Raw genomic sequence first — 68,106 nt, 5'->3', positions numbered from 1 at the left:
TCTCAACTCTCTCTGTTTCTCTCTCTCTCTCTTTGCACTACAAGAATCAGAAGTTCAAAACCCATATATTTCAGTTTATCTATCTGTCAGCAAGAATCAAATTTTCAAAACCCATATCGGCATATCATTTCAGATTCTTCAAAAAATCAAAACCCATATCTTTCAATTTCCAACGCCGCTGTTCCAGTTTGGGTTCGCTATTCGCAAGCTTCAGCTGTTGTCCGCCGTCTCTCGCTCTCTCTGCAACTGCTAACTTGTATGTATCTGTAATTCTTGTTTTGCACACTTGTGTAATCTTGAGGGTAAATTTGGCATCACTAAAAATACATCAATCTTTCCTTCCATTTCCTCCCATTTTTTGGAGGATAAGGAAGTTACTATTGAGCCTTGTGCTAACCCTTCAAAACCATCCCTTTCCTTTCCTTTCCTTTCCTTCCAACCATTTATGCCAAAAACAAATTTTTAATCACCCTCCATCACCTTCCCTTTCCTTTCCTCCCTTTTCCATTACACCAAATTGACCCTTAAGTTACATTTGTGTACTTTTGATTTCATGTTTAAAGTATAAATATAGTTGAACTTGAAGTTTAATATATGATATTTTGCAAATGACTTGTATCAAGGCCATAGGCCATTGTAACACGCTTGAATATGCGTATTACATTCGCGTGTATACCCACTTTTGCACACAATTTCATATTTGTTCATAATGGGGACTTTTGGTTTCTTACATTTTGTCTTTTTTGCAAAAACTGAGCTTAAGAGCATTTTGGGAATTCCCTTTCAAAAATAAAAGTTTCTTTTGACATGGTTGTGTAGAAAACATGACTTCAGGGGGGGGGGTTACTTCACAACTTTTTTTCAAAAAAGATCGTTTTGGTACCGAAAAATGCTCGTAGATTTGGAAAATTTGGTGCAGCCGGCAGATTTCGATTGATCCAGAAATTTCTTGATCGATCCTCAATTTTTTTCAATTGATCCAAAATTTCTCGATCGATCGCTGAGACCCTGGAACTTGTCAAAATTCTGTTTTTACCCCAAAACTTCGAGGTCCCATATCTTGGTCATCCAGACTCCGAATCAGGCGATTCTTGAGTCTAACTTTTTTAATTTTTCGTTGTCTTTCCAATGGTGTGCTTGGTAGCACCCATATTTGTTTCAAAATGACAATTTTCCCCCTAAGGTTGTAGTTGTCCGTTTTTAAAACGTCGCTTCCGCATTTGTTTTCCGTTTGGATTTCGTGACTCATAAGAGGTCAGTTTGGCATCTTTGGGGCGACGTATGTCTCTAAAGACCTTGTTCTCATTTTCACTTCCACATTTCGGATCCGTTATCGGGGGAAACTTTGTGCCATCACAGGGCGCACCGGGTTTGTAAAACCAGGGCCGTCATAGGTGGTGGGGCTAAAAACCTTGCTTTATTTTCTTAAAACAGTCTGGCTAGCATTGTTTTGAGTGAGGTTACATTCTCTTTGATCTTCTGTCTCTTCTTCAATGTTTGGATTGCTAAAGCTGAACCAATATGGTTCCTCAAATTCTTAGAACACGAGGCTCTCTCATTCACCGAGATGCGGGTGGCGTGTTGAACCCTATTGGCAACATTCTCCTTGAGTCAAACATATATTTGTGCCCAGGCATTCAGGTTAGGTATTTCTAGAGGGGAGTATTTGATTAAATTGGTATAAATTTTAGTGCCTTGGATAATTTGGTTGATACATGGTATCATTAATTTGTGTAACGAATCACACATTGAAGATTCGACATTTCGTATGCCATTAGTTGTGAGCTTAGGGCATGACTTGTGTGTATTCTAACTTGTTTATGCATGGTATGTGGCTTATAGCTTGTATATATATGATATATACATTGTTGCATAATTTGTTAATTTTACAAATTTAGGATATTGTTGTTATGACTACGGCTAGGGCATGGCTCTAGTACGGGGGATACGAGTTCCCCCTACAGTCTAGTATGCACATAGGGAGGTTACCTGTGGGCTAGTAACCCTAAAGTAACCATGTGTCGATCTGATCCAGTTAATGTCCAAGTATCCACCTTTGTTTGATTTCATATTTTCGTTTCAAGTTGATAACTATATGAAGTTATAACTTGTTGTTTCGTGTTAACTTCGTACTTAAATTCTAAGTTTATATCACTAAATAGATGTAACTTCTTATGAATTGTTGACTTTGTACTTTACTTCCAAGTTGATATCATTAAATAGATGTAACTTGTTGTTTCTTGCTAATTTCGTATTTTAAGTTCAAGTTGATAATATCATGGAGTTGTAACTAGTCATTGTGTATTTGGTTCTCCAATTTTGTTAAATTGCATGAATATTATGGTTTATGCTAGAAATTCTTTAAGGTAGCTTAAGATTGTAATGACCCAATCATTTTCCTTCCTTTCCTTTTTTTGAAATTTTACAGATAAATTTTTTCTGCTGAATTTTCTTTTCTAAGTTCGGTTACTCATTACTTAGTGTCGTCTCGAGTGCTCGGGAATGGTTTCCGAGACTCTTTCGTTTGGATTGATAACTTCTTTTAAGAACCGAGTCATTTCCACATTTTCATTTTTTTGACACTATTCACTTTTCGTCTTTTTTCCGAGAATGATTTTCTTCACGTAACCTCACTTTTTGTGCTCGGATTTGGTTCTGATTTTGCATGCATCCATGATATTTAAATTACATACTTTATGTATTTTTACTTTTCTAGAAAAGTATGCTAGTTGTTTACTTTTACGTAAAAGGGTATGGATGCATAGTTTTTCGGAAACATTATTTATTTTTGGGGGTTTTTCATAATTATAGAAAGTAATTATTTTATTTCTTATAGACCTTTTTGTAATTTATTTTGGAAGATATTTTCAAAAAGGACCTTTTTGTAATTACTAAAAAGTGTGACAAGTGTCGCATTCTCATTGGTCCACTTGTAAGCATCTCATTGGTTCACACTTGGAAGCCTTGGATGATGACATGTGGAGGGTGGAGATTCACCCACTTGTTGGCCTAGCATTGGTGCACTTGTTGTCTTGGATTATTGATAAGTGTAGGCTTTAGATTAAGCCTAGAATGAACCATTGGATTTATGACAAGTGTAGGCTTCTAATTAAAGTCTAGCTTTTGTGTGTGTGAAGGGATGGTGCAAGACTAGGTGTGTTTGACTTCCATTGACCAAGTGAGTAAAGGAATACACTAAAGTGTTTTAATTAATTCATTTTACACATTAAATTTCTTTTTCCTCACTTAAAACCTAGCCACCATTGAAGGAAACCATTAACCTAGGCTTAAAACCTTGGTTTTGATCTCCTTCCACTCACCTTAGACCTTAAAGCTTGGAACATAAAACACTTGCCTCACCTTCCTCTATATAACCCTTGAAGGAAATTATAAAATTCCTTTGTTTGCTTTTGATTCAAGAGGAACAATCCTCTTGTGAGGTAGGGGGTGATTTAGGTTTTTAATCTAAGTATTTTAATTATTTTTATAGCTTACAATAAATTGTTTACATGTCTTATACTTATTTTTTTAATTAATAGGTTGTAGTATCTTGCATGAAATTAAGCTAGGACATGATATTCTTGAAGGCCATGACTTAATCTATAACTTGAATTAGTTTAAAGTCATTTGGAGTTGTTTTAGAATCTAGAGATTTAATTATTTAAAATTAATTAATTTCTATTTAATTATTCCACTTACTTAATTAAGTTTTTGAGTTGATATATGTGATTACCATGATAGTACCATTGGCATATAATTATTTGGAGTCATTTGAAATTGATTTAAATTATAGAAAAATTAATTAGTTAGTTTAATTAATTTCTATTCAAGTGTTACATTCATTTAAATTGACATTTAACTTGATATATGTAATGAGTATCGTATGTTCTTTAACATTATTAAATTGAGAATATTTGAATGAGTTTAAAAAACTTTATTTAATTATTTTCTTGTATGAAATTTAATTCACCTAGTTGTACCTAGTGTATAATTAACTTGTAACTTGATTTTAAATAATGTCTTAACATGTTCTTTAACATATATTAAATATTGAACATTTAAATGAGTATTGAGAAATTTATTTAATTATTTTCTTGGCATTGATCTTAATTTACCTTATTGTAACTATGGTAGAATTAGATTGTAACTTGAAATTAAATTAGACCTTACTATGACCTTTGACATATATTATATTTAGAATTCTTGGAGTTGTTTTGTAATCTTGAGAATTTAATTATTTAATTTAATTAAATTCCATTTATATGCTTTCATTGAGGTAGTTAAGTATTGATGTTATATTCTTGCTTAATTTATAATTTGCAACTTGGTGTATGATTACAAAATGGTATTCCTTGCGCACTAGGTAGTTCCTTGCGGGCTAGTAACCCGAGATCACTTGTTTGGTCATTGAGACCATATGTCCTTTGTCTTTTCGCTATTGGTTGATTTCGCATTCAATGTCCTAGTTGTAATTGTGGATTACTTTTAACTTGTGCTTGGATGCATGGTACTTCATTTCTTGCTTAGTATACTTGTATTTGTATGCTTGTGCGTCGAGTATATCAAAAATGCTTTGTATACTTAGATTTGTATACTTGTATGACATGTATGTCAACATTGCTTAGTATAGTTAGAAATGTATACTTGAATATATATATTGTATTCTATTTCAATATTGTTTAGCGCACTTGGTATATACACTTGCATATTGATGATTTACTTTCTAGATAACCTAGTATACTTGTGTCTTGTATACTTGTCTTAAGTGCATTTCAATATAGATTGTATACTTGTGTACGTATACTTGTATATTGAATATCTTGTTGCGTATACCGCGTGCTCCTATGTTATTTAAATTGCATGAATGATGTGGTTTATGCTAGAAATACTCTAAGGTAGCTTAGGATGCTCCCTGAGTCTCATTTTGACATAGACGTTAGGTGGCATGAGCCCTTTGACTTGTTTCACCTTAAGGTGATAATTTTGTAAAATGTTAGGTCTATGCATGCTCATTCCCTACGAGTAACTTGTTTACTCACCCCGAAGTTACCGAATTATTTTTTAGGTATGGATACCTTGGTTCGAGATGCACATCATTCCTTGGACGACTTGTAACTTTTAAGTTTCCATTTCATGCAAATGTTAACTTGAAATGTCATTTTTTAGCCTTATATGTCAAAACTTGTATATTTGATTCCATATATGTAACATGTATATAAGTACACCTTTTACGATGTATTTGACATGTATGAGATATGTAATAACCCGGTCATTTCCTTCCTTTCCTTTTTCCTCAGAATTTTACGGATTAATTTTTTTCGTTGAAAATCTCTTTTCTAAGTTCGGTCTCTCGTCGTTTAGTGTCGTCTTGAGTACTCAGAAATGGTTTTTGAGACTCTTTTCTTTGGATTGACAACTTCCTTCATGGACCGAGTCATTTCCACATTTTTTGTTTTTCGACACTATTCACTTTTCGTCCTCTTCCCTATTTTGTCCTCTTCCCTATTTTGTCTTTTCCCAGTTTGTCACTTTGTTGGCATAACCTCACTCCTTGTATTCGGAGTTGGTTTTTGACTTCACGTATCATCATTCTAAGTGGTTTCCATGAAATACGTGTCTTTACTTTTGCAAAAAAGTACTTTGGTTGCTCCCGGTGTCTATAGGGGCATGGATGCATAGTTTTTCAGAATCTTTTTTTTTTTTTCTTGGGGTGTTTTTCATAAATATCTTTTAAAGATATTTTATTTTAGGGGTATCTAAGAAAATATATTTTGGAAAATATTTTCATTATGGGGCAGTTTTGCAGTTAACCTTTTTTGCAGGGGCCATTGTGCAATTAATAAAAGTTATTGCAAAATGCGTTATTTTGAGCTTGGATCCTCGCACGGGATTCATTTTCACATTTCATCGAGTTGCGTACTCATAGAATTTCCTTCTGGTCATTTTTCTCCAGTTTCAGGTTTTTTGGATCCGGTTGCCGCCGAACTTGTTTGGGGCATATCTCTCTGCTCGGGACTCAGTTTTTGTCGTCGTTTCCTCCGTTCTTCATATTTTCTCATTTACAATCTTTTTTGTTCATAGAGTTTTGTCATTTGAGCACGTTTGCTCAAAATCCATTTTTCCGGACCTGGCGGGACCCTTTCGGGACACTTTTTGAGATTTTCTATAAATAGGGGGTCTTAAGTCAAAAAGTCAGATTTCCATCATCTTCTTCACCCTCTTGGCCGGCAGCCATGGGAGCCCAAGGGGCTGCCTTCATTCTTTCTTCTCCTCCACTTGATTTCCTTAGTGAAAACTCTTCGGCCTCAACGTTTATCGTTTCCCTTGACGTGCTCTACCTTTCCCCCTTATTAGAATTCATTGCTAACCGTTTCTTGAGTTCGGGTTTAAAGTCAAGTTATGACTTTGATGGGGCTTCTTGGGGATTCATGTAAATCGTGTTGTCCCCGACAAAACCTAGGAGTTTCGTCGAATTTGGAGCGGTTTGATTTTGGTGGCTTTTGAGATTTTCATCTCGAATTGAGGTAGGGGATGTCTTAAGTTTATATTATTATTGTATTGATTGTTTTGTATGCATATACAACTTGTGAGCATGCCTTGTTCAAGTTTTTAGAATTTAATTTATTTATTTTCTTTGTTTAGGATTTAATTCTAATAATGGTATATAGTTTAGAATTAAATTGTGGCATGCTAGTAAATTAGGCCTTGGTGAGTTGTGTAACATATATTAAATTTGGAGTATTTGAATAAGAATTGCAAAACTTATTTAATAATTATCTTTTCTGAAAGATTAAATTACATAGTTGAAACAAGCATGAAATCAACTTGTATTGTGATATTAAAGTAGGCCTTAGTGAGTTCTTTAACATAAGTTAAATTGAGGTTATTTGGATATGTTTGAAAATCTAGAGAAAAATTAATTAATTAGCTTAATTAATTTTATTTTAAGTGTATTAGTCACTTAAATTGATATTGGACGTAATAGGTTGATAATTCCTTGAAATGTAGTTCGTTTAATTACCTTGTCAGCATGCTACTAACTTATTGTAGAATTAGTGCTTGTGGGCTCTAAAGAATGTGATTTGATTTAGCATGATATGTGATATCATTATCTTGAATAGCTTGTTTAAATATATCTTGTGTACGGATATAGCTTGTTAGAATATTACAATTGTTTACCTTGAAAGCTTGTTGCTAAATTGAAACTTATTTAGTACTTGTGGCTTAGAATGGTAATGTGGATCAATTGCTGTAAGATATTCTTACTTTATATATAAATTGCATATTGAGGACATGACATGTCATATGCTATTTAGACTTGAATTCTAGGACATGGTTTGTGTGGATTCAACCTTATTTGTGCATGAAATGTGGTAACTTGCATTTGATTTTGTATAAGTTTTGAACTTATTGATTTTGGAAAGCTTGTGAGGACATAATTTATGTGATGGCTAGGGTTTGGCTCTAGTACGTGGACAAGTGTCCTCTAAGTCACAAGTGCGCACTAGGTGGTTCCTTGTGGGTCGTAATTACCCGAAAATACTTGCTTGGTCTAGCGACCGCATGTCCTAGTCTTTCCACTATTTGATTTCGCATTTAATTTGAAGTTGTTAATCATGGATTATTTGTAGCTTGAGAATTGATGCTTATTTTGGGTATTTGAATCCTATTTAGTATACTTGAACCTGTATACTTGCCCCATGTTTCATTATAGTATTCTTATGCCATGTATGCTTGTCTTGTGCGTATTTGTTTATCTTAGTATACTTATACCATGTATACTTGTCTTGTGCGTAATTGTTTAGCTTATTATACTCGTGTTTGTATACTTGATTTATGAGTACTCTATATATATATCAAATACTTGTGTATGTATGTTGGATATTGCTTTTCTTGTTTAACATGATTTAGAGTACTTGAACATATATGCTTGTATGTCGTGTATCATGTTTTAATACGGTTTAGTGTACTTGTGGACATGTATACTTGTATGTTATTGTTCATTTTAATTGCATGAGTAGCTTAGGATGATCCCTGAGTCTCACTTTGACATAGACGTTAGGTGGCATGAGCTCTTTAACATGTTTCACCTTAAGGTGATATAATTGTAAAATGCTAGGTCGATGCATGCTCATCTCCTACGAGTAGCTTTATGTTACTCACCCACGTAGTGGGGACATTTTTTAGGTACAGTGACCTTGATTTGGGATATACACTATGCCATGGAAGTTTCGTAGAATTGAAGTATCATTTTCATGAAAAGTTAGCATGAAATGCCATTTTGTAGCCTTATTTGTCTAAATTTGCATTCTTTGATTCGTATATGTAAAGTGTACATAAGTACACTTGTTTTAATGTATTTGACATGTAGAAGATGAGGCCGGAGGCCAATGACATGTATCTTGTATACCATGTACTTTTGCTTTTCAAGGTTTATTATGAAAATATTGAGAAATGCGAAGTCATTGTTTCACAACTTTTGCATCGGGCGTGGGAATTTCATTCCGTTTCTTTTATAGGGTTTCAATGATCATGTATGAGGTGTGGACAAGGACCAAACACCATTTCGTTCTAGGTTTTGCATTTTAGGTCCATTTATTGCCTTTTTAGGCATTTTTGGCCGTTGAGAGGTCATATTTTATATTGGGGTCATTTTGAGGCCGTGGACCATTGGGACACGCCCTAAATGTCTTTTTACGTTTGCGTGCATGTCCACATTGCATAAAACTCTTGAGTTTTAACTTTGGAACTATTTTTGGGCGATTTTATAAGTTTTTATGCAAAACCTTGCATTAGGGAGTCAATTGAGTTCTTCTTTAGGTTGGCATGTTTTAGATGCTTGAATAAGGCTAAGAAATGGTTTGAAACGTGTTTGGATCATGTAGAAAGCAAGTAGAACCTTGGAGATGGACCAAACACCATATCCATAAATTGCAACAACTTTTCATAGCTGCAACAACTTTTCATAGCAGCAGCAGGTGTGTCGGTCGGCTGATGAAGCTTCATCGGTCGGCTGACGAATCCCTCGAGACCATTCCAGTAGCCTTTTTGAGATTTTAGGCATTTTGGTTGGCTGACCATGGGGGTTCGGCCGGCTGATGGTTACATTTCGGTCCGCTAATTCTCCATAGAACCACCCCTTTTCAGCTTCTCTTGGACAGCCTTGTTGTTCCAACTTTCGAAGGCCATATCTCTTTTATTTCTTGTCCAAATTGGTTTATTCTTGAGTCTAAGTTTAGGAGCTTGAAGTTAGCTTTCCAATGGTACCAACCATTCATCAAAACTCCACCTGTAGTGAGAGTTATTATAGTTCTAGTAAGATAGTGTCGTGGTATGTCTTAAACGGGGAAAGCCATTTTGTTTTAAATTCATATCTTTTCCGTCCGGACTCAGAATCAGATGATTCTTGAGTCTAACTTTGTTCATTTTTGTTGTCTTGCCAATGGTGTGCACGGTGGCACCCATTTTAGTTTGGAATGATCATTTTGCCCTTGGTTCATTTCTTTTTGGGTTGGCATTCTTACTTCATTTGTTGACTGAACTGAGTTCCGTGGCTTCATGGGGAGTCACTTTGGTGCCTTAGGGATGATGTACATCTCTTGAGGCCATTTTACTTCTTTCGCTTCCGCATTTCGGATCCGTTATCGGGTCATCTTTTGGTTCATCACAGGACACACTGGGTTTAAAAATCTAGGGCGTCACAGGTGGTATCAGAGCTCCTAAGTTCGAAAACCTTAAGACGATGGGTGCATATCATGCTTGTGTTGCCATGTTATATGTTTTTTATTTGCTTCTTAATAATATGTTGAATGTGATAACATGTTTACATGCTTTTGTGGATGTATGTTTAGAAGTTTACTTTAACTTTCTCAATATGATATATATACTTATTGCTTTAGTACATTGTATATATTTGGGGGTTTTAGCATGTTGTATGTGTTTGTTTGTCTGAGTACATTGTATATGCTTGTCTATTTCAACATGTTGATTTACACTTGTCTGCTTAGCATGTGGGTTATGTTTATTTGCCTTAGCGTATTGTATGTACTTTTTATTCTTAGCATGATCGTATGATGCATACATTGACATGCCTTATGTCACCTTACTACTTGTGTGAGTGTGTAGTCTATTGCTATGTTACGTGTCAACTGCTTACTTTTATGTCTTGTTTAGGCATTGTGGGTTGTTCCAGCTTGGTTGGTTGAGATTGATGTTAGGGCATCATCTCTTGTAGTTTCATGGTGACCTTGATGTAGTGACGTCATTGGGGTCTTGTTTCTAGCGTCATGGGACGATGAGTCGGATTGACTCGAGTCCTTCCTTGGGGATTAGGAGTTTTTGTTTTCGTGAGCCTCAATGGCGAGGTCCTCGCATCTTTTCTTCTTAAAGTGATGGTTAGGGATTTGATAGGTGCATTGACCTGGAATTCTTCTTGTCTTACCTTGGATAGCTCTTATGAGCAAAGGTTGGGGTGTGAGTGTTTCAGTGTAATTAATTGCATTGGTGCAATTAATTACTCTCTATTATCCCTGGAGACTTGGGATTTTGTGTTTAGAGGTCAGATAGGATCCTGTAGAGTTCTTATTGAACTCATCAACGTCTTGAGTTGATTTCTTCTATTGGTATCTCGTAATGGTTAGTATTGGGGCTATCCATTACCTCGTTGTTTGCTTTGTATGGCGTTAGGACTCTACCTTGGGTTTAAGTCAGTCTTGGGAAAGACTTGTAGGCTCTTTGTTTCAGGGACCTTAGTGTTCATTTTAGAAGATGATTCATTTCCTTGCAGTGAGGGATTAGACTCATTCGGGTTTTTGGGATTCACTTTCAGTGAGTTGTTCTTCCGAGAGGCATTTCATCCCTTTTTGCTTGTGTTTTTGTGGGATTGTTATTTGCATAGTGATTCCTACATGTTTATATGCTTTGTTGTTTTGAGCATACCTTAGAAACATGTTAGGGATGTGACTATTTGATGGTTATGTGCTGGTATGGATAACGTGTTTTCTATTTACTATATCTATTTGTCATGCTAGCGTTATAAGTGATGTGTAATATGTCTCTGATGCTTGACCCCTATGTGATAAGTAGCATATTCAATTTCCCTTGTACACTATGTGTTTAGTTGTATGATACGATATTGTTTCTGTGAAATTGCTCGTAGAATTTCATTTACGTTTAGTATACTTATACCTAGCATGCTTGCGCATTGTTTACTTCAATTCGTTTTGGTTTAGTATACTTGAGCCGTTAGACTTGTCTACTATGGATTTAGTACTGCTTAGTACACTTATGAGTGTATACTTGTACATATACACATTTTGCGTTTCTATTTTGACATTCATAGTATACTTGTGAGTGTATACTTGCATAGATATATATATGTTTCATGACTAATTGTTTTATTAGTTCATTTCTTTTATCATTCATGTACTGTGCCTGGGGTATGTGACTTTGGCTCTCAGGGATTGTGTGTGTGAGCTTGATCCGATGTCTTGATTCCTAGGCTTAGCCTTGTTGTAGGTCAGCTTTAGGATGACGTGGAGGATTTTGGGTGCATTATCTTGTTAGGAGTCGTTGTGACTAGGGTGGAGGTGATGTTGTTTGATTTTGTAAAGTCCGATCCATTGGTTTGAGGGCATAGACTTGTCAGGCTTTGGATTCGTGACTGGTGTGGTTGACAACGGTGTTTTGAGACTTGTGATTGTCAGTTTTTCCAGTATTGAGAATTTAAGGCCCTAAGCGTAGCAGTGCCTATGACATTGTTGTCAGAATTTTGGATTGGCCAGAATGGTTCGACCGGACATTTTGGACCATATCGCAACTCTCACAGAATGCCTGGTTCCCATGGTGCTTTTGGTAATGATTGTTTGACATTGATGTCATTTGTATCGATAGGTTTCATGGGTAAATTTGTTGGGGGCAGGTGATGAATTAGGGCTTTATACTGTCATGCTACCGTACAGGTTATGTGTGGGCGAGTGCTAGTTGCCGTCGATGCTACCTTGCATTACCTAGCTAGTAATGTGAGTATGGGCGGGCACTTAACACTGTGGATGCTACCACACTTTGGGTACGTTGTGGGCGGGTTTTAGTCAGTATTCGTGCTGCCATGTTGCTTCTGGTTGAGTTCCTTGTTTAGTTACGTAGTTGCCTTGATCTCCTTAGGGTGGTTGACATTGGGTTAGTATGTCAATTTGTTGGAGAGGTGTCTCATGATTCGTGGGTTCGTGTCCTTTCGTTGATCTTGAGACATTTGGAGTTGTCCTTGGGTACTTTATGATCTATTCCTTGGTGTGACCTTGTGTACGGTCCTTCTTCGGTTCTTCTGGGAATGTTCCTGATTTTGGGGACGAAATCTTTTTAAGGAGGGTAGGATGCAATAACCCAGTCATTTCCTTCCTTTCCTTTTTCCTCAGAATTTTACAGATGAATTTTTTTCGTTGAAAATCTCTTTTCTAAGTTCGATCTCTCGTCGTTTAGTGTCGTCTTGAATGCTCAAAAATGGTTTTTGAGACTCTTTTCTTTAGATTGACAACTTCCTTCGTAGACCGAGCCATTTCCACATTTTTTGTTTTTCAACACTATTCACTTTTCGTCATTTTTCTTGTTTTGTCCTCTTCCCTATTTTGTCTTTTCCCAGTTTGTCATTTTATTGGTATAACCTCACTCCTTGTGTTCGGAGTTGGTTTTTGACTTCACGTATCATCATTCTAAGTGGTTTCCACGAAATACGTGTCTTTACTTTTGCAGAAAAGTACTTTGGTTGCTCCCGATGTCCATAAGGGCATGGATGCATAGTTTTTTAGAATCTTTTTCTTTTCTTGGGGTGTTTTTCATAAATATCTTTTGAAGATATTTTATTTTAGGGGTATCTAAGAAAATATCTTTTGGAAGATATTTTCATTCTGGGGCAGTTTTGTAGTTAACCCTTTTTATAAGGGCCATTGTGTAATTACGGGATTCATTTTCACATTTCGTCGAGTCGCGTACTTATAGAATTTCCTTCTGGTCATTTTTTTCCAGTTTCAGGGTTTTTGGACTTGGTTGCTGCCGAACTTGTTTAGGGCATATCTCTCTGCTTGGGAATTGGTTTTTGACGCCGTTTCTTCCGTTGTTCATATTTTCTCATTTAAAATCTTTTTCGTTCATAGAGTTTTGTTATTTGAGTGTGTTTGCTCAAAATCCACTTTTCCGGACCCAGTAGGACCCTTTCGGGGCACTTTTTGCGGTTTTCTATAAATAAGGGGTCTTAAGTTAAAAAGTCAGATTTCCATCATCTTCTTAACCCTCTTGGCCGGCAGCCATGGGAGCCCAAGGGGCTGCCTTCATTCTTTTTTCTCCTCCACTTGATTTCCTTAGTGAAAACTCTTCGGCCTTAACATTTATCGTTCCCCTCGACGTGCTCTATATTTCCCTCTTATTAGAATTCATTTCTGACCGTTTCTTGAGTTCGGGTTTGAAGTCAAGTTGTGATTTTGATGGAGCTTCTTGGGGATTCATGTAGATCGTGTTGTCTCCGACAAAACCTAGGAGTTTCGTTGAATTCGGAGCGGTTTGATTTTGGTGGCTTTTAAGATTTTCATCTTAAATTGAGGTAGGGGATGTCTTAGGTTTATATTATTGTTGTATTGATTGTTTTGTATGCATATACAACTTGTGAGCATGCCTTGTTCAAGTTTTTAGAATTTAATTTATTTATTTTCTTTGTTTAGGATTTAATTATAATAATGGTATATAGTTTAGAATTAAATTGTGGCATGCTAGTAAATTAGGCCTTGTTGAGTTATGTAATATATATTAAATTTGGAGCATTTGAATAAGAATTACAAAACTTATTTAATAATTATCTTTTGTGAAAAATTAAATTACATAGTTGAAACAAGCATGAAATCAGCTTGTATTGTGATATTAAAGTAGGCCTTAGTGAGTTCTTTAACATATGTTAAATTGAGGTTATTTGGAGATGTTTGAAAATCTAGAGAAAAATTAATTAATTAGCCTAATTCATTTTATTTTAAATGTGTTAGTAACTTAAATTGATATTGGACGTAATAGGTTGATAATTCCTTGAAATATAGTCCGTTTAATTACCTTGTAAGCATGTTACTAACTTGTTGTAGAATTAGTACTTGTGGGCTCTAAAGAATGTGATTTGATTTAGCATAATATGTGATATCATTGTCTTGAATTACTTGTTTAAATATATCTAGTGTAGGTATATAGTTTGTTAGAATATTACAATTGTTTACCTTGAAAGCTTGTTGCTAAATTGAAGCTTATTTAGTACTTGTGGCTTAGAATGGTAATATGGATCAATTGTTGTAAGATATTCTTGCATTATATACAAATTGCATATTGAGGACATGACATGTCATATGCTATTTAGACTTGAATTCTAGGACATGGTTTGTGTGGATTCAACCTTATTTATGCATGGAATGTGGTAACTTGCATTTAATTTTGTATAAGTTTTGAACTTATTGATTTTGGAAAGCCTGTGAGGACATAATTTATGTGATGGCTAGGGTTTGGCTCTAGTACGTGGACAAGTGTCCTCTAAGTCACAAGTGCGCACTAGGTGGTTCTTTGTGGGTCGTAATTACCCGAAAATACTTGCTTGGTCTAGCGACCGCATGTCCCAGTCTTTCCACTATTTGATTTCGCATTTAATTTGAAGTTGTTAATCATGGATTATTTGTAGCTTGAGAATTGATGCTTATTTTGGGTATTTGAATCCTATTTAGTATACTTGAACCTATATACTTGCCCCATGTTTCATTTTAGTATACTTGTGCCATGTATGCTTGTCTTATGCGTATTTGTTTATCTTAGTATACTTGTGTTTGTATACTTAATTTATGAGTACTCTATATGTATATCGAATATTTGTGTATTTATGTTGGATATTGCTTTTCTTGTTTAATATGATTTAGAGTACTTGAACATATATGCTTATATGTCGTGTATCATGTTTTAATACAGTTTAGTGTACTTGTGAGCATGTATACTTGTATGTCGTTATTCATTTCAATTGCATGAGTAGCTTAAGATGATCCCTGAGTCTCACTTTGACATAGACGTTAGGTGGCATGAGCTCTTTAACATGTTTCACCTTAAGGTGATATAATTGTAAAATGCTAGGTCGATGCCTGCTCATCTCCTGCGAGTAACTTTATATTACTCACCCACGTAGTGGGGACATTTTTTAGGTACAGGGACCTTGATTTGGGACGTACACTATGCCATGGAAGTTTCGTAGAATTGAAGTATCATTTTCATGAAAAGTTGGCATGAAATGCCATTTTGTAGCCTTATTTGTCTAAATTTGTATTCTTTGATTCGTATATGTAAAGTGTACATAAGTACACTCGTTTTAATGTATTTGACATGTATAAGATGAGGCCGGAGGCCAATGACATATATATTGTATACCATGCACTTTTGTTTTTCAAGGTTTATTACGAAAATATTGAGAAATGTGAAGTCATTGCTTCACAACTTTTGCATTGGGTGCGGGAATTTCTTTCCGTTTCTTTCATAGGGTTTCTATGATCATGTATGAGGTGTGGCCAAGGGCCAAACACCATTTCGCTCTAGGTTTTGCATTTTTGTTCCATTTATTGCCTTTTTAGGCATTTTTGGCCGTTGAGAGGTCATATTTTGTAGTGGGGTCATTTTGAGGCCGTGGACCATTGGGACGTGCCCTAAATGTTTTTTTACGTTTGCGTGCATATCCACATTGCATAAAACTCTTGAGTTTCAACTTTGGAACTATTTTTGGGCGATTTTATAAGTTTTTATGCAAAACCTTGCATTGGGGTGTCAATTGAGTTCTTCTTTGGGTTGACATGTTTTAGATGCTTGAATGAGGCTAGGAAATGTTTTGAAACGTGTTTGGATCATGTAAAAAGCAAGTAGAACCTTATAGATGGACTAAGCACCATTTCCACACATTGTAACAGCTTTTCATAGTAGCAACAGGTGTGTCGGTCGGCTGATGAAGCTTCATCGGTCGGATGACCATGGGGGTGCGGCCGGCCAATGGTTGAGTTTTGGCCGGCTGATGGTTACATTTTGGTCGGCTAATTCTCCCTAGAACCACCCCTTCTCAGCTTCTCTTGGACAGCCTTGTTATTCCAACTTTGGAAGGTCATATCTCTTTTATTTCTTGTCCAAATCGGTTCATTCTTGAGTCTAAGTTCAGGAGCTTGAAGTTAGCTTTCCAATGGTACAAACCATTCTTCAAAACTCCACCTGTAGTGAGAGTTATTCTAGTTCTAGTAAGATAGTGTCGTGGTATGTCTTAAACGGAGGAAGCCACTTTGTTTTAAATTCCTATCTTTTCCGTCCGGACTTAGAATTAAGCGATTCTTGAGTCTAACTTCGTTCATTTTTGTTGTCTTGCCAATGGTGTGCACGATGGCACCCATTTTAGTTTGGAATGACCATTTTGCCCTTGGTTCATTTCTTTTCGGGTTGGCATTCTTATTTCATTTGTTGGCTCAACTGAGTTCCGTGGCTTCATGGGGAGTCACTTTGGTGCCTTAGGGATGACGTACATCTCTTGAGGCCATTTTGGTTCTTTCGCTTCCGCATTTTGGATCCGTTATCGGGTCATCTTTTGGTTCATCACAGGACACATTGGGTTTAAAAATCTAGGGTCGTCACATGATAAGGCCGGAGGCCAATGACATGTATCTTGTATCCTATGTAACTTTTAACTTCATGAAATATTATGAAAATATTGAAAAATGCCAAGTCATTGCTTCACCACGTTTGTATCGGGTATGGGAATTCCAATTTTATTCTTCCATAGGGTCTTATTAATCATGTTTGAAGTGTGGCTAAGCGTCAAATGGTAATTTGACTCCATTTTATATTTTTGGATTTCAGATTTTCCATTTCAAGTCCATATTTCTTATATTTGGCCGTCGGGGGGTTGGATTTTGAGTCGGGGCTTCTCAGGAGCCGCGGACCATTCCAGCACACTTAGAATCATTTATTACACTTGTGTGCACATTCTTTTCAACCTAGAAATGCATTTAGGGCCAAATGCATACTTGCTGCAAAGTTGCATTTTCTGAGTTTTTGACCCTTTACTGATCTAGGGGCATTTTAGGCATTTCACAGTGTATTTTTTTTTTCATTTTCTCTCTCTTTTCAAAGTAGAAAACTCGATTTCGGGAGGGGTTTCCTTTTCGTATTTTTCCAGAAAAATTCGTTTGATAGCCCGTTTTTGTTCTCAGTTGTGGACAGATCCTAAAAAAAATCCATGTAGCAACTTTTTGAACCCTCTTGACCTATGTTGATCTATGGGCATTTTAGGGACATTACAGCATGTTTGTTTCTGTTTTCTTTCATGTGACCGGGTAGAAAACGTGATTTTAAGGGGGGGTTTTTCTTCGTGTTTTTCCAAAAAAATTCGTTTAAGGGTCCGTTTTTAGCCTCAGTTCTGAAAAAAAAAAAAAAAAAAAAAAAAAAATCAAATGGTACTTGCTGTCAAAACACTATTCATGCCCAGATTTGTAAACCGAAAATTTGTTTTTTTTTTTGAAACTTTGGAGCTTCATATCTTCTTCGTCCCAACTCCTAATCAAGTGCTTTTTGAGTGTAAGTTTATTAATTTTTCCTTGTCTATCCAACGGTATGAACGGTTGCATCCATTTTTGCCTAGAAAAGGCCATTTTACCCATTGTCAAGTACCCTTACTGCACTGATTTTAAACCCAAAAGTTGGTTTTTTTTAAACTTTGACGTTTCATATCTTTTTCATCCGGACTACGAATCAAGTGATTCTTATGTCTAGATTTATTAATTTTTCCTTGCCTATCTAATGGTATGCTCAGTTGCATCTATTTTTATCTGAAAAGATTATTTACCCCTTGTAAAGTACCCTTGCCGCACTGATTTCAAACCCAAAAGTTTGATTTTATGAAACCGTGGAGTTTCATATATTCTTCATCCGAACTCCGAATCAAGTGATTCTTGGGTCTAACTTGATTAATTTTTTATTGTCTTTCCAGTGGTGTTCTTGGTAGTACCCGATTTTATATTTTTAGAAACGACCATTTTGCCCTTAAGGCTAAATTTGTCCGGTTTTCTTTTAAGTTGTTTTCACTACTTTCTTTCGAGTCCCATGACTTCGTGGGAAGTCATGTATGTGTCTTAGGAATGATGTACATTCCCAAGGACGTTGCTTCCATGTGAAAAGACTATTTTGCCCTTAGGGGCCTATTCGGTCTTTTTTCTGATCATTCATTTCTGCATTGTTCTTGTTGAGATCCGTGGCCTCATGGAAGGTCACTCTGGCTTCTTAGAGATGCATCTCTAAGGTCATGTTTTCTATTTCTGCTTCCGCATTTGGATCCGTTATCGGGTCAATCTTCGGTTCATCACAAGACGCACTGGCTTGAAAAACTAGGGCCGTCACAAGATGCTCCCTTAGTCTCACCTTGGACATAGACATTAGGTGGCATGAACCACATGGATTGATTTATACTAAACTTGCAAAACCATTAAAACTTTAGGTTATACGTATGTTCATTTCCTACGAGTAACTTGTTTACTCACCCTAGTTGTTTGGGATCTTTTTCAGGTATGAAAACTCTATTTTGGGATGCACAACATCCTTAGACTTGTTTAATAGCTTGGGGAATTTTGGTGTATTTGTTACATGCATTTGTTAGCATGTTTTTGCATTATTTTGGTTTAATATGCTGAAACTTGTATCTTTTATTTAAACTATGTAATGTGCACTTAAGTGCACCTTTTGAGACTCATTTGATGTGTATGTAATGAGGCCAAGGGCCAAGAATCTTTGAATCACATGTATGTCATTTATTTTTTCATGTTGTATTTGGAAATATTATGAAATTTGAGGTTTTAGTATGTCATTTTTAATTCGAGATATGTAAAGTGTGCATAAGCACATTCTTTATGACTCTTTGTATATGTATGACGTGTGGCCAAGGGCCAAAACGTCTTTTGCTTCCATTTGTATACTTTTGGTTTTATGTTTTCCTTTAAAAGCAATATTTTGCAAACTTGAGGTTTAATAGGTCAAATTTTGCATTTGGCGTATTTTGAGGCCACGAGCCATTATAGCATGTCTTAAAATGCATATTATGCTTACGTCCATGTTCACTTTGTATAAAACCTCATAATTGTATGAGATGAGTAACCCTTTGGACTCAACTTTGGTACTTTCTTACAAAATCTGGTTTAAGGGTATTTTGGGGTTTTTCTTTAAAAATAAGAGTTTCTTTTAACATGGTTAGCTAGAAAACATGATTTTAAGGGGGGTTTCTTCTTTTTGTTTTTCCAAAAAAATTCGTTTGAGTGTTCGAAATCAGTCGCAGATCTGAATTTTCTGGTGCGCACATTTTTTTTCAGGAAAAAGTTTGATATAGGGGTATTTTGGGTATTTCACTTGAAAAATTAAAACTTCTCTTAACATGATCATGTAGAAAACATGATTTTGGGGGGACGGGGTTACTTTACAACTTTTTTCTAAAAAATATTGTTTAAGCCCTCAAAACCCCATTTGAAACCCAGAAATCAGTGCAAGCCATTGGTAATTTCAGGGGGGCTGCAGTGCACGCGCACGGCGTGCACCATGGGCGCCCATGGTGCCCTCCCCTTGGCAACCTTGACGCTCCTTTTTCAAATGGCCATATCTCTTTCGTCTGAACTCCAAATCAAGAGATTCTTGAGTCTAACTTTATTATTCTTTTCGTTATCTTTCCAATGGTGTACTCGGTAGTACCCATTTTTGTTTTGAAAAAACCATTTTACCCCTAGGGTTGCATTTGTCCATTTTTAAAATGTCGTTTCCACATCTTGTCTCTTTGTTTTCTGTGGCTTCATGAAAAGTCACATTCATGTCTTAGGGATAACGTGCATCCCTAGAGACTTCGTTTTCTGTGTGAAATGACCATTTTGTCCTTGGGGCCATACTTGGTCTATTTTCAACTTTTGCTTCCGCTTTCGTTCTCGTTGAGTTCCGTGACTTAATGGAAGGTCACTTTTGTATGTCCCTAGAGACCTTGTTTTTGTTTCGCTTCCTCATTCAAGATTCGTTATCGGATCATCCTTCGGGTCATCACAGGGCGCACTTGGCTATCGGTACTACTGCTGTTTCAGTTTAAGGTAACTTAATCCCATCCTGTTTTAGACTTCTTAGTTGGTTTAGAATATTACCAAAAGTCCTATGCACGAATTTTCCTTTATTTTCTAAAGGATTAGGTCTTTGAAAATTCTATATAAACCCTGATACACATCTAGGTTTAGAACGACTTTTGCATTATAACTTCATTATTCATAAAAGCCTTAGGAATATTATTTTTATAGAAAATCCAAGTTAATTTCTTTGTCATAGTGAGTTTAGAGTGTTGTTCAAATCTTGATCCTGATCAAAATCTTACATCTGCAACGATGAGAGAAAAGCAGATCTACTTCTACATCGAATTCAGATATTGAAGAAAAGAAGTAAAAACGATCACACTTTGAAAGGGCTAAAGCATTCGAGGAGTGTTATTTGATCTACCTGCTACTCTTTTACAGAGATCAAGAATAAGCCTAAGGTCAAGTATTATTGGACGGGACGTTGCAAAGCCAGAGGATTGTTAGTGATTGATGTCTGACAGAACGATAAGGTGTGAACCAGAGTCAAAGTTCAATGTACTTTGTTTCAAACATAGTGGATCGGTTTACTTTGGACTACACAGTCCACGAGGTTTTTTTTTTCACGCAAACAGTTGATCTATACTCGCTAAAAATCCTGTATCATCTCTAACTATTACTTTGTTTTATTTTATGTTACATATAATTAATTATTTAATTACTAAAATAAGTACAAATTATAAAGACCCGTATCTAATTTTAAATATACAAAACTTTCTAAATATTTCACTACGTACGAGTCACACAAATAACTTGAACATACAATTTTTTTTTTTTTGTTTTTTACATCCTTTTCCTCCTCATATATGAAATTTGGTTCTTCACTTAAAGATCAAGCGAAGGAGTAGATTAGAGCCCTCGGGCTTAGTAGATATGTATGGTCACTATGTAACCATTAAACTATTTTTTTGGGGGGTCCATCATATCTATCTACATGGGGTGGAGCTGCATGACTGCTAAACTGAAAAAGCTAAAACAGAATACACATTATTAGTCACTCTCTCTCTCTCTCAATTTGGGAGTACATTAATGGAGATTCACTCCCTACAATCGTCCACCGTAACTAGAATACCTTCCGCTCTAACCCCCTTTTTTTTGAGAGAGAAACCATTTTTAAGTGGTCAGGTTATCAAAATTCCCAATTCCAAGAGGCACCTATATGGCAGAACCATCAAACTTCTTGATTTCAGAGTTCAAGCTTCAGGTACGTACTGCATTGTTACACATTTCCCAATTTAATTAATGTGGGAGTCCATTCAAATTTCTTGTTTTTTGGTTGCTTCCCATGTGTAGGAATTGGAACGAAATTGAGATTTTGAATCTTATATATTCCATTATTTATAACCCATTAGTGGATTTGAGTGCTACACTTTTCTGGAAACAAAAGGACATCAAACATTGGGAAAACGAAATTTATCTATTCTCTTTTGGGTTTCCCAGGAACCAAACAGAAAATTAATATGTGCTTTATATTTATTAGTATTATTTTTCTAGGAGAACTCTCCTAGAAATTTTGATTAATTGTTTTTGGATTATTATTGCGTTGAGACTTTGGAAAGTTACCGTGAAGCTTTTTATTAAAAATAGAACTATTATTTCAGAGTTCATGCTTTTTACTGTGAAGCTTTTTGTTTCAAGGGCAGCATTATTTGAGTTGGATCTTGAATAATCTGTTTGGAATGGAATGTGGCTAAGTTCACTTTTATTCAAGTGATTCATCCATGTAAAGTAGATGATTGTCAGCTGGGTAATAATGGTCAAGTTAGGCATAGGAAAAAAATTAGAAGTAAATTTGGTCCTCAAAGGAACATGGTACATTGAAAAATAAATTTGAAAAAAAAAAAAAGAAGAAAAAGGGAACCTTTATAACTGAGATATAACTTTTGGACTTTTCAAAGAAAATGTGTTGAAAGTGCTTGGAAGCTTTTGGGGATTCGTAGGAACCATTTTCAGAACTTATGGGAAAACTTGTTTCCTGTTATCTTCATGTTGCCAGTGTTTCCTATTCCCTTTTTGCAATGGTCTATAAGCATTTCTCAAACACTCTAGAGTTCACGCATCTCGTTCCTATACACCATTAGCAATTCTTTTCATATATTTTGTTACATCTGTACTCATCTGGTACGAGATTTTTTTCATGCTTCTAATTACATCTATCTTTTTTTGATAACTATGGTCTGTGAGTTTGAATTACTATAAATATACATGAAATGTATACCATGAGCTTTTAACAGTCTTGTTGACTTTTCCCAACTAATGATCCTACTACAAGGTAATCTACCCTGATTGTTGATTTTATTTCATTTTAGCTTCATTTGGCTGTTCATCGTGATCTTCTTTTTTCAATGGACATTAACTACACTCTCTCTTCTTTTTCCAATGGGCATTAATTACAGTCTTTCTTTGACGGACACACCAGTAAATGGACATTTATAGGATCAATCTTTTATGTTCAGAAGAAATAAGATTACTTGCATTGTTATTCTTTCTTCCATTATTTTTTGTTAATTGATCTATAGTAGGTCAAAGAGCACTTAAAGGTGAGACACGCCCTGTTACAACCTTCTTCTACTACACTAGTTGCCTGCAGAAGAATTTATAGGACTCTTTGGGTCCATTAAGGGTATGCTTGGAAGCAAGTAAAGGAAAAGGACTTAAGACTTGTCTTAATTTTTCATATTGAAGTTTCTACATCATGCTTCTATTTAAGTTTTCATTTGTGAAGTGAATATTTAAAAAAGCTGATATCTCTACATATTTGGAGGAGTTTAGACACTGTTCAACCCTCATATTTATTTATCTTAGTACTCTTTTATCTCTTAAAGACACAGTAATCAGCCTAGTAACCATTTGATTTTTTATATAAAAAAATTATTTTGTACTTGTTTAAGAACGTCTCTTTTAATATAAGTCTTGCATCTACACATAGCTATGTTTAGTTCTGATTTGACTAGTTTGGTAGAAGCATGAGCTGAAGAGTTTGGAAAAGTGTCAATTGGGGCTGCAAACGAACTGATTTGTCATGAACTCAGGTACACTTCAAAAAAAGGTTGGTTCGTGTTTGTTGGCTAAGTAAATGAGTTGAGCTCGAACAACATTTTCAGGCTTGTTAAGGTAAATGAGCTGAAGCCGGACAACTCATTACTTGGTTTGTTAGGCTCGCAAACTTATTCATGAACAAGCTCGTGAACATGCCTCATTTGTTAGGGCTTGTTTAGGTTTCTAATCAATTTTCATCTCAAGCTCAAGAATGAGCTCGAGTTTAAGTTCAAAATTGGACGAGCAAGCCGAGCTCAAGTTTGTCAAGCTGTGTCCGACCCATCCAAGCTTGAACACTCATATCTCTAGGCTTGAATCGAGCTCGAACTCAAGTTTGATTGGTTAAGCTGATCTCAAACAACCAAATAATCAGCTTTGGCATCACTTTATTGCAGCGCTAATGTCGACAAATCCTGGAGCAGACAACAAAGTGCTGGAAAACGGGTCTATTTTGTGGAAGCTGAAAAACATTTCCCATTTGTCATTGTGACTCAATCCTAGAGAGAGAGAGTAAGATTTATGCCTTTGGACAACTTTTAGATTGCCAACTGTTATATTATATATATGTTGTACTCATTGTACCATGTATCACCTTCTACTATTGTACTGCTGTACTACTTAGTACTCACATACTCCCTAGGGTTTCATTCCTATATAAAGGCCTCCTATATATCGATCATAAATATACAGAATATCAATTTGTTTTCCTTAGTACTTAATATCAATTACTTCCATCATCTTTAAGATGATATCAGAGCTGGGGTTTTAAAATCCCTTTCATTTTTTTTTTTTTTTTTTTTTTTTTTTTTTTTTTTTCGGGTCTTTTCCAGCCGCCTGTCTTCCTCCTACAAGCAGTGCTACTCACTAGCAGCACTCTCATTACCGTCAAGCACTGTTCATTTTCTGAATCGTTCAGCATCCGTTTGAAGTTCTGTTCACATCAATCGAAGGAATGGAACAATATTGTCAAAACACCACAAAAATTAACCCGAAACACTTCCTCACGCACCATGCAAAGTTTCTGCTGCCACCACCACACGCCATAAGACATTGTCACGCGCCTCCATGTGCTGCAAGCTCTTGCCCATGTGCCAGAAGATTTCTCACTCACCCTAGTGCCACATCATCATCCTCAGCTCTGCCACATCAACAATCAGTCTTATTTGGCAGCCACGACAGCAGACACATCAGCAAACTGCCACGTTATCACATTGCCATGCCATCCTACACGTCATCTACCGCGTAAGCCAAAGGTCTGATATATGTCTCCAAACTCAAACTGGCTTCATATAATCCACCTTGAGTTTGAGGGGGCTGTTAGATTATATATATATGTAGTACCCTTTGTTGTACTTGTTGTACCATGTACTACCCCGTAGTACTGTATTAGTCACCTACCCCAATCAGGGTTTCATGCTTCCTCCCATGTATTGTTCATAAATATATTGAATATACATTACTTTCATCATACTTAACACCAACTATGAGAGATCTTTAAGCTCTTTCTCTCCAATCCAAGCTTTTGATTTCCTTCTTCAAGCTTTTTGCGTGTGTGTGTGTGTGCGCGTGGTTTGGGGGGGGGGGGGGGGGGGGGTGGTGCGGTGTTGGTGTTTGTAGCTTCTTCACCACCAAATTTTCACTCTTAGAGAGAGAATATATCGTGTATGTATTTGAGTGTCTATCAAACAAGATCACAACACACATATATAGGGGTGGATAGAGAGTGGGCCACCCCTCTCTTCCTCTCCATTCAATCTCTCTCTCCTAATCTTATCCAACTATCATGCTTGTAATCCTAGGTAGGCTAGAAGTGGGATCTAGATGGGCCAATTCCATACTTGGATTCCAATGGACTTCTTAAAGGAATATTGAACCCCATGACCCAATTAATTAGCCCATAAACTATTTTTAATTTCACTAAATAAAAATAGTTGTACTCCAAGTAAAAAATAAATCAAAGCCTCAAGTATTAAATTACAAGTATACACATCTATGCATAATTAGCTTATTGGACAAGTAAAACCATCAATCCAATTACTAATTAATCCTTTATCATTGACTTCTTGATTAAATTTATTTGATCACATAAAAACATTTATTTGAGAAATAATATATTTGATAAATAATTATATAATAAAACATTTCATCAAAAACTACCGGATTCGGATTTCTGTGATCAAACTTAATCAAGTCAATAATAAATGATACTAGCATGGATGTCATCTTAGAATAAATGTTCAAATGCCCATAATTAATGATTACCTAAATACTCAAATTTTTGACCCTAGGGCCCACTGAGATTAATCAAAGTAAGCACTAATCAAGACACAAGTCCATTACTCTCTCATACTTAGAGTAACTTGTTAGAATACAAATAAGGAGAAATTACAACGACGACATGTTCAATGTGTCGTACACAGCAACTTGCACAGTCCTTCTATTTATAGTGACTAAGATAAGTCATTTCTATAGGTGGAAACTTACACGTTACTATTGAAGATTTAATGAAGGAATCAGTGGAGAAAAATCCTCCTTATTTCCTATTTTCTAATTCTTTCGATTCTCATAATGTATGAATTGAGAGAGTATTATAAAAGTGATATAGCCATTTGGGCTCTTTGTGTCGTGGATGTAGGCCCTAGTGGCTGAATCACGTAATATCTGTGTGTTCTACTTGTTTTATATATCTCTTCGCTTTTGGTTTATGCTTTTCAATATGGTATCAGAGCCAAAGGTCTCATGTTCAAACCTCACCGTCACCCTGATAATTAAAATTGTGAAACATGTGTTGGATAAAAAAAAGGCCACACGTAAAGGGGTGTGTTGAAAGATTTATATATTTAAGTTACATCCTCTCTAATAGCTTCAGCTTTTAGAGTAGATGGGTTGTTAACATGGTTTCAAAGCCTAATTTCTCTTCGTAGGTTTGGACCCCTATTTTGGGGTATTCCCTTAGCATCTGAAATGTTGCTAAGGGATTTTCAGTGCTATTTATGACTTGTTTGGGTTGCCAGTTTGTTCGACAAGTAATGTTCTTCGCCTTTACCGTGTCTTCGGCAATTTTTATTGACTTGTTTGGGCTGCCGGTGTGTTTGGTAGGATTGTCTTCGTCGTTGCCGTGTCCGGTAGTTTTTATCAACTTGTTTGGGCTGCCGGTGTGTTCGGTAGCATTGTCCTTGCCTTTGCCTTGTCTCCGGCAGTATTTCGTTGGCTTGTTTGGGTTGTCGGTGTGTTCGGTAACATTGTTCTTCGTCTTCTCTCTTCAGCATTTACTCTTGTTACTCGTCATCTTAATGGCAAGCTGGACATTCATGCTCCAACTTGAGGGGGAGTATTAAAGATTTAATGGAGGAAGAAAATCTTTCAGTAATTGATGTCGTTTCCTATTATTGAAGATTTGGTGTTACCAGAGGAATCAGTGGAAAAAAATCCTCCTTATTTCCTATTTTCTAATTCTTTTCATTCTCATAATTTCTTCTCCTATATAAAGGAGCCTCCACCATTGTATTGTGTATGAATTGAGAGAGTATTATAAAAGTGGTGTAGCCCTTTGGGCTCTTTGTGCCGTGGATGTAGGCCCTAGTGGCTAAACCATGTAATATCTGTGTATTCTACTTGTTTTAATTATCTCTTCACTTTCGTTTTATGCTTTTCAATAGTTACATTCTTATAGATAGATTGTCCAATTTTATCATGATTGTGAACTAATCAATTCTTACAAAAGATGTGATTTCTATGATTTATATCTCCTAATGCACATCTCTATTACAGATGCACATAAATTATATCACATAACTTTGAGTCAACTCTAGAGTCAACCAATCCAAAGCATTCACCATATATGTATGTAAAGCATGTAAACTAGAAATAACAAATTCTATTAATGATAAAATGTGAAATACAAAGCTAAATTGGTTTGAAGGGCACACTCAATCCCAACACAAAGTCTGCATTAAAATGAAAGAGCAGAGGCTATTCCCTTTCTTACAGTTGCAATTTTACCCGTCTCTCTCTCTCTGGTTAAGAAACGGTTATCATGCTATATTAATTGTTCCTAAATGTGATTATGTCCCTATGTTTCTATAAGGCACAACAAAATTTAGCTCAGAGGCAACTGAAGGAATTACAAAAGATGCGAATTTAAAAGTTGAGGATCTTGTATTTGTTGCTGGTGGCACTGGTAGAGTTGGGTCGCGTACCGTAAGGTTACATTCTATGCTCAATTCATTATAAAGTTGGTATGATCCCAAATTTGATAAAAAAAATGTTCTTTTTTCGTTTCTTTTTCTAGGGAGCTTTTGAAACTGGGATTCAGAGTTAGAGCTGGTGTTCGGAGTGCTCAGAGAGCTGAATCTCTTGTGCAAGTATGAGTTTAATTAGTGGTCAATGTGAATTGCTTATTTTTTTCTGTAATCATTGATGAACTAAATAAAATGCTTATCTGCAGAGTGTTCAACAGATGAAGTTTGGAATTGAAGTTACAAGTGAAGGAAGTAAACGTAAGTGAAAGGAGCTATGCAAGTCTCATTTACTTCCTACACTTAATTGTTGTGAACTTTGATGTCTATGAGATAAAACGAAGTGTTTGGTTATGCAAGTACTATTTGAAAAGGTTTGCTCCTACAGCAATTAACAAAGTTTCTTTGGTCTTTAGCCCAGCTACAGAGAAGCTTGAAATTGTAGAGTGTGACTTGGAGAAGCAGGATCAGATTGGTCCAGCATTAGGCAATTCATCCATCATTATATGCTGTATTGGTGCTAGTGAGAAGGAGGTTTTTGATATTACTGGACCATATCGAATTGACTATCAAGCTACAAAAAACCTTATTGATGCAGGTAAAGAGAAGTTGGATTGTAGACAAGTGCTTTCTCATTTTCGGCTAAGCATGAGATGACTATATTGATTGTGAAAGCTGAAAACTAAGCAGAGGTGGAAAAAATTCTATATAAAAATACTAATTATTTTGGCCCCATTTTTGCAAAAATCTGAGATCCAAGTTGGATCATCTAATGATTGGGCTGGTCAATACTCTGAAGTCTATGAGTATATGGAATCGATGGGTCAAAACCAACAATAGATATTATCAGCCTGTGTTTTCGATGTTTGACCTTAGCTCATGAATGATGAACCTAAAGTTGTGCTAGGGTTTGGATAGGGCTTGTAACAAATCTGGGGTGCTGAACTCGGACATGGTCATTCATGAGCTTTATTCTTTCATGATATATATGTTATTTTACCTATCATTAAATTTCAATTGAAATTCCTTTAGGGATTGAAATTTCCTCAATTTTGAATTTAGCAAATTTATTCTCTTTAAGCTCAAGATGCCAGAACTTTTGAGTACTTTAATGTGCAGCAACTGTTGCAAAGGTGAACCACTTTATTTTGCTTACATCATTGGGAACTAACAAGGTTGGATTTCCTGCGGCTATTTTAAAGTAAGTACAGAAATTTTTTGATAAACAAGACAATTTGTTGTACTATATGCAAATATTAATCCTATAACAAAATGATTTAGAATGTTGATAATTTGTGTTTACTGTTAAGTTAGATTTGTTGACTGTCATTTGCTTCTGCTGCTAAAGTTTGTTTTGGGGAGTCCTGATCTGGAAAAGGAAGGCAGAAGAAGCACTGCTAGCCAGTGGTCTCCCATACACTGTGAGTTCTCATAGATTTTTCTGGAAATAGATAAAAAAAATTGGGTGTCGCAGATGATGTGAACCAGAAGCTGGTTACTAGTTTTTATTGTGCTATCTCAGATTGTGAGACCTGGAGGGATGGAGCGTCCTACTGATGCCTACAAGGAAACTCACAATGTCACTCTCTCAGAAGAAGATACTTTATTTGGTGGTCAAGTGTCAAACCTTCAGGTTTTCTTCTAGTAAACTTCTGTCTGCATTTTGGTTATTGTTCAAACCTTTTTTCATTGCTCTTCCATTTGGATCTGGGTCCATTCTTGCTTATATCGTGTGGGCACTTGATGCCTATGAAGCATGGAAATGGATACGGGATATGGGGGCAATACGTCAAATTCCTGAAAGGTAGGATATTGATGTGGCAAGGACACGGAAATATATGTAATACTAATGTAAATATATGTAATTAATATATATATATATATATATGTATTTCACGACTCGCCCCAACCCGTGTGGATATTGTTCGCTTTGCACACTCTCCTCTTAGTGCTCACAGTTTTGCTCAAAAACACGTTTACAGGGTTAAGTGTTGTCCACAGATATAAATGCTAGGAACTTCTCCCCCCAAGCGACATGGACTGTCACAATTGCCCTTGTTGGAGACTATCCTTTTATTTTATTTTTTCTATGTTGAAGTGTATATAAGTAATTACGTGTTTATCCAAGATAGTATAAATAATATAACGTAAGAGAGAATCAGTATTCTCTCTCATTCTTTTTGCCGTCACATTCTTTTCTTTTCTCCCCTTTCTTAGTTTTCTTCTTTTGCTTCTTTTTCCCTAATATGTTTTTCAATCTCATAAATTAACTACCCAAGAACGTCCTTGCTAGCCTAACTTGCATGGGCTTGTGCACACTCCCCCATTTTCGGTTGGGGATTGGCTTTGACACAATATGTCATAATCCACCTTGCACCTTATAGATATTGTCTACTTTGGATGCTCTCCTTTTGGTGCTTACGGTTTTGCTCAAAACGCATCTACACAATCAAGATGTGCCCACATGTATAAATCTCACCAACTTCACCAAACCCCCACCCCCCCGCGCGACAATGTGTGACATCCCACATCGCCTGGTGGAGAATTTCTTGGCATTTATATGTATGAACGCGTTTCGAGCAAAACTATGACTGATAGGAGAGTAAGCAAAGAGGACAATATCTACACGGATTGGGGCGGGTCGTGACAAACGGTATCGGAGCCAATTCCTAGCCAAAAATAGGGGTCATGCATAAACCTATGCGGGTCAGGCCAGCGAGGACGCTGGATCCAAGAGGGGGTGATTGTGACGTCCCACATCGCATGGGGGGAAAAAGTTGTTGAGACTTGTATCTGTGGACACCCCTTAACCATTTAGTTGTGGTTTGAGGAAAACCATGAGCACCGAGAGGAGATTGTGCAAAATAGACAATATCTACATGGGTTGGGCAGCTCATAACAATGTATATATGGATAAATTTAAATAATAATTACTTTTGCTGTTATATATGTACATAGATATTGTTAATTTGCTACTAACATTTATTTATTAAAGTTATAACAAATAAGCTAAAAGGTCAGAGTTGAGAGTTATATTGCATAGATAAATTTTTGACTAAACTAGTCATGGTACAATATCACATTACTTATATTTTAAAGAAAATTTAAACTTTCTTAGCAATTATACAGTGATACTATACTTGAAATAGTTACTCTATATTTTAGGTTTTAAGACTTGTTAAATATGTGTGCTTGAGGATCTGAGAAGCATTGGATACATGGTTGAAGTATCTAAGAAGTAGAAGATACAACCAAATATATATATATTAGTTTAAGACTATGAATACATTTAAGAAGTATTGGACATGTATCTGCAACTGTCCGAAAAGTGTCGGTATCCAACACGGACATGATACGGGTATTGTCGCACCTATAGAAGTAGCTATGCTTCGTATCTTGATGCCTTTTTTACTGCTTTACCCATATGTTTTTCCATTGTTTTATTGTTTGCGGGAGTTTTAGAATGGTGACTGCTAGTGGAAGCATCACCAACCAAGATCATATCGAGAGTGGAACATCTTGCAGTGTAAACCATACTTCAATATTAAACATAGTATGGAGTTGTGGCAATCTGCAAATTGATTCACCTCGAACTGTTGGGTGGTAGTATGGAAAGTTCTGTAAATTATGAGTGGTCATGATGTAATTGTGAGTTGTGCAAGGTGGAATGGTTGTGGAATAAATATGGATAATCAACCTAGACTTTTATCTGATTTTTGCTCAATATGAATTTTAAATAAATAGGTGTTTAGAGAGACCTAGAAACCCTTGGAAAATTTAGTAATTTCGTGCAAAAGCTTCTCTTGAAAACCTAATAAAAAAAGGTAATTGAATTTGTCTTTAAAAGAACTTTACCTTTTGGTTAGAGCAAACACAACCGGTTTTGTTTCAGAATGCTATCGGTTGTGTTTTGACTGAGAGCTAGTTTTCCACCGGCATGAAGTGCAACCGGTTGTGTTTAAAGTGCAACCGGTTGTGTTTAAAGTGCAACCAGTTGAGAGTTCAAAATACACCTGTTTTGACCCAAAAGCACCTAACTCTCAATTAAGACATAAATCTTAAGTTGTATAAAGTGTGTTCTCACTCTCTTACCTGACTAAGTGTACTCTCATTGACCACGGAGTGAGTTAGCACTTGTTCTGTTTACGACCTCAAGACTCAATCGGACTTGTTTTGACACCGAATTATGTCAATTACAAAAGTTACTATTCACAGTGATATAGTTATTTTTCATACACACAATATTCTGTTGGTATATGACTGAATTAGAATGGAGTCAGGATGAGTAGAATATATTCATTAAGTATCTGGAAAGTTATACATTTATTTCATTTTAAGGCCAAGATTCTGGTTAAACATCATTATGAATAGTGGAAATAAAATCAGTCTTTTCTATCTTATATATGGTTGAGGAGACTTAAACTTCTTATTGTTAAATGGCAGGTGGCAGAACTAATGGCATTTATGGCCAAAAACCGAAGCCTTTCATATTGTAAAGTGGTGGAAGTAATTGCAGAAACAACTGCGCCATTGACTCCCATGGGAGAACTCCTTGTGAAGATACCATCCCAACGTGCTGAAGCTTACCCACTGAAGGTATTTTCCTTCAATTTGTTGCCAAAATGAAGATTAATCTCCATCTTAAATTGTAAACATGAAAAACTTGATTTCGAGCTTTAAAAGTAGCCACTTTGTGCAAAATAATGTCAAAGGTTAGGTCTGTCTCCCGACTTCCCTCCCAGTATCCGATGTACTGGGTAATTCAAATGCTGAACTTGTTTGGAAAGTTGATTCTGTTGCCCAAGTTGCCAAAGTATTTCTGCTAGCCTATTTATTAATATAAGAAAGAAATTGTTATATTTTAGGTAATCCTGATTTTTTCCGCATTCTCGTGTTTGGGCAATCAAGCATGAAAATGCAGGGGTTCCTTGATATTAGGGTGTCAAGGCGGTTAAAGAATACCAAGTGTAGCCACTTTCTTTGCAATTTAATCCCAAGGGTTAGGTTTATATCCAGTGTCCTCAAATGGCAGGGACCATATTCGTAGTGACCCTTGAGACCTTTTCAATTTCATAATTTCAACTTTCTTGTCCATGCCCTCACCATTCACTTTTGTCCTCTTTTAGGTTAAAATGATAGGCCTGCAATAATATCACCACTTGTACACCAATAAGCTAGACTTCTTGGAACTTTTTTTTCCCCCTGTATTCCCTTTTTCCTTTTCTTTTGATGAGATGAAGTATGGTTCTACTGTACCTTGGTTGTCTCGTTAATTGTGGCGCTTTTTTCATTTTCATGATTGTAAGTAATATGTAACATCATGCCACTGGATTATGCATGTCAAAAAAAAAAAAAAAAAAAAAAAAAAAATTACAATAATAAAACCAAAGAATGATACCAAATTAAATGGGATTTAATCTTATGACTTGAGCAAGTCTTTTAACCACGTTCGAGAAATTTAAACCATTTAAAATAGATTTGCAAAAATAATTGAGAAATTTGAATAGGACTGTTCAGATGGTAAACCCTGATCCAGTGCCAACCTAATTCATTTGTTTTGTTAACAAAGACAGATATATTTACTTACCAAAATATGTTTTTTTGAAGAGGAATAATTTTATCATTTGATTAATACCTTCTGGCATAAAAAAAATTAGATGGATGGAGCATTAATAAAATTGGTGGAAACTAGGTGTAAATTATAAGGAATTTTAATAAAATTGGTGGAAACTGAGTTGCATTAGTGCATTACTCAGTGCTTGTGCTGCCTGATGGGATGCTGGGAGAGTAGAATTGATCAATGCTTTATATTAGATTTAGCAGTACAAGCACTTAGCAATGTCGCAGAACTATGAAAATATATGTAGCTCGGCTCAAATCAATAAAGTTTTAGGTTCCAACTGCAAAGTTGTATGTACATGGTGTTTAGCACCAGAGGAATAGACAAACTCATTTGGTAAGGTTCATTCCTTCTTCTTTATTTTTTATTTTTTCCCTTTTTATATTTGCTGAATAAGGAATTTTCTTAAGCGCCTTATGGAAGTGTTTTATTAAAAAGAAAAAAAGAAATGCAAACCCAGTGCACCAGGCTCCCGCCATCGTGGGCGTTTGGGGAGGGTCAGGGTATGCAGCCTTACCTCCGCATGCAGGGAGGTTGTTTCCTTATTTTGAACCCGTGACCTCCAGGCCACAATGTACCGTTGCGCCAAGGCTTGCCTCAAGTGTTCTATTACTTATTTCAATACTTATTTCAAAATTATTGTTCAGCACCTTGTAATGTACTCTAATACTATTTTCAAAATTGTTATATGTACTTATATAGATAAATGTGTGTAATAATGTATTGAAACAGTTAGTGGTATGTGTTGTAAACTATAATTATTCGTGTTAAACCATTCATCACAAATAAACATGAATCCCATAATCTTAGAACTTCATGATTTTCACATATCTATAATGTATAAATAAATAGTTAGATATAAATACCTCGATTCATGATATCAAACCTTGTTGAGATTAAATCCAACTTCTAGATCCTTTAACCATGAACTAATCTGCAACTCTGATCAACAGGCAAACGTGGAAATTGGTTTCTCTCTTTTGGCCTTTTGCACACATAAAACTTTTACGTGTTGTTTCATTAATTGTATATAATTGATGGAATATATGCACTTTTATAAAGGCAGAGAGAGGACCAGTTTTCCTTATAGTAACATAATTCTACTTTCCATCAAAGTAAGGAATAAGAAAGGAAAACACTTCTCCAATAAGTAATTACCAAAAAGGTAATTATAAGTTGACCAAAAATAAATAATATTAATTGATATCTATTTACTTACCCACCAAGTAATATGTCACATGTCCAAATCATGTGGGCCACAATTAAATAAATAATCTTACATTCTCCCACTTGGCACATATGATAATTTCTGTAGTGGTTTAGTAAAATAGTCATTAATGTGCACCATAAATCAGATTAACTTATAAAATTGGTCATCATAAATACCATGGTAAATAAATTACCAATGCGAGTCATGGCGGTTATATATCCTTAAATGACACAGTCCCTTCCATGTACCACAACACTAGTAATCTATTCAACATAGTCTATAAATGAGAAGTATCAATAATGATCTAATAATAATGTCTTTTTCAAGACTATTCCTATTACCACTTATTAAAGCAATACGTACATGTACATTAATTAATAGGAAATATCAGAAACACATTTAATCAGCGCAAAATGTCAAATATATATAAGCACTATTTAAGGAATCCACAATTAAAAAATAATCATCATTGACTACATTTAAGACCCATTCTTTCAACATATTCTATAAATGTCTTGGATGGTATTCCATTCATTAATGGATTGCAATCATAAGTTGTGTGCTTATAATTTCAATAGACATTTGTTGTTTCTAAAATATCTTCTTTAATGATAAAGTATTTCAACTTTAGAATACCTATCATTTTTCATACAAGAAGATCAACAATTGCAGCATAAATTTTCAGCAATCTGAAAACGGTACCCATAACTCCAAGTCCTGAAATAAATTCTACAACCATAAATTATAGCCTCAAAGCATGCTACAAATTAAAATTTCATAATAGATAAAGTAATCATAAATTACTTTGCACTTTTTCATAATATTGTTCCTCCAACCAAATTTTCTAGAACTCTTTTAATATATGATTTATGAGACAATTCTAAAAACAAATCAATGTGATCTATAATGAAATATTTCTATTCCTATCACATAGGATGTTTCATCCATATATTTCATTTCAAAGTTCTTAGAGATAACTTTTAGTTTCATATAATAAACTAAAATCACTACTAACAAATAAAATATCATCAATATATAGAATCAGAAATATAAACTTACTCCCACTAACCTTCTAGTATATACACTGATAATGGTGTTTTTCTTAAAACCAAAAGAAATAATGGTATCATTAAACTCAATATACCATTGTTAGGAAGCTTGTTTAAATCCATATATTGACATCTTAAGTTTATGGACCATGAATTCTTTACCCTCTAATATGAAGTCTTCAAGTTGTTCCATATGGACTTCCTCTTATAAACTCCTATTCATAAAAATTGTATTCACATTCATTTGATGTAACTCTAAATCATAATAAGCTACTAATGCCATGGTATTTTAAAATATTCCTTCTTAATACTAGAGAGAAGGTTTCTTTATAATCTCTTCATTCATGACACTAATCCATTTAGTAAAATCATTACTGTTAATGACTTGTGAATATGTAACCGGATCCGTATATATCTCACTATTTATCAAAATCAGATTCTTGCAGATATATCACATAGTCATCCAGAATAGCAGATCTCCTTTCTCTTTGAGATTGTATTAATGTTATTCCTTATGATTCTTCTACAATCTATTCATTGGTGACAATCTCATTATAGAGTTGTTGATTATTTAATTGTTCTTCGTTGTTATACGGTTCAACAACTGAAGGAACAATTATTTCCTTATAAGTTATGGATAAAGATATTTGTACCCTAACTTCTGAAACGATCAAATTCTTATTTTTATCACTCCCACTGATTTCACCATTCTTAATGAATCTGACATTACCGGTTTCAATAATTAACGTATTATGTTTCGGATAGTAAAACTTGTACCCTTTAGATTACTTAATATCCACAACATTATGGGTAACGAGGAATTACTTAACATACTCCTAACCAATTCCATAAGAGTACGATTACGCCTTACAGCTACACGCTTCCGCTGTGGCATGTATAGCAAAGTGTATTGAACACAAATGGCAATCATTTCAAGGAGTTTAACAAACGGTTAGAGCATTAATCTGTTCCATCATACTTTACATAATATTCACCACTTCTATATGACCTTATGATTTTCACTTTCTATCTAGTTGTTTTTCAACCTCATTTATGTATACTTCAAGAGTATACACTGCTTGAGGTTTTTCATATAACAAATAGATATATCCATAACGTGAAAAATCAACTACAAAAGCGATAAAATACTTTTCTCCTCCAAAAGATGGAACATCAGAAGGTCTACAAATAATTTCAAGAAGCTATGTACTTATTGTGGCTCATTTCTTTGTGCGTTTAGTTTGTCTACCCTTAATACAATTTACACACACATCAAAATCAGTAAAGTTTAGATTAAGAAGAATCACATCCTTTACTAATTTTCCTAACCTTCTACTAGATATTGACCTAGTCTTTTATGCCAAAGATAAATTTTCTATTAATTGAGCTACGCTTAATTCTAACATTATGATACAAGATCAAAAGGATTTTAATAAATAAACCATCAAATTTGAATTTATAGAAATCATCAACAATAATACCATAACTCACAAATTATAATTTCTTAAATAAATATCATTACCAAATTTAAATGAAAAACTATTAACATAAAGTTTTTGAAATAAAATCAAATTATGGGAAATTGAATAAACATAAATTTTTAAAAATAATTTAAATAAAATCCATTGTCTAATATTAAATATAGTGTCAGAATGGTTTCAACAAAACTTTTTCCCAATTATCATAAATAAGAAATTCTTATTTGAATTTGTGGTTTAAGCCATAAAAAATTCTTGCATCTATTAGAAATATAAATATTAGTACTTAAGTCAACCTATCATGTATTAAAAAGAATTTCAACAAGTAATTCACAAAATACAAAAGCCAAAATCATACTCTTTTTTTTCAAATCATTCTTTATATGTCATGTAGTCTTTCTAAAAGTGTTCAATACATTAATGACACTTTTTCATTATTACATTACTTTCTTTTAGTAGATTGACCTAAATCTTTTTATTTTGAGTGTTGCTCACTTAATGCCTTTTCTGACTTATTCCCAAATTTCTTTCTAGCTTCTTGAGTCGTCAGATGAACATAATGATTACCTTGCTACTTAAGTTTTGTCTCCTCATAAATTAACATAAAGGTCAATTAAATCACTTTCCACTTGTCTTAATAGTGTTAATTCGAAATGACTCATACTGAATAGACAAGAAATTGAGAATAAATTGAATAAGAAAATTCTCATTCACAATCATCCATAAGGTTCTCAATTTTGCAGCAACATTAGTTATCTAAAAATACGATCATACATGGTACGAGTACAACAAAAAATCCAGAGTAGTTATATCAATTAATAATTTTTGTTTTCGATATTTATCTACAACACGAAAACATTCTTATAATCAAATATTCCTTAGCACTATCACTATGAGGAACAATTATTCGCATAACCATAATGCTTAATCTGTTCGATCTCTCCCAAGCTTTATGGAGAATCTTTTCTTCCTCACTGTTTTTATCAGTAATAACAGTAAGTTTCTCAATTTAAAATGTTAAATTAAGATTTAACACATCTAAATTTTGAACTCAACTTACTCATTTCATTATGAGAAGTTAGTCATATTGAGAATCAGAACAGATGTAACATGCGCATTAAGGGATGTAATAAAACAAATATAATAAGATAAAATCTTAACAACAATAATGCTTTGAGTTAACAACACGTATGTATAACTTAAAAATATAAATACAATGTATAACTATAGTATCCCTTTGGGTGGCAACTATAAAATACTAATAATGATGCTTACATGTATTTATATGTATACCTTTATTGGTGATGCATTATTTAATTAAACAAATAAGTTACCTTTGGATATTCTATATTTACCTAATTAAAAAAATACATACATTCGACCCTTTAATTTTTATTTAATCACTTGAAAATCAATTCCCTTTGAGGAATTATTTCTCATAATTAAATAAAATCAATATTCATGAATATCACAAAAAATTATAAGCATCATAATTCATGAAATATTGCAATTATGTTTACTACTAAAATTAATATTCATCAACTATTATGGTTAGACCACTTTGGTAGCTACTAACCTTTACATAATATGAATATTAAATTAGATAGTAACTAATTTATGATTAATTATGTCTATTACAAAAATTAATATTCATCAATCATTATGATTGGGCCACTTTAGTAGCTACCAATCTTCACATAATATGAATATTAAATTAGACAGTAATTAATTCATCATTAAGTTATATTTAGTACTAAAATTAATATTCATCGACCATTATGGTTAGGCCACTTTGGTAACTACTAACCCACACATAATATGAATATTAAATTAACTAGTAATTAATTAATTATTAATTTACCCATTTAACATTATACACACATACTCATAATTGTCGATTAAAGTTTAAGCAACTTCGATCTCAAAAACTTAATAGTCCGAAATTTCATAGAAAATATCTTTTTATTTTATCTACATAATAAAATATATTATTTTATTTTCGGACTTAAAGATCATAATTGAATCAATTTAAAATTGATTCTACAATATGTATGTATGTTTGGGTACGAAACAATAAGTTATTTACATGTCTAATTTATTAGATTAAATTTCTAAACTCACAAATTATTCTAGAAATTCAAATTCCTAAAATAAATAAATCAATACATATATTTTATGTATTCAATAACTTTAATTTTAATTTATTTTAAATTAAAAGCAGAATCTTCAAATCATTGGACAAATACTTATAACAATAATTTAAACCTCTTTAATAAAATAAATAAATACACAAACTTTATGTATTTATTAATTTTTAAATAATAATAATAATGAGTTTTTGTAATCCTTTCACAACTTACTGTTTCTATAAAACAATAACAAGACAAATGCTATTATTATTATTATTATTTTTTTAATTCAATGTTCTTTATTAGTCATGCACGAAAATCAGTAACCTAAAGCATTGAAGTTGTTTGTCTTACACACATTATGCATACGTTTGTACTATTACACATATGTAAACTATGTATCAGTAATCAACTTTCATAATTCAATTTTGGCTCATAAATTGAGGTACCTAAACCCAAAAACCACACGGACTGATCTAAACATACGATTCTAAAAGAATGGATTATACAATCATTTAATTTTAAAATTATACATATTATTTATGCAACTTTAATGAAAAATAATGAGTTCCTAAACCGTTAGCTCTGATACCACATGTAAACTATAATTATTCGTGTTAAACCATTCATCACAAATAAACATGAATCCCATAATCTTAGAACTTCATGATTTTCACATATCTATAATGCATAAATAAATAGTTAGATATAAATACCTCGATTCACGATATCAAACCTTGTTGAGATTAAATCCAACTTCTAGATCCTTTAACCACGAACTAATCTGCAACTCTGATCAACAGGCAAACGTGGAAACTGGTTTCTCTCTCTTGGCCTTTTGCACACATAAAACTTTTACGTGTTGTTTCATTAATTGTACATAATTGATGGAGTATATGCACTTTTATAAAGGCAGAGAGAGGACCAGTTTTCCTTATAGTAACATAATTCTACTTTCCATCAAAGTAAGGAATAAGAAAGGAAAACACTTCTCCAATAAGTAATTACCAAAAAGGTAATTATAAGTTGACCAAAAATAAATAATATTAATTGATATCTATTTACTTACTCACCAAGTAATATGTCACATGTCCAAATCATGTGGGCCACAATTAAATAAATAATCTTACATGTGTATCCATTTTCGATGAAGTATGCAAGATGAATCCAATATATATATATATATATAAGCATGAAGGATCATATAAAGATCGTAGTTTTAGATTTTAAATTTTTTTGAAGGACTTTGTATGCTAACCTTTCACATTTCATATTGGCTCACTTCCTGACTATCACTTGAGAACATGAATTTCAGACCTAAATCACAAGAACTTCTTTTGGGTGTTGTCAGGAATCCTTTGCTGCAGATGGGCCTGGGCCTGCAGTTTCTAAGGGCGTTGCATCTGAGACGCCAAGCACTCCTATCAAGAAAGAACCTGCCAATGTAAAAGCAGTTCCAACAAGGCCACTCTCTCCATATATTGTGTGAGTCAAAATTGAATTCTTCCATTGTTTTATGCATACATTCAAGTTATTAGAATGCCGTGGTGAAAACAGTATAGTCACCCGATAAAATTAGAAATGTGTTCACTTATGTAATACAATGATGCTATTGATTTGAGCAAGTGTTAGAAAACAGAAGACAGACTTGTATAAATGCTGCATAGAACTCTCAAAAAATAGCAACTCATTGATATAGAAATTTTGTTGTTGTCATCATCTTTAATATCATTACAATTACGATGATCTTAAACCACCAACATCCCCAACCCCAAACCCACCTGGTGGTCAGAAAGATGTTAATGTCATTGAAGCATTGTCAAAGCCTACTCCTGTGGATACTATGGCTAGCAATGCCTCAGGAATGACAGCTGGTACTGTTGAGTCCATATCAGCTGCAGTAGAAGTGCATATAAAAAGGCCTCTTTCTCCTTACACCTCGTAAGTCATTTCCTTGTGCTTTAAAACTCAAGAAACAAAGTTTTTTTTTTCCTCGAGCTGATTGAATAATAGTTATGAGGATTTGAAACCACCTACCTCTCCAAGCCCTACACCAAGTGGACCAAAAGAGATACCTTCTAGTTTCCCAACGCCAGCTGAGTTTGTATCACAATTTACCAAAGGCAATGATTTGGCAAAGATAACAAATTCCTCTGATGTTGAGAAAGATCCTCCCCAAGATTTCACTTTTAATCTTTCACCTTACCATGCATAACTTTATAATGGTTCTAGTTTCTTTATGTATATGGTGCCAATTTAAATTTTTATGCTTACATGTACTGTCATAATTTTTGTTTCATGAAATAATATACACAATAAATACCAGGAATCTCCTATGCTGTTGCAGCGGCCACTATTACCAAATCGTAGATTATCATGCCAAAGGGGTTTTACTAAATATTTATAACCTGCAACTGTATTGCACTGTATTATATTTAGGATAAATGTTACTTGGAAAAAAAAGAGCATAATAAATGAGTTGGCCTTGATAGGCATCATCTATTTTAGTTTATCATTTTATTTTATAATTGACATAAAAATCCTGAAGTGAGTACTTGATCATCTCTTTTTTTCTTTTACAAACAATAAATTTAAAAATTTTAAAAGCACCCACACATTTGCAAGTACTTACTTACTGTGAAAAGAGGTGACGTACAAAAGGATGCAAACATTTTCTTAAGGATTGTGTATGAAGTACGATAAAGTATGCTGCTGGACACAGTGGACATGCTTCTCTTAACAGTGACAAGTTTAGTGAAAATGTTTCTTTCTAAAATTTTATTAGTTCGACTCATGACATGATGGCAATAACATATATAATGGGTAAGATGACAAACTGAAAACTTGCTTTTCTTAAAATCACAAAGATTTGATTTTAAGGCTCTAGTATCACTACTTCTATTATTTAGTGGCTTCTCTATGCTACAGCAAAGATTTGAGTCTTTTTAAATTTTGTTGATATATCTCTTTATTCTTTTTTTTTTTTTTTGTGACGTTTCTTCAATATTTTATTCTAATATTTCTCATGATACCCCTGCCTTCATGGCTTCATGTCCCTTATGAAGTCCCATTTCTTAGGTGGTTACTCTTTCTTGACTTGTCTAAGAATTTTTTTATTAATTTTGCAAAAACGTCTTTCTATTCTTAATTTTTTTCCCCTTTCAATTGCTTCCTAATCCACTGTGGCACCTTATGTTCTCAGATACGATGACCTCAAGCCCCCAACATCACCATCTCCTAATGCACCAACCTTTTCACTCCCGTCAATGTCTACCTTGGACGGTGGATCTCAGATAGCTACTGTGTCGGGAAACAGCACAGCTCATACTGCGTCTGCCGATAAGCCAGGGGATGAACAGCATTCTAATGAAGCAAAAGGGAGGCCACTTTCACCTTTTACTATGTAAGCCTTCTTCTAGTTCCTCTTTTTGGTTTTGGTTTTGATTTTTTATGTTTTTCATTTTATGAATGAGGGTAACCACGATCCATCATTCCATTGTGGCATTCTGTCAAAGAAACTTAAATTATTCTTGCAGAAAAATTAATCAATTCCCACTGTCTGGATCTTCTTTAAACCAAAATTTTGCAAACTGTATATCATTTTTATTTATTTTTTTCCATAATAAACAGGTACGAGGACATGAAGCCTCCAACTTCTCCAATGCCGTCACCAAGGAAATGATTAAAAGCACTCCTTAATTCTGGCAGGTATATATGTTCAAATTCTTTCGTGGGATTTAAAGCCTCTGAAGGAATCGGACTACATAATCATATCAGAAAAATAGCAATATTTGAGGATATTGCATTATGTGATTGTGCGGCAAATTTACTCTGTAATTCACAAGAGGCAGGCAACTGAAAATGTGGGAAAATTTTCTATGTATACTTATATAATTTAATTTGTAGTTCATGCATGTTATCCAATTAAAACTTGCATATGAAACTATAGCAATTTGAATTTGAATTTGATTTTGTGGAATGAGAATGATATGACTTGTTTCTTTCGTGTGAACATCATCCTTTCCCATATGTCCCTTTTTTTTTTTTCCTTTTTTTTATTTTCTTTTTTTTTCAGGCAGTGATTTGTTGTTTTTTTTTTTTTATTTTTAGTGCAGAGAATATTTTTAGAATGAATGCGATTTTTGCCACTCAGTAATTTGTCTATCAAAGTTTTTTTTTTTTTTTCATAAGCCCTCTAAAATGAAATTTTATTTTGTTCTCTATTTGAGCCCTCTAAAATGATGCAGGTTGCTTATGCAAGGCCTTCTAGGTTTTATTATATAAAAGGTGAAACAGATGAAGTAGGCTTCATTCGGGTCCTGTTGTGGGACCTACCTCATCAAATATTTATTATTTATTTATTTATTTAGTTGTCATTGGTAACAAACAAGACTTGATATCTTACCATCCATTTGATATTTTATCATCCATTTTGAAAGATAGAGAAGATAGCATTAGGCCATATGACCCTAGATGATTTTTATTTTTTATTTTTTATTTTTATGGTTAAAATGGGTGAAATTCTCTTACCAGGTGTAGGTGCAAAATTTCGCTCAATCAATAATGATTAAGAAAAATAAAACAACTCACTCAATCAATAGTAAAGATAAACAAGAACAATATATGTCGAAGCGTAGAATTGCTTGATCCCTTTATTGGAGGTCTAAGCCTCTATTTATATACAAAAGATTGTAAAATTATGGTAGGACTCGCGTTGCTTGTCCTCCAATTCTTTCTATATAAACATTCTTTACTAATAGAGTTCTTTCCATTGTCTAATTTTCCATGCATAGAATTTGCCTTATACAGAACTTCCTATCTCAGAATTTTCCTAAATCCTTCAATTGGTAGGACTTGTGCATTCTTGAATAACTGGGCTGAACATACTTTGATCCGGCTGGGCTTGAGTAACGGACCGGATGTTAAATATTAACAAGTTGGGCTGATGACCTCTTGATTCGGCCTTGATGGAGGTTGGAAGACAAATAACAATGGTCTTGGGCTAAAAATACCCTCAATTTGGGTTTGAGCATGATGGGCCTTATATGTCCTTGGAATGTAGATATGTGTAGTGATGACGTGTACGCTTCTTATTGGAGGGAGTTTTTTTCCCTCTACACTTTGCCCCAAATTTCATTTTTAATTGAGTGACGGCTCCCATTAAAGAGGGAATTGAAACCGGTTTTTTACTTTACTTCAGAGACGGTTTGAGGACTTTTATTATTACTCCGTCGTACAAGATTCTGCAAGAGTTACATTCGCCCTAGCTGCACTCCTGCGTTCTTCATTCCATCGCCTTGTCAGGTTAGTTTTTTTTCGCATCTTTCTCTTCAATCTTTCATTATGAGTACTTCATCTACTCCCGAACGTATAGACATTGGGGATTCTGAATCCACACCTTCATCTTCCCCCGTTCGCATTAGGGCTCCCCCTCCTAGGGTTTCTACAGATCGTCTTTCGTTGAATCAATTAGGTACTTCCCCCCTTCCAGCCGAGACATCCACCTCAGGCTCTGGTAATGTTCTTACTCATGAAGAGAGGAAAGCAATCATCTCTATTCGCCGCATCAAGTTCTCTATTGCTTCAGTAATGGAAGAATTTGATATTCCTGAGGGAGTAGAAATTGCAGAATATCTCGAGGGTGCCGATTTTACCTCCGGCGAGGGAATTGAAGAGAGTGAGTTGCTTCTTTCGGTAGGGCATCTTAGCGCCCTCCGGTTCCCTCTTCACCCCTTCTATCATTTAGTTTTCAACAAGTTAGGTCTTGCCCCCTTTCAGGTAAATCCTAATTTCTTTCGCATCCTTTCGGCACTGTTGGTGCGCCGGAAATTAGAGGCTCTGGATTTGACCTTTGTCTACCTTCTGCTTACTTATAATATATCTAAGCATGGGACCGAGCCTGGTCGCTTCTTTTTTACCTCTCCCCTTCATCAGAGGATATGCACGAACCTTCCTTCATCCGAGAAGAAGTGGAAAGAAAGGATGGTTATAGTTAAAGGAAAATGGTTCGTGCCCCAATCAATTACGCTCCCCATCCCGCGCAAGTTCGGGAAATTAGGTATAGAATACTTAACCTCCCTTCATACCAAGTGTTCTGGCTGTTTTCCTTGCCAAGTCTTAATGTTTCGCCGTATTTATGAGTTTCTTGGTGTTTTTTGAGCTACATTCCCATCCTCTGCAGCAAGGAACAGACTTTCTTTTCTTGAGGAACGAGTCTGGAGTGACCCCTCGCCTATCGAGGACCTGCTAACTTCTTCAAACCTCAAGGATATTGCCTCCAGTGCTGTTGCTGCAGACCTCATGGATCTGTCTCTACCATCCTTTGATAGTTTCCCCATGACTGAGGAGGAGATACGGAGGGCTGAGGCTTTAAAAAAGAAAGCCGAAGATGCCCAACCCTTGGTCGTTATTAGGTCTACTGAGGGTGAGGTGGAGGCTGAGGAACCACCAATGAAGAAATCTCGTCTCAACCCCCCATCCTCTAGCAAGGGCAAGGTCCCTTCTAAAAGCAGAGGGAAAAAGGCTGGAGAGGCCGAACCTGAAGATGAAGTCAGGGCATATGTTCTGGCTGAAACTGGGGCTCCTTGGACTCCTTCCTTTACCAGGGCTGACAAGTCAGTCCTGCATTCAGGGGATTCTGTGATCACAGACCCTTCAGCTGCATTGGCTGTGACCCGAGGGATGTGGCTCCCAAAGGACGAGGAAGCCATCAGCCAAATGGGGTTGGAACAACTACTCCCCTCTGCCCCGGTCCGGGCCATAGAGGTTCGTATTGCTCCTTCAGAATTATGTTACTCTTGCTTACTTATGTTTCCATTTATACTCATATTTGTTCCTCTGTTATCTTTTTATACAAAGTCTATACCACACCATGGCCCTCTGCGCCACTGCTGAAGCCTAATCCCTCTCCATCAAGAAGCTGGAGAAGGATCTTGACAATGCAGAGAAGAGAGCCACCAATGCCTCTACCAATCTGAAGATAGCTACTGAAGCCAAGGATGTGTATAAGAGGCAGTTGGCTGCCTCTGAGGCTAAGGTGGATTCTCTTCAGGCCGAAGTTCAACGCCTGACCGAGGCTCTTACTACTTGCTTCAAGGCGGGGAAGCAAATGCAGGGGCGCTACTCCTGTCTGGCACACCTGGCTAGTTCTAAAGCGTTCCGGTCTGGCTATAATCAGGGCTCAGGCCCTAAGACAATGGATTCGGACGCTTTTGACAAGCAGGTGGGGGTGCACTTCCCATATGATGAAGGGCCACAGGCTTTGGAAGCTGAAATCCGCTTTGCCGAGATGGTGAAGGCGCACCTGAAGGGTACTCCTAGCTCTTCTGCCCCTGCGGCTTCAATTCCTCCTACCCCAAGTCCTACTGTAGTGGATGCTTTTGAATCTACTCTCTTCGATCCGAAGAGGAAGTAGAACCATGTATTTTGTTTTTATTGACAGTATATTTGGGATAATAAATATAATTTTTGTTTTAGGCTTTTAATACCTGATTTGTTTTTGCTGTGTGCTTTTGATATTGTTCATACCTTTTCTGACTGGTAATGTTTTTATGACAAACAAAACACATTGTCTTTATGCTTCGGATTTATGCTATCCGAGAAAAAGTAAGGATGATGGGAAGAAGGAGATCATTTCAACAGTTTAATTGACATCTCAGGATGATTCATATGGACAATGATCTAACTGTTTAAGTGAACTCTTCTTGCCTTTGACTTACCTGCAGTAGACGTATACATACTCTTTCTTTCTCGTGTGTTCCTGATGTGGGGTGGATCATGATGAATTTATGATATATCCACAGGGTATTAAACACTTGGAGTCCGGAGGAAAAAGTTCTAATCCGGCCACCAGAGGTCTGAAGCGAATTGTTCCTCGGCACTGAGTCGTGGAAGAATATTGCTGAACAGGACACTTAGGGTCCGAAGCTGTCTCGGACACTTAAAATCCGAGGCGAATTGTTCCTCGGCACTGAGTGTGGAGGAATATTGCTTAATAGGACACTTAGGGTCCGAAGCTGTCTCGGACACTTAGATCCGAGGCGAATTGTTCCTCGGCACTGAGTCGTGGAGGAATATTGCTGAATAGGACACTTAGGGTCTGAAGCTGGCTCGGACACTTAGATCCGAGGCGAATTATTCCTCGGCACTGAGTCGTGGAGGAATATTGCTGAATAGGACACTTAGGGTCCGAAGCTGTCTCGGATACTTAGGATCTGAGGCGAATTGTTCCTCGGCACTAAGTCGTGGAGGAATACTGCTGAATAAGACACTTAGGGTCCGAAGCTGTCTTGGACACTTAGATCCGAGGCGAATTGTGTGTTCGTTCTATTTTCAAATGATGTGGGACAATAGTAATACAAAAACTAAACCAGCCACCCATAAAGATCCACTTGGCATGATTGCTTTCTTTCGCCAATCAGTGTTTACTCTTTGCATAACAACAATGAAGTTGATCAAGGGAAATTTTGACAATCCCAAAGAGGGAAACTTGAATTTCATTGAAATAAATTGAAATGAAAAACTTGTGATGGAAATTATTAAAAATTGCCAACTGTAACTGTAATAATCAACTGTAATTGTAATAGCCGTACCACTGTGGTAACATCACGGCATATAGGTATGGATCCCCCTTGTTATAAAAAGAGAAATATACATACGATATTGACAAAGTTGGAGAGTGGTAATACCTTTTGAGGTGGATGGCATTCCATGGACGTGCAATAGGACGCCCATCAACTTCAGCCAACTAGTAAGCTCCCTTCCCTACCACTTCGGTAATCCTGTAGGGTCCTGTCCAGTTGGGTTCCAACTTTTTAACATACGCTGTCTTCTGCTTCATAACCCAATCGCCAACCAAGAACCTACGGTACCGGACACGCTTGTTATAACTGTTACACACCTGCTGTTGGTATGCCGCGAGCCGAATTGCTGCTGCATCTCTCCTTTCGTCCACAAGATCAAGGCTATGTTCGAGTTGTTGCTCATTGTTCCCTTCCAGTACCAAGGATGTCCGAAGGGTTGGGATTATTGACTCGGTAGGAATAACAGCTTCGGATCCATATGCCATAGCAAATGGGCTTTCTCCCGTGGGTCGTCTTGGAGTGGTTCGATAGGCCCAGATCACTTGGGGGAGATTCTCGTACCATTTTGTCTTCAATTTCTCCAATTTTTTCTTTAAGCACCCAAATATCGTGCGATTAGTTATTTCAGCTTGCCCATTGCCTTGTGGATGACTAACTGCAGCCAATTTTTGCAGGATTCCATGTTCGTTAAAGAACTTTCTTGTACTTCTGTTATCGAGGTTCTTACCATTGTCCATTACGATGACTTTTGGTACCCCAAACCGGCAAATAATGTTGCTCCAAATGAAATGCTTTACTTCTTCATGGGTGACGCTAGAGAAGGCTTCAACTTCCACCCACTTGGTGAAGTAATCCGTAGCCAGAAGCACATGCTCATTTTTTCCACGGTTTTGGGTAACGGTCCTACTACACAATCCCCCATTGGGCGAACGGCCATGGATTAGCCATGGCGTGCAAACCTTCGGTAGGTTGATGCTTTATTGGACCATGGCACTGACACTTGTCACATCTTCTTGAGTATTCTTTGGCATTCCGAGCCAAGTATGGCCAAAAATAACCTTGGGTTAGAATTTTGTGTGCAAGGGATCTTCCTCCCGAGTGATTTCCACAATCTCCTTCATGAATTTGTTTTAGAATTGTGAGAGCCTCAGTAGGGGTTAAACACTTGAGATAAGGACCGGAGAATGACCTTTGGTATAACTGGTTATTGATGATTGAGTACTTAGCCGCAGTAAGCCTAAGCTTCCTTGCCTCAGCTTTTTGATTTGGGAGAACTCCCTCCTTGAGGTAGGCCTCGATTGGATCAATCCAGCATGGCTCGCGTGGAACTTCCGGGATCACCATCACCTCTTGCCGGGGATTAATGCTAGGTTCTTCGAGGACATCGATTGGAACAAGCCGAATCAACTCTTCGTCTGAAGATGATGCGGCTGCAGCCAATCGATCTGCTTCGGCATTTTCATCTCGTGGTACCTGATGGAATTCAATTTGATCGAACTCCCAGATGGCACTCTCTACAGCATCTTTGTATGACTTCATACGTTCCTCCTTGGGATAATAGTGCCCTGTCACTTGATTAATCACAAGCTACGAGTCACTAAAAACTTTTAAACACCGTACCTGTAGCTGTTTAGCTAGCCGAAGTCCGGCAAGCAACGCCTCATACTCGGCCTCGTTATTAGTAGCTGGGAAATCTAGCTAAATTGACTGCTGCAGCTTGGTACCCTCGGGTGTTGTGATGTCAATCCCGGCCCCTGCCCTTTTCTGGTTGGAAGAGCCATCAACCCTTAATTCCCAGTACGGCTCTTGAAGTGTCGGCTCCTCAGATTGATCTTCATACTCTAGTAGGAAATCCGCTACTGACTGCCTTTTGTGAGATACCTTTGGTGCATAGGTGATATCAAAATAGCTAAGTTCAATAGCCCATTTTGTAATTCGACCAGACAAGTCTGGTTTAGCTAGGATAGCCCGTATAGGGTGATTTGTAAATACCACTATGCTGTGAGATTCGAAGTAATGTCGAAGTTTCCTCTTGGCATAAATTAACGCCAGGATTATCTTTTCCGTCTTGCTGTACCGTGTCTTGCATCCGTCATCGTTTTGCTTGTGTAAAAGATTGGGTGCTGAACCTTGCCTCTTTCTTTGATCAACACTGCGCTTGTTGCTACAACTGATACTGCCAAGTACAGGATGAGAGTGTCTCCGGGCGTTGGAGCAGAAAGGATTGGGGGTTTTGTCATGTAGCTTTTCAATTGATTGAGAGCTTCCTGCTGCTGAGGTCCCCACATATCTTTGTTTTTGGATCGAATAGCGTCAAAGAAAGGTTTATACTTATCAGATAATCGGGATATGAACCGGCTGAGGGCCGCAACTCGGCCAGTTAGAACTTGCACTTCCCTGCGGGTTTTTGGCTCTTGGTTCTGTATGAGTGCCTTTGCCTGAGCTGGGCTTACTTCTATTCCTCTTTTATTTACAATGTGCCCGAGGAACTGTCCTGAAGAGACGGCGAAGGAGCACTTGGTGGGGTTCAACTTCATATTGTACCTCTTAAGAGTATCAAAGACCTCCTGGAGGTGCTTCGGGTGATCCTCTTTCCGTATACTTTTGACCACCATGTCATCGATATAGGCTTCAACTGTATTCCCCAGTAGATTATTGAAAATTTTATTGACAAGTCGCTGGTAGGTGGCTCCGGCATTCTTTAGACCGAAGGGCATCACTCTGTAGCAGTAAGTGCCTGTCTCTGTGATGAAAGCAGTTTTCTCCTCATCTTCAGGATTCATGGGGATCTGATTATAGCCGGAGTATGCATCGAGGAATGTGAGCCTCTCATAACTTGTCGTAGCATCCACCATTTGATCAATCTTGGGCAGAGGGAAGCTATCTTTTGGGCAAGCTTTGTTAAGGTTGGTATAATCTACGCATACCCTCCATTTCCCATTCTTCTTTTGAACGACTACTACATTTGAGAGCCATTGTGGGTATTGCACCTCTCGAATGAATCCTGCTTGTAATAGTTTATTTACTTCCTCGGCTATTATGCGATTCCGTTCAGGTGCGAACCGTCGGTGCCTCTGCTTGACTGGCCTGAATTCTGGGTTAACCCTCAAACTATGGCATGAGACCGTAGGATCGATCCCTACCATGTTCGAGTGATCCTAGGCAAAGACATCCGAATTGCACCGAATGACCCTGATCAATGCTTCCTTCTCTTCGGCTGTGCAAGATAAGCCAATGTAGGTGACCTTCTGAGGGTCTCCGAGGACTACCTCTATAGCTTCGAGGGACTCCTCGGTAGGTGCTTCAGCCTCGGCTTCTTCCTCTGCCTTGAGATACTTGGGCAGAGGATACTGTAACTGCTATTTGATTGCATCTTTGGGATTCGCCTCTAACTGAGGTGATTTCGACGCCTTCTTTGCTTCATATAGTGTTAGCATGTAACATTCTTTTGCAGCAACCTGGTCTCCCCAGAGGTCGATGACCTCCCTGCCATCTGGGGATAAACACCTCATTACTTGACGAAGGGTAGAGGGGACTCCGTTCATACGATGGATCCAACCTCTCCCCATAATGATGTTATAAGATGGATGAATCTCCGTCACGACAAAGTTCTCCTTCAGAGTCCTCTTTGCTACAGTAACGGATAGATCGATCACCCCAAGCGGATTCACCTTAGTACCATCAAACCCCATTAGGGGGCTGGAAGTTGGCCTGATGGACGATGGTGAAACCCCCAGCTGATCGAAGGCTGCTTTTTGTAATGATGTTGGCGCTACTTCCTGGATCTATCAGCACCCTCCTGATCATATAATTCGTTACTAGGAGGCTAATGACCAAGGGGTCCTCATGCGGGCGCTGGACTCTAGACAGATCATTGTTACCGAATCCAATGTTGATGCTGCCTGGTGCAACCGTGTTTACCGAAGACAATCTTTGTAACTTATGAGCCTCTCTCAGCCTGGATCTGTACAACTCTTCAGATTCTTCATCATCCTCTGACCTTCCGTGTATGGCATGGATAACCTTTACCTGACCGGCCTCTACCCGTCGAGGGTTAACCTCCCGAGGTTTTACGTACTCCTTCATGGCGAGATACTCCACCAACTCTCCTCTCGCTATCATGCTTTCTACCTGTCGCTGAAGGGACCTGCAGTCATTGGTGGTATGCCCATAGTCTCTATGGTAGGCACAATGTTTGCTTTTGTCCCTCTGCTCCAAGGGTTGTTTCATGGGTTGAGGAGTTACGAACCTCGTCTTATTCTCTTGGAATAGGCGCGCTAAGGTAGTACGGAGAGGGGTAAGCCCATCCTCTGTCCTTTGCCTCTTCTCAGGCGCTTGGGTGACTTGTGTGGCGGCATGAGGAACCTTCTGCATCCTTGTGCTTGCAGCTTTCTCTCGATACTTGTTTTCCACTGTGACGAGGGTAGCGTGCTGTGCACGGTGGGCTACATTTTCCTCCAACCGAATGTAGATTTGTGCCCTAGCGTTCAAAGTCTGTATATCCGGGGGGGAATATTTGATCAAGGATGTGTGAAACTTGGTTCCCTGGATCATTGCCAACTTAAATGTTTCGATTGCCGTGGCAGGGTGGCAATCTGCTATCTCCGAGGCTTCCATGTTAAACCTGGATAAGAAATTTTGCAGAGTTTCTCCCTTCCTTTGCCTTATGGTGAAAAGGCTGGCGATATTTTTCTTCTGCTTCTTATTTCCGCAATACTGGGCTAAGAACATAGTGCACAAGGTCTCATAATCAGGGATAGACTTGTGTGGCCTATTCCTGAACCATTCTAACGCTGCTCCGATTAAACTGGTAGGAAAAACCTTACACATCCACGGATCGTTATGATCGTCCAGTGCCATCTTTTGCGCATAATGATCGAGATACCGAGAGGGGTCTCCTGCCCCATCGAACTAGGTGAAGAATGGCATAGTGAACTTCCTTGGTCTCTCCACAAGGTACACATCGTCAGTAAAGGGGGTCTTGACCAAGGAGTTCTTGTGCTCTCTAGCCATCTCGGCTGGTGTCTGAACTCTTAATAGCTTCTTTTCGTTGAAGGCATCTTGTACGCGTGCGCCATCTGGAATACCATTGGACCATACCGTAAGCCTATGGCTGGACTCGGCCTGTTCATCCTGTGTGCGACGCGGGAGATTATCCGAAGCAACCGCCTCGGACCTCGTCCCTTGCTGTTGCTGAACCTCATTAGGTCGAGCCCCGTTGGGTGGTGTCCCGTTGGCCGGATGTTCGTGAACTGGAGGTAAATTCTGGGTGGGGGGTGGTGCTGCAGCATCGCCTGGTGGTGGTTGTGGCGTTAGCCTGGCCATTGCCGTGTGCAGTGTATGAGTTTGCTGCTGAAGTGCAGCTATCTGGGCGACACTCATATCGTTTGCTTGCCGGGGTGTCTCAAATTGGTGCAAGAACTCCTCTCGCATCTTTTGCATCAATTCTATCTGTTGATTCATTGCTGACTCTCCGTTTGACATTCCAGATACGACTAAGGATTTGATTTGAAGAACAAGTGGGAGTATATTTTTATACGATTCCCACAGACGGCGCCAAAGTGTAGGTACAAAATTTCGCTCAACCAATAATGATTAAGAAAAGTAAAACAACTCACTCAATCAATAGTAAAAATAAACAAGAACAATATATGTCGAAGCGTAGAATTGCTTGATCCCTTTATTGGAGGTCTAAGCCTCTATTTATATACAAAAGATTGTAAAATTATGGTAGGACTCGCGTTGCTTATCCTCCAATTCTTTCTATATAAACATTCTTTACTAATAGAGTTCTTTCCATTGTCTAATTTTCCATACATAGAACTTGCCTTGTACAGAACTTCCTATCTTAGAATTTTCCTTCTATGGTAAATCCTTCAACTGGTAGGACTTGTGCATTCTTGAATAACTGGGCTGAACATACTTTGATCCGGCTGGGCTTGAGTAACGGACCGGATGTTAAATATTAACAAGTTGGGCTGATGACCTCTTGATTCGTCCTTGATGGAGGTTGGAAGACAAATAACAATGGTCTTGGGCTAAAAATACCCTCAATTTGGGCTTGAGCATGATGGGCCTTATATGTCCTTGGAATGTAGATATGTGTAGTGATGACGTGTACGCTTCTTATTGGAGGGAGTTTTTTTCCCTCCACACCAGGATATTTGTAGTAAAAGAATTTATTGAGTAGTTTTTTAAATAAAAGAAATATATATATAAATAAAAAATGTCTCACATGCTATGTGTTTGGTGATACAATCACCGAGTAAAAGAATTTCACTTAGTACACCCTTTACATTCAATGAGTATGGTTAAGCCAAATTGGAATTGCATTAAAATTTCAATTTCATAGAATCGGAATTAAAAAGGAATCAATTTCAAATGGATCAACTTTGATATTCATTCTTGGAATTTCAATTTCATAGAATGAGAATTAAAGGGTTTCAATTTCAAGTCCTGTTAATGGGCTTGAAAAAGAATTAGTTGGTCTTTTTTATAATTATTATTTATATATTTTTTTTATTAAAGGTTCTTTAAGTGTGTCAAAAACACCAGCCCATGTCTTCCATTCACGACTAAGTGTTCAAAATTTCCATTTTATATTATTCAAGTATCCCCCTTCATAAACTAAAATTAAATCTGTTATTTGGTCTTACTACCTTGTTCTTAAATTTTACTCTTCTAAGAGGTAAACATTTCCAAAAGGACAATGTCAAAGTGCATATATGATCCGACCATGTAAGTGTCCAATATATATTTTAACCACTTATGTTTTAAAATATAAAAATGTTATTTTTAGTGAGATACCATTGAGACACGACAAAGATATGTTTTAAATATTTTCATATGACATGACAAGGTGATTTTGTAATTATTATTATTATTTTGTAGAGAATTGAGATTCAATATAATTTAAAATATATTTTGGGTTAAATAAAAACATAATATAAAACTTATAAAAAAAAAATAACGAACTCTAAGTTCCAAATTAGTAAATTTCGTTCATGGTTATATAGATAATGAGCAAAAGTTATTATTTATATATATATAATAATATATTATATTATTATTATTTGACGTATTCATGTTATATCCGTATCCTATTTTTATTTTTAAAATTTGTTGTATTGTTGTGTCTTTATCGTGTTGTACCTGTGTCTCGTGAAATTTTTGTTTTATAATATTTGAGCTTTAAAAAATATAACTAAAAGCAAGGCTCCAAATGAACTAAGCTAATCATGAATAGTTCGGGCTCAACTCCTAAAAAGCTCGGTTCAGACTCATTTATTCAGTAAACGAGCCGGACTTAAACACCAATTTTGAACTCATTTACCTAAACAATGTTAGACTCGTAAACAAGCTCATTACCATATTTGTGAACAAGTTAGTTATGTTGGTAAAATACATGTTATTTATATTTTTTACTACTGTCAAAGTTAAGAGCCCAACTAAAAATGGCCCATATGAGCCAACTTAAAATCCCATTTTCGCGCCGCGGGGGGGGGGGGGGGGGGGGGGGTCACTTAAAATGTAGGGACCACAACGATCGCCACCCTCTCACTTCGAGATCAAAATCCTCTCATGCACTACAGGAGAGCGGATCCTAGCCAGTGAGGACAGTGTGGTCCTCATTGTGCCATGTTAGTTAAGTGAAAAAGACAAATTTTGAGTAAGTAATTTTCACTGAGTACATGTATGCGTATACAAATCTTTTTATATAAAGTCTTTTATACATATATCAGTTTGTTTTACACGTATAAGACCAAAATCCCTTTCTAAATCCTTTGTCCATCGAAGCGACTAAAAATGAATCAAATGCACAAGGTTCGATCTTAAGAATTAGTTGGATCAAACCCACAAGGTTTGATTTCTATAAAAGATTCATCTTCTGAGTGTTGTTAGGGTTTTCATTTAGAGAGAGAAAGTGCAGCAACTCCCCCCTCCTCTCTCCTTCCTTCCTTCACCCTAACATATTTTTTGACATTATTTCTCACTCTTTTGAGTGGTGTTAAGGTTTTTGTTTAGAGAGAGAGAGAGTGCAAAAACTCTCCCCTCTCTCTCCTTCCTTTATTCACCTCGATTTCAGTTCTATCAAGATCTATTGTTGGCACATAAAAGTGGTAGCTCAAGGGGCAGCCACTTCAATGATGACATGGGGCAATGAAAAGATGACAAATGGACTAAATCAAGGTCCAATATTGAGTTAACACATGTCAACAATGAAAGGAAACAGGATTCCAACACGTGTAAAACATCAGATTAAGAAAGGTAAATATGGCAAGTAAAGATGATGACATCTGGCAATGGGAATTCTTGGATAGTTTGCTTCCTATAATTAAGGAGGAGATTGGCCCAACAAAGTCTACAAGTAGGAGAACTTCTATAAACTACTTAGTTTAGTTTGTTTGGAGTTCCTATTTTTAAGGGATTTGAACCAAGAAGTTGCTAAAGAAGGTTGTTCCTAAAATCTAGGGAAAAATTAAACCTCTCAATTATATGCAATAATCCTATTTTAAAGGGGAATGAGGCAATAGTAGCTAAAGAACGTGATATATATATATTCAAATAAGCAGGTAAGAACGTGGGACACATGGCAGCATTGGAAGAAGTTCACAGTTCGTGGGTCTGGAAGTTAGGTTTCTGTAGCTGGATGTAGGACATGTATCTTGTAAAGAATAGATAGGCAGTTCCTTAATATGACATGGATCCTTCTTGTAAGGCTTGTAATGCCCATAAATAATGTACCTAGTACTACATTAGTTGGGCTCTCTCAACGACATCAATCAAACTTCAATACATTGTATTTCAATTCATGCAATTTCAATACAAGTTTATTTTAATTCATTTACATTTCATGTACTTGTACTTTAATTCTCTAGTTAGCATTGTAGTTTTATTAAAAGTCCTTTCATCGAAGGCAAATCAAAAACTTCCACAATCGCCTGATCGTTCCAAAAAGGATCTTCCTTTTTGTTTGACTCCTTTGAATCTTTCGAGATTCTGGAACGTTTATGCACTTCCAATGTCTTAATTTTGTGCAAACATTAATTGGTACACCCAGCTGAACCCCAGTAAGATTGCAATGCCGCCAAAATCAAAGACGACCTGTCTACCTACAACTGGTGATGAAGCCAGAAGAAGAAGTATAGCCAGTTCAGACTGGAAGTTCTAATCTTGGCCCTGAAGAATCAGGAGTACGTGCCAAGGTGCAATCACTGGTTGCACCATTGGTCGAGGCATTGGTGTAATACCCCTAATTTTAAAAAGGATATTCCTGATATTTATTTATTATTAAATTTCGTTTTGGCTGTTTTATTTGGTTATATTTGCATTAATTGTTGACATGCATATGTGTGAATTTTATTGCTTTAATTGTGGTTAGTTATTTAATTGTTTTCATTGTGGTGATTTAATTGAATTTAATTATTTAATTTTTTTAATTTAATTGATTTAATTATAGTTAATTATTTAAGTGGTTTAATTTAGTTGTTTTAATTGAATTAAATTAATTAAATTTATTTGGTTCTAACGTGACTGTATGGTGGCACACATATAGTTATATTAGGGTTACAGTTTATAGCCGACATAGATTTTAAGTGTAGGTTGTTATATGGGCCGACTAGGGTTAAGATTAGGGATCTGTCTCTAATGATACTGGGAATAGGTTGGTATTCACGTCTCTATATATATAGAGCAGTACGTTGGTTTAGGGTTGGAAAAGCAGACGTGAATTGAGTTTTGTAAAGATAGAGCATTGTAGGGTCTGTCAAGGGAAGAATAGGGAGAACCAAGGAGGTGTGGTGGTGAACTAACTAGAACCAGAGGAGGCTTAACAGTGGTTCGTGTTGCCGGAACAAGCAAAGTTTGAATAGGCAAGTTGTTTTCTCCTCCTTCCCTTTGCCTGTGTTTTGTGCACCTAGATAGCCTCTAGGAGATTAACTGGACAATAATTGAACCATGCATGATTGTTGTATGTTATAATTGATTATCTGTATTCGATGAAATTGATTTAAAATTATTCTGTCATATATGGTTTTGTATGCCTCTATTTTTTCATAAAAACGTTCCTCTGTTTTAAATCTTTTGTTGAATCTTCTGTAATAAATCAAGGACTTAATCATCACTAGATGTAAATTAGGACCTGTAAGTTCAAAGTAGAGAAAGAACAGTAAGGTTCGAATGGCCGGAAACAATACAGGAAGTCGCAGAAGTAGCAGAAATTGACGAAGGCTCTCGGAGAGGGAGAGAGCCGGCTCTGGAATGCAAAGAGCTGGCTGCCCCCATTGTAGAGCCGACTCTAGGAGAGGTAGAGCCGGCTCTACCCTTCTAAGAGGCGGCTCTAGGTTGATACAGAGCCTGCTCTTTTTATTTTTAGAGCAGGCTCCCATATTTGATGCAATTCTGGGTTATTTAGGGGCACTGTTTGGCCGAGCTGTGGATTCTGAATAGTTCTGGGAGTAAACTGAGGTGTTTAACAGTGCCATATGGGTGTTATTAAGAGTCTCAGTGCATGACTTATACAGTTATGGAAGTAGGATGAATATTATGAAAGTAAATGCCTTTGCATGCTATTACCGGATAAAACAGATTCGAATTGCAAAATTTTAAATTAGTGAATTGCATAATTCTAAATTAGTGATTTAATGGATTATAACATAAGATTAAATCATATTTTTAGAGGCTCTGTAGGGTCTTCAGTTAACTGGCTGATCCTATGCAGAACTTGGATTTTGGTTACTTATCTGTTCTTCTTTATATTTCTGGGGTTTACCTAAGTTGAACTGGATTATACTCTGAGTTGTAATTACTGTAATAACATACACTGTTTCTACAAGTCATTAGATGATGGATTTGGAAATTAAATGTTGAAAGCTTATGTATTATTCTGCTTTTCATTGGTGAATGATTTTAAACTGTAGTTGTTGAAATACCAGATATTTTCCTCCATTTATTTGGATTATGGTTTAGATTATAGATTATTAAACTGTTATATATGTGTTGTAATTTACATTGACATGGAGGATTGTATGCACCGGTATGGGACGGTGACATACTAGGGATGGTTTAGGTTAAAGACGCTAACCTAACCTACCGGATTGAAAGGGTGGATTGTAAAATATTGAATCCATTAACGTGTTTAAGTCGAATCAACTGACTAAGTTGAGTGACTTCCTGGATTAATTGGTTGTAGTTAAGCCACATTAGCTGAGTAAGTTGAGTGCTTATCTAGACGGTATGTTTCCTCAATGAATAACTGAATGACATACTATGGTTTCGGACGGACTTTAGATATATGATTATGGTATCACGATATGAGCTTGAGTCTCAAAGTCATTGGTTAGGGTGTGTATATGCAGTGGATGCGTAGCTGGATATAGTAGGTAGGTCTACCCTATTAAGTCTAGGTACTCATGCCCACCTTTGGGTGCGATTTCGCATATTGTAATATCCCGATATTTTAAAGGATTTATTAATTGGAATTAATTACTTTTATTTTATTTTTAAATAATTTATTTGATTCAATTTGAATTAATTGCGTTTATTTTAATTTTTAATTGATTTATTTTATTGAGTGCTTAGATTATTTATTTTATTTTATTTATATTTCGTGAATTATTGATATGATGATTGTTGTATGTGTGCTTAATTATTGATTGAATTGTTGGTGTATTGATTTTATTGGTATGGTATGACTAGGTTGTAATTTATTGTTTTGTTTATGTGCTTAGTGTATTTAGTTTTTATTTTTATTTTTAATTTAAGTGTTTATTTAATTATTTTATTTATTTAAATTAATTGGATTGGGTTTAAGGAAAGTTGGATCATAGGATATGGTCTTGGACTTGAATAAAGCCTTATTGGGTTAATTAATAAAGCCCATGGTTTTATGATTATTTAAATTATCATTTTTTGTATAATTATAAATATATATTTAATTATATATAAATATAATTAATTAATAAGTGTTATGGAAGACTATATATATAGATATATATATATTTATGGATATATATAGGTATATATGATTTAATTAATTAATAATTAATTATGGAATGTAATATGCATAAATATATTATATAGAATATGTATGTCTAGATATATATATTAGTTAATGATTATTAGTTTCATTTTATTTAATAGTCATTATTGGAATAGGATTAGGTATTAATGTGTATAAATATACACTTAAGGTTTTATCGATAAAAAATTTGTCACGTTAGAAAAATAAGAGTGACGGAGAAAGAAGAAGAGAGGGTTGACAAGGAGAATGCCGGATCTGAGAAAGAGGATGCCGAAATTGGAAGAAACAATCAAGGCTTAAAGCGTCGGTTTCGTTCCGAAACCTTCAGGCAAGTTCTTCTCTAATTTTCCTCTTAGAACTCATAAGGATTTCACCTTGAGTATTAAAATCTAAGGTTAAATTTATTGATTAAATGACGGTTAGAACGGAATATTTAAAATATGAATTATTATATTTTTTTTTGGAATTTTAGATTTTTATTGTTGTATATATGTGTTGTATATTTTGTTTACATCAACAGATAGACTGGATTTGGACCCAAGAGGGGTTAATTAGTGTTTCTAATTTTTCTTAAATTTCTTGGAATTTTTTGATATTTTTCTGGTATTTTTGGTAATTTATTAGAATTTATTTTTATATATTTATTGGAAATATATATATGTATATTATCACTGTTAGTGGAATGGCGCCTCAATAGGGGAAGCAATTCAGTGTGCCGTGGTACATAGAATAATGGTGCGCACACTGATCTAGACCATTAGATTACTTAAATATTAATGGATTAATTCAGTGCATTAGGGTACATGATATGTTAATGCACATGTGGAATCCAGCGGTTAGATTTGATTGATAAAAGGGAGATAATCTGGTGCTGGTGCATACATGTGAGCTCAAGTGAGCTAATCTGGTGTGGGTGTATTTGTGTGAGCTCAAGTGAGCTAATCCAGTGTGGGTGCGCTCACAGTAGTGTTTGAGCTCAGCCAATTATTTTGCCATAAAATTAAAACGGTCATAACTTAGTCATCTTAAATCGAAATTAGGTCATTCTTGAGCTCAAATTCAAGGAATTTTCGTCCTCTTTCCAATGGTACCAATTTCATTATCAGATTCCCATCCTACTAGAATATATTTACGTTTTAGTGAGATGGTGTCGGAAAACTATTTAAACCGATATGGAGTATTTAGGGGAAACTATCTCTGACATATTTAGTAGCATTAATTTATGTAATATAGTGAATTAATATATATATATCATCCATCCATAATTAATATATATATATATATATATATATATATATATATATATATATGTGTGTGTTTATGTGATTTTAAATAATTAAGGATTATTAAGGAAGGATTATACACATATATAATATATATGTGTATATATATGTAAATTAAGATCATTAGTATTATTATTCTTCCTTAATATATCTGGATGGATTGGTTATTAAATTAATGATATGCGTATAATATGCATGAGATGGCTATGTATGATTTAGCGTATTGTTAAGGTTAAAGTTAATTCATGATTAAAATGTAGGCATGGATGAATTGCCAAAGAATTAAATATATTACTTAAATATTTGTATGAATAGAATACATATATGGAAAGCATGGATGAGTTGCTAATTAAATGTATGAATAAATATACCTGTGGATGCATGTTTGAATTGCCAATGTATAAATAAAAATACTTAAGGAGGCATGGTTGAGTTGCCAATATATAAATGAAAATATTTATAATGGTATGGTTGATTTGCCAAAGCATAATTAGATTGCTATGTGTTATATGATTAAAATGTCATTTATGGTTGTTGTATATATAAATTGGATAAGGATTAGATATTCTTAAATTAGAATAATCTAGTACTTACTAGTTAGTATATTATTTTATATTAATAGAATAATATTGGTGGAGACATTGATGATTTGTCAAAGCTTAGATTTTGGATATTTGATTTGAAAAATTAAAATCACTATCGGGTTTTGGGATTAAATATAAGATTCCTTGTATTATAACTTATTGTTTAAATGATTAAGGTTAAAGGAGTTTCTTTTTAAAAGAAATGGTGTATTAGTCTTGGTATGATTATTATTTTAATCATTGTTTAATAGGTTTGAAAATTTATTAAATCTATTAATGGATGTGATTAGTGTAGTATATATAATTATTTATATATATGTATATCATGCTATATTAAAGTTAAAACTTTATTAGGTTTGGTTTTGATCAGAGATGATCTGCTTATTGGTTTTCAGAGGCCTGGTAGAGTGAACTTGCTCGTAGGGTTTAACCCACGATTTATTTTTCAGGTTATTAGAAGTTCAAGTCTCAAGGTTGAGGATCCGCAGCTAGAGGACTTATCTATTCTTTCTATTTTATTTCAAAATAGGATATTATTACTTCTGTAAATATTAATGGATTAATAGATAGTGGATTTTGGTTAAGGGGTCTGTTAGTCACTAATTGACTCTAGAGGGGGGGGGGGGGGGGTGAATAGAGTCAAGGAGCAATTTTTTCAATTTAAAAATTATATTTCTACCAAACTGTTGAATATCAGTTTATTGAAATATTCAAGCAAAATAAAGCACAAAAATAAGAGAGATAGAGATAAGAGATTGCAAACAATGACTCGGTGATTTAGCGAGGTTCGGAAACTCCTACTCCTCGGCTCAAGATCCCCCTTGAGACTTTCCAAATTCACTAGAGCTTCTCCTTAATGGTGGAGAGTACCTTCACTTTTGAAACAAGATATTGCTTCTCTTCTTTGCTAGGAGAACACCCTTCTCCTAGGCTTTCTTTTGGGTTACACCAACCCTTTACAATGGCTTTGAAATTTGAAGAAACAAGTGTACAAGAATTCTCTCAAAGATAGATTACAGAGTTTAGCTCACAACTATAGAAAAGATGAATATACGTGAAGCTCATAATTACTACAGTGATATGAAATAACAGAGAGGGAATGAAATCTCAGAAAACTTCTTTAATGCTTTTCAAGGAATGATAGAATGTTCTCTGTTAAAAAGGTATTTTAGTTTGAAGACCAACCTCAGTATTTATAGAATCAACAGAGTTCAATATAGCTATTAGAGGTTGTTGAGAACATTTAATGAAAATGTTTACGTTACAGTTCAAAACCCTAAAGAGAGCCGTCTCTTGAAAACCAAAGAGCCTGTTCTTTGTTCATTTTCCTTGGAAAGAGCCTGCTCAATAAAAACGTGAGCCTGCTCTTTATTTTGAAGATCCATTTTCGTAGCTTTCTTGGAACAAAAAGAGCCCTCTCTTTCTTTTGATTGAGCCCTCTCTTTTTCTTAAATACTTCTCAAAGACTTACTGGAGTTAAAGAAAAGAATCTTCTCAGAGCTCACTGAATAAGAGAAAAGAGCCTTCTCTTTATTTTATGGAGCCTTCTCCATCTCACATTATGATACTTAATATGAAATTCTTTAAGTCCTGTGAATGTGATCATGAGCTGATTTTATTTTCTTTGAGAAATAAAATGGGAATGCAATGCATGGATTGAATTTTGAGCTTCAAATATATTCAAATTAACTTTGACATTAAATCTTAAGCTCTCACCATCTAATCTACCCTTTTCTTCAATCTTTGACCATGATTGGTTAGCCTTTGATGGAGTACTTGAATAATCTTTGAATTCTTGCAACTTCAATGCTTCCTTGAATCTATTGCTTGAGTACTTGGAATGCTTCTGGCTCAATATTGAGGATTGAATTAAATGATCAACTACATAGCACTCAAGGAAAATATTAGTACATAAACATCATTAATGGTTTGTAATCATCAAAATATAAGATTGACCTTTAGATTAAATCCTTAGGCCAACAGGGTCCTTAAGTTACAGGATTCCCGAGTTGTAAATTTTGGAAAATTATTAATGAAACTTTTATTTAATAGATTCCCTTCAGCGAGTTATTTACTCTTTTTATTTCTTTTTGTACTCTGTGCTTGTTTAAATACTTTACTTGTTTTGATATTTCCCTGATTTTGTGCGCGGATTTGATCAACCCGTGTTCTGAAATTAGGGAGTATCACACATGTTACCTTCTATTCAGGTTGAGACCCCTACTGTAGTCCAGTGAATGTCCTTAGTGTGGATATATATGTATACTTATGGAATAAATAGATATGTTAAGGGTATCTAGGGTGTATCTACGTATCGGGTCACTGTATGGATTGCAATTAGATTGGGACTTGCATGTGGGCCTAACCCACTCTCTTATTTTTCAGGTGCTCGTCAGTTCCAGGGTTAGTGCTTGGTCGTGCAGTGCAGATACGGGCTTCCATTCCATCGACTACGTAGGACTCTCTCTCTCTCTCTATAGCTTGTTGCTACATGTTTCTTTCAGTTGTTTTTAATTCAGTTTGGATTATTATTAGGGGTCCACCAGAGATGGATTCCCGAGTTTTTTAATCTTTTGGAGGTTTTGGAATATTGGGATTTAAGAATTTAATTTAAAGGATTTTATTTTAGTTTCTTTCAACTTTTCATATTTATTCTTATTTCATTTTGTCATCTGTGTTCGCTTTAAAATATTAATTGTTTGATATTCCCTCGGGTTTGGGCCTGGGCCTGATCAACCCGTGTCTCGGATCCGAGGGGTATCACAATTGGGTAGATTGACTGCCCGCCTTGATGACATGGATTATAAGTTCTCTCAGAATTCTCAGAATATCTCTCAGCTATCAGCCGTCGTTTATAATCGACTGGCTTAAGCTTAAAGTTCAAGTGCTCAAGAATCGGTATCTCAGCCAATTCCCTATCTTCCACCTATACTGTCTGTTCAACCAGCTCCTGTAGTAAGTCTTCCATAAAACCCATCAGTGACTTGGCCGAAACTTCCACTATTTCTGCAGCCACCGGTACAACAACCGCTTCCATAGCCGCCGTACCAGCCACCTCCAAGACCTCAGGTATTTCCTCCAAATTTCCCTAGAGGAGATTATCTGTGGCAACCTTGTAGGCGAGTGTGCCGTGGGTGGGTGCAAGGCACTGATAGGCTACCACACTAGGTGAGCTACAAGTGCACAATTCCACATCGCCTGGGTAAGGGTAATATAATGACCCGGTCATTTCCTTCCTTTCCTTTTTCTTAGATTTTACGGATAAATTTTTTTTTCGTTGGATTTTCTTTTCTGTGTTCGGTTTCTCAACACTTAGTGTCATCTCGAGTGCTCGAAAATGATTTCTGAGACTCTTTCCTTTGAATTGAAAACTTCCTTAAAGGACTACGTCCTTTCCTTATTTTTCGTTTTTTCGACATTATTCACTTTTTGTCTTTTTCCCCGTTTGTCACTTTGTTGGCATAACCTCATTTTTTGTGTTTGGAGTTGAGTTTGACCTCATGAGTTTTCATTCCAGTTGATTTCCTCGAAACGCGTAGCTTTACTTTTAGAGAAAAGCTCGCTGGTTGTTTCCTTTTTCCATAGGGGCGTGAATGAAAAGATTTTTCAGAACCATTTATGTTTCTTGGGGTGTTTTTCATAAGTATCTTTTAAAAATATTTTTTTAATGGATTTTTAAGAAAATATCTTCAAAGATATTTTCATTCTGAGTCACTTGTGCAGTTATCCTCTTGTGTAGGGGCCTTTGTGTAATTAATGAAAGTTAATTGCAAAGTGTTTCCTTGGGGCTTGAATCCTCGTATAGGATTCATTTTCACTTTTCGTCGAGTTGTATACTCTTAGAATTTTCTTGTGGTCGATCTCTCTAGTTTTCGGGTTTCTGACCCTAGTTGCCACCAAACTTGTTTGGGACATATATCTCTGTTTGGGACTCAGTTTTCAATACCGTTTCTTTCGTTATTTATTTTTTCTCATTTCGGTTCTTTCTCGTTCATGATGTTTTGTCATTTGAGCGTGTCTGCTCAAATTTCACTTTTTCGGACCCGGTGGGGTTCGTTTGGGGGCACTTTTAGGGTTTATCTATAAGTAGGGGGTTATGAAATGAAAATTCAAACTTTTCTCTCTTCTTCCTCTCTTGGTTAGCAGCCATGGAAGCCAAGGGGCTGCCACATTTCTTCCTTCTTTTCCGGCCACTTCCCTTTAGTAAAATGCCGTAGTGCCTTAGTGTTTAACGTCCGCCTTGACGAGGCCTTCGATTCCAACCAATTGGAATCTCATTTCGACCATTTTTTGAGTTCGGGTTTAAAGCCAAGTTTGAATTTTGATGTGAGCTCTTTGGGGTTTAATGTTCACCTTGTTGTCCCCGACAAAACCCCGAAGTTTCGTCGGATTCGGAGCTGTTTCATTTCGGTGGGGATTTGAGATTTGATCTCAAATTGAGGTAGGGGATGTCTTAGGTTTATATTAATGTTGTATTGATTGTTTTATAAGCATATACAACTTGTAAGTATGTCTTTGTTCAAGTTTTAGAATTTAATTTAACTATTTTCTATGTATAAGATTTAATTCTCATGATTGTGTATAGCTTAGAATTAAATTGTGGCATGCTATTAAATTAGGCCTTGATATGTTTTTTAACATATATTAAATTAGGAGTAATTGAATAAGTATTGCAACTTTTATTTAATCTTTCACTTGTATAAAAGTTTAATTTACATGGTTATAACTAGCATGAAATCAACTTGTAATGTGATATTAAAATAGGCTTTAGTGTGTTCTTCAACCTATGTTAAATTGAGGACATTTGGAGTTATTTAAAAATCTAGAGAAAATTAATTAATTAGCTTAATTAATTTTATTTTAAAGTTTTTTTAGTCACTTAAATTGATATTGGGTGTAATATGTGTGAAGACCGTACGATGTCCTTTAACATATATTAATTTGAGTTTATTTAGAATTGATTTGAAATCTAGAGAGTTTTCATGTTAGGGTGATAATCTTATGAAATGTAGTACAATTAATTACCTTGTGAGCATATTACTAATTAAATGTAGAATTCGTACTTGTGGCCTCTTAAAATGGTAATTAGACTTAGCATGATATAGGATATCATTGTCTTGCAAAGCTTATTTATATATATCTTGTATAGGTATGTAGCTTGTTTAGAATATTACAATTGCTTATCTTGAAAGTTAGTTATTAAATTGTAGCTTATTTAGTACTTGTGGCTTAGGATGGTAATTTGGTTCAATTGTTGGATGATATTCTTGTTTTGTATATAAATTGCATATTGAAGACTTGACATGTCATATTCCATTTAGACTTGAATTCTAGGACATAGTTTGTGTGGATTCAACCTTATTTGTGCATGGAAGATGGCTTTAATGCATTATTGGATTTAATATAAGTTTGGTTTAACTTATTGATTTTACCGAAGTTTTAAACTTATTGATTTTTGGAAAGCTTGTAAGGATATGAAATATGTGATGGCTAGGTTTGGCTCTAGTACGGGAATAAGAGTCTCTCTAAGTCATAAGTGCGCACTAGGTAATTTCTTGTGGGTCGTAATTACCCGGAATAACTTGTATGGTCTTCGTGGCCGCATATCCTAATCCTTCCACTATTTAATTTCGCATTTAATTTTAAGTTGTTAATCACGAATTACTTATAGCTTGAGAATTGGTGCTTACCTTGTGTATTTAGATCTCATTTAGTATATGAAATGGTATACTTGCTTCGTGTATTTATATCTCATTTAGTATACTTGAAACTGTATACTTGTTTCGTGTATTTAGATCTCATTTAGCATACTTGAACTTGTATCCTTGTTTGTGTGTCTAAACTCTACTTAGTGTACTTGTGCTTGTATACTTGATTCACGAGTTTTTTCGTGATAATTGTATATTTGTGTATGTATGCTTGGACATTGCATAACTTGTTTAATGTGGCTTAGTATACTTGTAAATGTATGCTTATATGTTGTATATCATGTTTAGACATTGTTTAGTATACTTGAGCATATATACTTGTATGTCGTAGTTCATTTCAATTGCATGAGTAGCTTAAGATGATCCCTGAGTCTCACTTTTGACACATACGCTAGGTGGTATGACCTTTTTGAATTGTTTCACATTAATGTGATAACCTTGTAAAATGTGAGGTCTATGCATGCTCATTCCCTATGAGTAACTTGTTTACTCACCCCAAAATTATCGGGTTATTTTTCAGGTACGGGTACCTTGGTTTGGGATGCACAATATCCCTCGGTCGTATCAATGAATTGAAGTTCTTTTAAATGTATTTTAACGAGCATGCAAGTATTAGTATGCGTCGTTTTGTCATTTTAAGTTGTAATGCTTAGTTAGCCCAAAATGTCATTTTTGCCTTAAAACTTGTAATGTGTGCCTAAGCACACTTTTTTCTTATACTCATTTGATATGTATGACATAAGGCCAAGGGCCACAAACTTTAAAGTTCAAGTGTCTACCTTTAAATTTTAAGTTTGCCTTTGAAATGTAATTTTTGTCAACTTGGAGGTTTGGCATATAAAATGTTATTTTACGTTTGAGTGTATGCTCATATTAGCACACAAACGCATGGTTTTAAGTTTGATCATGCCATGGGGGATTCCAATGAGACTTAAAGGCTTCTTTTTCAGTTCTGATGCATAGCAGGCTTGATTTGCATGTTTTCGA

At 35.8% G+C, this 68,106-nt stretch overlaps 1 protein-coding gene across 1 annotated transcript; it reads left to right on the top strand.

The window, feature by feature from the left end:
- Positions 1-21,126: 21,126 nt before the first annotated feature.
- On the top strand, positions 21,127-42,952 carry LOC132300750 (protein TIC 62, chloroplastic). The gene is made up of 12 exons (XM_059797968.1): positions 21,127-21,381; positions 27,304-27,421; positions 27,508-27,580; positions 27,664-27,715; positions 27,876-28,052; positions 28,574-28,655; positions 28,803-28,875; positions 28,977-29,087; positions 31,898-32,050; positions 40,292-40,425; positions 42,143-42,343; positions 42,571-42,952. The coding sequence occupies exons 1-12, from the start codon at positions 21,207-21,209 to the stop codon at positions 42,620-42,622; spliced, it is 1,401 nt and encodes a 466-aa protein (XP_059653951.1). The 5' UTR covers positions 21,127-21,206; the 3' UTR covers positions 42,623-42,952.
- Positions 42,953-68,106: the final 25,154 nt, after the last annotated feature.

This window comes from Cornus florida, unplaced genomic scaffold, assembly GCF_030987335.1.
Source record: "Cornus florida cultivar Cherokee Brave unplaced genomic scaffold, ASM3098733v1 CherokeeBrave_3.0.0_Hap2_Chr03, whole genome shotgun sequence".
Classification (NCBI taxonomy): Eukaryota; Viridiplantae; Streptophyta; class Magnoliopsida; order Cornales; family Cornaceae; genus Cornus; species Cornus florida.
This window is presented reverse-complemented; position numbering and strand designations above follow the sequence as displayed.

Excerpts from the sequence above, each read along its gene's own strand:
- LOC132300750 (XM_059797968.1), top strand. The coding sequence starts at position 21,207 with ATGGAGATTCACTCCCTACAATCGTCCACCGTAACTAGAATACCTTCC. Across the intron at positions 28,053-28,573 it reads AAAAAACCTTATTGATGCAG|CAACTGTTGCAAAGGTGAAC; the intron begins GTAAAGAGAAGT and ends TTTAATGTGCAG. Across the intron at positions 29,088-31,897 it reads GTCAAGTGTCAAACCTTCAG|GTGGCAGAACTAATGGCATT; the intron begins GTTTTCTTCTAG and ends GTTAAATGGCAG.